We start from the raw sequence: 72,089 nt of genomic DNA, 5'->3' as shown, positions 1-72,089 counted from the left end.
AGGTGACTGTTACTGTATATTGTCTGTGTTCCTTTCTGGTCTATGTTGCTTTTAGGCTCTCTCTTTGCTTAGAGGACCCCTTTCAATATTTCTTGTTGGGCCGGTTTCATGTTTGCAAATTCTTTTAGTTTTTGTTTGTCCTGGAAGCTTTTTCTCTCTCCTTCTATTTTCAATGACAGCCTAGCTGGATATAGTATTCTTGGCTGCATATTTTTCTCATTTAGTGCTCTGAAGATATCATGCCAGTCCTTTCTGGTCTGCCACGTGTCTGTGGATAGGTCTGTTTCCAATCTAAGTTTTCTACCATTGTTGGTTACATATCTCTTCTCCTGAGGTCCTTTCAAGATTTTCTCTTTGTCTCTGAGACACGTAAGTTTTACTATTAGATGCCGGGGTGTTGACCTATTTTTATTGATTTTGAGAGGGGTTCTCTGTGCCTCTTGGATTTTGATGCCTGTTTCCTTCCCCAAATTAGGGAAGTTCTCTGCTAGAATTTGCTCCAATATACTTTCTGCCTCTCTCTCTCTCTTTCTTCTTCTTCTGGGATCCCAATTATTCTAATGTTGTTTCGTCTTATGGTATCATTTATCTCTCGAATTCTGCCTTCATGATCCAGTAGTTGTTTATCTCTCTTTGTCTCCGCTTCTTTTTTTCCCATCATTTGGTCTTCTATATCACCGATTCTCTCTTCTGCCTCACTTATCCTAGCAGTTAGTGCCCCCATTTTTGATTGTACCTCATTAATAGACTTTTTGACTTCGACTTGGTTAGATTTTAGTTCTTTAATTTCTCCAGAAAGGGTTTCTCTAATAACTTCCACGCTTTTTTCAAGCCCAGCTAGTATCTTTAAAATCATGATTCTGAACTCTTGGTCCGACATCATACTAATGTCCGTATTGATTAGGTCCCTGGCAGTCGGTACTACCCCTTGTTCTTTTTGTTGAGGTGATTTTTCCCATCTTGTCATTTTGTCCAGAGGAGAAGAGATGAATGAGAGAACAAAATGCTAACAGGGTAACAACGTCCCCAGAAAATATACTTTAAACAAATCAGAAGAGACCTGAAACCGGGGGAAAAGAAAGGGAAAGAAAGAAAAAAGATAAAGAAAAAGAAAAAGAAAAAGATAAAAACAAACAAAAACAGAACAAAACAAAAAAACAGAATGTGATCAAATATGATCAGGCTGGTGCATAGATCAGTGGCACACACTGGATTTTGGGCGTATTTTGGTCTGTTAGAAGAAAGTGTGTTCGAAAATTTTAAAGAAAGAAAAGCATATATGTACAAAAATAAGGGTTGATATGATGAAGGGATGGAATATGACTGTAAAGATGAAAATTATAAAAAATTTTATAAAAGGAATTGATAAGATAAGAAGTTGTTTGAAAAAAGAAAGAAGAGAATTTAAAAAAAAGGGAAAAAAAAGGGAGAAAATGTGATCAGGCAGGATACTAGAACAAAGCCATACACTAGAGATTTAGGGTATATTTTGATCTGTAGAAGAAACTGTATCCCAAAATTTTAAGGAGAGAACAACTTATATATATATATATGCCAAAAATAAGGGTAACTACTCTGAAGGGATAGAATATGACCCTAAAAATGAAAAATAAAAATGTTTTTTTTAAAAAAGGGATTGATAAGATGTTGGTTGAAAAAGGGAAAAATAAAAATTAAAAAAAAAAGGCAGTTAAAAAAATTAACTTTGAAAGACTAAAGAATCATGGTAAAAAAGCCATGGATTCTATGTGCAGTATTCCCCTAGCGCTGGCGTTCTGTTGTTCTCATTGATCGGTAAACTTGGTCTTGGCTGGCTGTTCTTGCTGATCTTCTGGGGGAGGGGCCTGTTGGCATGGTTCCCAAATGTCTTTGCTGGAAACGGAATTGCCCCGCCCTTGCCTGGTCGGGGCTAAGTAACCTGCTCGGGTTTGCTCTCCGGAGCTTTTGTTCCCCACAAGCTTTCCGTTTGGCTTTGGAGGACGAGAGTGAAAATGGCGGCCTCCCGATCTCCGCCCTGGAGGAGCTGAGAACTTGGGGCCCCAATCTTCAGTGCACCCCCAGAGAAAAGCAGTCCATCACTTCCATCTCCCTGGTCTCCGGCTGCACTCCATGCTCACTGGCCTGTGACTCAGCATTTCTATCTCTGGCACCCGACTCAGTGTGGAGTCTCCAAACCCAGCAGTTCCCTGCAGTGCGCTCCTGTGCCGCTCCTCCTGGGGGAGGAAGGGGAGTCTCCCTGGATCTGCCACTTGTTGGGACCCTGCTGGAGGAGCAGTGACCCGACTGTGCCACGGATCACGGTTTATGGCAACCCCGAGCTGAGAGCCTGCGCCTCGGCTCAGTCTCTGCAGCCAGCTTCCCTGCTCGGTTACCTGGGACCTCTGCCACACTCAGGCACCCCCCAGTCTTTCTGTGACCCCCAGGTCCTGAGACCACACTGTCCCACGAGGGTTCCATCCCCCGCTTGGCCACTGGAGTGACGTCCCTCAGCGGAGCTGACTTCTAAAAGTTCCGATTTTGTGCTCCGCTGCTCTTTCACTTGCCAGAAGTGGCCGACGGATGCCCCCTCCCCCGTGATCTATCCTCTAGAATATCTCCTCGGATTCACTTCTCAGCACGTCCTACCTTCCAGAAAGTGGTCGCTTTTCTGTTCAGAATTGTTGCTATTCTTTTCTTTGATCTCCTGTTGAGTTCGTAGGTGTTCAGAATGGTTTGATCCCTATCCAGCTGAATTCCTGAGACCAGACGAAATCCACATCTCCTACTCCTCCGCCATCTTGCTCCACCCCCTCGATGGCTTCACGTTTTGATTTGTATCCTCTAGATTCTTTTTTGAGGTCATAGTGCCATATGTATTTAATTTTTTTAAATTTTTTAAAAAGATTTTATTTATTTATTTGACAGAGACAGTGAGAGCAGGAACACAAGCAGGGGGAGTGGGAGAGGGAGAAGCAGGCTTCCTGCCAAGCAGGGAGCCCGATGTGGGACTCGATCCCAGGACCCTGGGATCATGACCTGAGCCGAAGGCAGACGCTTAACAACTGAGCCACCCAGGCATCCCACCGTATGTATTTTAACAAATATGAGTTCATACAATAATACTGCACAGAAACTGCATTTTTACATTAATAGATTTTAATTTTTAGAGAAGTTTTTTTTTAAGATTTTTATTTATTTATTTATTTATTTGAAAGAGAAAGAGAGAGTGCAAGCAGGTGGATTGGTAGGCAGAGGGAGAAGAAGAAGCAGGCTCCCTGCTGAGCAAGGAGCCTGATGCAGGGCTTGATCCCAGGACCCTGGAATCATGACCTGAGTCAAAGGCATACTCTTAACCGACTGATCCACCCTGGTGCCCAACTTTTAGAGAAGTTTTAAGTGTATTGGCAAGTTGAACAAAAAGTACCATTCCTTCCCCCCCGAAATAGTGTAGTTCTCATATACCTCCTTTTCCATAGTTTCACCTTTTAACATATTGCATTAATGTGGTACATTTGTTACAATTAATGAACCAGTAACCAGTATTGATACATTATTAACTAAATTCCATAGTTTACATTAGGGTTAAGTCTTTTTGTTGTACATCCTATGGGTTTTGACATATTCATAATGTCATGTATCGACCATCACAGCATCACACAGAATAGTTTCACTGCCCTCACAATCCCCTGTGCTCCACCTGTTCACCTTTCCCTCTTTCCCCTGCACCACTGATACCCACTGATTTTTTTTTTCCTTTCTCTATAAGTTTGGCTATTTCAGAACGTCATATAGTTGGAATCATATAGCACATAGGCTTTTCAGATTAACTTCTTTCACTTAGCAATATGCATTTAAGTTTCTTCCATATCTTTTGTGGCTTGTTAGCTCATTAAAAAAATTCTGAACAATAGTCCATTGTCTGGATATACCACAGTTTACTTATCCATTCACATACCAAAGTACATCTTGATTGCTTCCAAGTTTGGGCATTTATCAGTAAACCTGCTATAAATATTTGTGTGCAGGTTTTGTGTGCACATAGTTTTCAACTCATTGGCTAATACCAAGGAGCATGATTGCTAGATCTATGGTGAGACTGTTTAGTTTGTAAGAAACCTCTGACTGTTTTCCAACATGGCTGTACAATTTTGCAATGAATGAGAGTTCCTGTTGCTCTACAGCCTTGCCAGCATTTTGTGCTGTCAGTGTTTTGGATTTTGGTCATTCTAATGGGTATGTAGTGGTATTTCATTGTTATAATTTGCAATTCCCTAATGAGATATGATGTTGAGCACCTTTTCAAATGCCTATTTGCCATCTATACATCTTCTTTGATAAGGTGTCTGTTCAGATCTTTTGACTATTTTTTAATTAGGTTGTTTTCTTATTGTTAGATTTTAAGGGTTCTTTGTATGTTTTATATGCAAACCCTTTATCAGGTATATGTTCTGCAAATATTTTCTTCTGATCTGTGGCTTGTCTTTTTATTCTTTTAATAGTGCCTTTCACAGAGCAGATGTTTTTAATTTTAATGAAATCCACTTTTCAAGTTTTTTCTTTCATGGATCATACATTTGTTGTTGGATCTAAAAAGTCATCAACAAACTGGAGGTAACCTAGATTTTCTCCTGTGTAATCTTCTAGAGGTTTCATAGTTTTGCATTTCACATTTAGTGGATGATTCATTTTGAATTAATTTTTTGTGAAAAATGTAAAGACTGTCTAGATTTCTTTTTTTTTTTTGCATGCAGATGTCCAGTTGTTCCAGCACCATTTGTTGAAAAGACTATCCTTTGTCCATTGGATTATCTTTGCTCCTTTATTAAAGATCAGTTGGCTATATTTATGTGGGTCTACTTCTGGGCTATCTGTTCTACTTAATTAATTAATTTGTCTACTTTTTCACCAATACCACAATGTCTTGATTACTGTAGCTGTATAGTAAGTGTTGAAATTGGGTAGTATGAGTTCTCCAACTTTGTTCTTCTTCTTCTTCATTATTGTGTTAGCTATTCTGGGTCTTGCTTTTCCATATAATCTTTAGTAACAGCTTGTTGATATCCACAAAATAACTTGCTGGGATTTTAATTAGAATTGCATTAAATCTATAGATAGCAAACTCCATTTTACATATGTCAACAAATTGCTAAAAATTTACCTTTTTATTATATAATCTCATGCATCATGCATTTATAGGATGCAATATTATGTCATTATATGTAGTGTGACCATATAATTTATCATCCAAACTGAGATACTTTAGAAGGTAAAAAAGAAGTGCTAATTCCAACTGCATGAGGACAGCAGAAGTCACGTTATCCTCCTGGCTGTGTCCGTTTTATTGAACGCACTTCTTATTTGGGGGCATTTAAGTGCAAACTTAATTTACTATTTACTATTGCAAACAATATGATGAGGGTAAACATCCATAAAAATGCAGTCATACACAGTTTTCTGATTATTTCTTTAGGATTAACTATTAACTGTATAATTGCATGCACAATTTTTAAAAGAGCAACTTAGCAAAATAAAATCTCATTGTATTTTAGAACAAATTAGTTCATAGGTCAATGAAGAAAAGGATCTTTTTTTATTTCTGATCTTTTAAAATACCTCTTCTTTTGACTTATTTTTTTATATAATAGCTATTGGAATGCTTAGAATTAAATTGTGTTTTCTGGCTGTTGTTTTTTAAAAACAAGTTGATGTTTTTGTTTTTCTTATTTCAAAATTACAGTGGGGGCCCCTGGGTGGCTCAGTTGGTTAAGCTTCTGACTCTTGATTTCAGCTCAGGTCATGATCTCAGGGTAGTGAGATCAAGCCCCATGTGGGCTCCACACTAGGCATGGAGTATATGCTTAAGATTCTCTCTCCCCCTCTTCCTCTGCCCCTCTCCTCAGTCCTACTTTCTCTCTCTCACTCAAAATAAATAATAAATAAATAAATAAACAAAATTACAATGAATTTGATTATACCACAAGTAAAGTCAGAAGGAAGACAGAGAACATTTAAAAATATCATATCACTTTATCAAGATTATTTATAAATGGCCAACTACCATTTTAAAATTTGTAAAAAAAAAAAAAAAATACATATTTGAAGGGTGCCTGGGTGGCACAGTCGGTTAAGTGTCCTACTCTTGGTTTCAGCTCAGTTCATGATCTCAGGGTCCTGGGATCAAGCCCGGCATTGGCCTCCATGCTCAGCATGGAGTCTGCTTGAGATTCTCTCTTTCCCTCTCCCTCTGCCCCTCCTGCTTGTGCTCTCTCTCTCAAATAAATAAATAAAATCTTTAAGAAAATATATATTTGAAAGTAAATAAAACCTCCTTGAAGTATTTTTAAGCAAGAACTTGAAAATTTGGTTCTTTTTCTTCCTTCTACGTTTCAAATACTTATTGTGGCTCATTTTTGTGTCAGTAGTTTGAAGCATACATATATTTTATAGATGGTTTATATATATTGTAAGCATGGCAGAGGTAGCTGGCTGGTGACCAAAATCAATACTTGCTGCACCTAAGATTTTGTTGTATTTGAAAAGTGGCTGCCTAGGAAGGGACTACATTTCCCAGTTTTCCTGGCAAACTGTGGGCTTGTGACTAGCTCTCATCAATGGGCTAAGGCTGTTGAGAGATGGGAATGCTTTCACTATACTCTCCTACCATCAACTGAATAAAAACAAAACAGGATTTAAGAGCTGAAAGAGTCACAAATGAAAGGAATCCAAAGCTTTAGATTATGGTATGGAGTGGGGGGTGTGAGCCAATTATCATGTGAATCAGAAATAATTCTCTATTGGATTTTCACCTTAATACATTTTTGGAGTGTGTTATTTATAGCAGTTTAGCTTACCCTAACTAATACAGTAAGGAAACTCTCTCGAATAATTAACACTGGACATGAGAAATGCATGAATCCCCTAGGCAGGATTCCTCACCTACCAGCTGGTTTGCTGTTGTCATGGGTGTGAAGTCTCTGATTTTTAGGAAATCCCATTCTTGTGCTGTTTGGAATTCATTCTTCTTCTATGTTAGCCTGGGAAACTTCTCATTCTTATGGGATTGTTCCAATCATCACCACCCTTATGAATTCTTCTCTGAGCCCTCTATCCTTTTTCTCAGTATAGTTAATAATTCCCTTCATTGTGCCACTTAATTCTATTTTTACATCGTTTATATGCTATCACAAGTAATTGCTTCCATCTGTTTTTCCAACAGATGTGCTATGGATTGAATGGTTGTCTTCCCCCCAAATTTATATGCTGAAACCCTAATCCCCAATGTGATGGTATTTGGAAAAGGAGCCCCTGTGAGGTAATGAGGTCATAGAGGTGGATCTCTCATGATGGGATTAATGTTCTTATAAGAAGAGACACAGGAGAGTTGCCTCTTTTCTCCATCTCTCCTTTTCTCTCTTTCTCCATCACGAGAAGAAGCCAGGAAGATGGCTCCCACCAAGCCTGACCATGCAGGCATCCTGATCTTGGACTTCAGACTCCAGAACTATACAAAATTAAAAAAAAAGTTTGTTGCTGAAGCCACCCAATCTATGGTATTTTTGTTATAGCAGCCCCAACTGATGCAAACAAATAACTGAGTTCCATCAATGCATTCATTTTTTTTTTTTTTTTACAACTTGAATCTAGATAGTGCCTTGTTCATACCAGGGATGTAATAAAGGCTTGCAGAATGAATGAATGAAGTGGTAACAATATTTGCTAAAGAGGTGTTGATTTTACAATAAACTGAAGACAAAGAGGATCATTCTGCAATACTGACTTAGAATTTTAAATACTCTTGATCCCTAGGGTGTGGACACTGATCAAAGGCAACCTCAGCTGGCAAGATATTCAGGTGGGTATTACGGTTGCCCAAGAGAGCTGTTTATAAGCTTAAATATGTAACAGCTCATGAATGAAAAGCCCTGGGATGGAGGGGACTTGGCAGCATTAGTAACTGGGGATTCCATTATGGCAGGCTCAGCCCTTGGCTAGAGAAGATTTCCACCTCTCTTTGAGAAATACACAATAATTTGTTCCCTTGAACTGAGAGTCATCTTAAGTCAAGCAGAGAATGCATCTGTTAAAGCTATTAAATGTTAGCAATCATTGGGTCCAAACTTTTGGTAAGAGAGAATTACGGTTTGGCAACCTATGATCTCCTTTTTTCTGGGGACTTCTCACCATGATTTCACAGGGGTCTGCCATGTTGTTCTATAACTGGAACTCTTAATACAGTTGATTGGTGTGAAGTGAGCCAATTGGAGTCTTTCTCTGGGAATTAAAAAAAAAGAATTTATTTATTTAGGGGAGAGAGAGAGAGGATGAGCGGGGTGGGGGGTGGGTGCAGAGGGAGAAGCAGACTCCCTGCCGAGCAGGTAGCCCAATGCAGGGCTCAGTCCCAGGATCCCAGGACCATGACCCAAGCCAAAGGCAGACACTTAACTGACTGAGCCACCCAGGCACCCCTCTCTGGAAATTTTGGAACTGAAATGTCTTCGTACTGGTGGCTGGGCTTTATGATGTAATACTTAGAAATTGTTCAGGGCTGTATAGTTTTACTTCATGGGCCAGAAAGACAGAAATAGATCCATTTTGAGAGAAGAATGGTGCAGATGTTCAGAGGAGGACATATCCAAGAGATGGAGACAGTCTACCTGGGGACTAAGTGTGTTCCAGGATCTAGTTATTCCTGAGGTCAGACATATTCCTCTCATAGCTCTAGGTCACTGCCCCTTTTCCTGTAAAATAGCCCAGAACCCTTATGATCAGGTTCCTTCTGAGTTTAAGCCAGTTCCAGTTGGGCTTCTGTCACTTGCAATCAAAACAGTCTCAACAAATAGGCTCCAAATTTTAAACATGAGGAAAATGATGCTGAGGAAAAAGAATGTATTTCATTGTGTGATATTGGATGTACATTCCATCCTGAGAAAAAAGAGTATTCTCTGAGTTACAGGAGTGTTTATGAAACTATGGCTCCTATTATTAATTGCTTTTTCAGAAGGACTTTACAATAAAAATTCATTTAGAGAAATTCCATTTCTTTTGAATGTGTTTGGCTAGGGGGTTATTGAGGGGAAACTGGGCTGACATGTAGGCTTTGACCTCCTTTCTGGCTGCCAGTGCCCCATTGTCATCCCACAGGCCCAAGCTCCTGATAGGTGGAGTGGACCCATGGCATAGAGTACACCTTTGTGGGTGTCACCAAGAAACCAGAGAGCCAATCACCACACACTTTTTTCACCTCCTGAGGCAAAGAGGCCCAAGCCAAAGAGTGATTATACTTCTCTCCAGAATCAATCAAGAAAAGTATTTCCATTGTCCTCAGGCCCCAAATGGGAAATTGGGAAATTTCTGAGGTAGAGCCAAATGAATTTTCACATAAGCTTTGGCATTTATTCATAATGCAAGGAAAATTCTTATCAGCTAAAAGAAAATAGGCACAGCTCTCCTTAAAATAAAATGAAATTATGGACACAGGATTATAGCTGCCCCAAGCTGCCAAAAATGCTGTTTGTGGAACCCAAATCCTTTAGACACTCTTCCAAATCCAAGTAGTATGTTTTGCTTTTGCTGTTTGTGTTGGACCTATTAGCCCATGCTCTCCGTTTCCTGCCACATATAGTAACTGTGCATCAGGAAAGGCCATGATGTTTAAAAGATTCCCAAGGAATTTCTTGTTCTGGTGATAGGCATCCTCAGAAGCACATGCCAGAAAACCATAAAAAATGCAAAATCATTATGGTTTCCTGTGGGACCACTGCAGATGGGTAAACTGAGGTTAATTAAAAATAAAACAAAACACCTCAGTGGCTTAGCTAATGAATAATAATGAAATATGGAGACATAGAGTGTATGTAGGAGCCTTTTCTGTGTCCTGCTCAATATCTTTTAAGCTTGCCTCTAATTTGGCTTTGGTAATCTCCTAAGCCATTTTTGTGTCATATTTCAAGGACCCATCACAAAGCTTCTCCTGTCTTGTTAGGTTTGTTGGAGCCATGCTCAGCTCCAGGTGCCTCCAAGTAGGCTGGAACCAATGTCTCCAGGGGTAACCCTCAATCAATGGCTGATAAGAGTTAAATGATAAAAAATTCTCAACTTGTAGTCTTTTTGAAGGAACAATATAGCGGTGTATTCTACATGATTTCCCAGCAGAACTGAGCCTCAGTTCCTATAGCAGCAATAATGTTAATGCACATTTTACTGGATTTTCTTTTATAAGACCCTCCCAATTCCCTCCTTGGAATCACCTCCCAAATAAATTATCAGCACCCAAGTCCCTAATACAGGTTCTGCTTTTGCAGGATCCAAACTAAGGCAGTATATAACTGTCTCTTTGTTTTCACTTCATCTTAGACTAAATTCTTACTCCTTGGTAAAATCCAGTTGCCCCAAAGACACACTTTATTATATACAGGTCCTTATTGTTCTTTTATCTCAGAGTATCAAGTGAAACTATTCCATACTCATAAATATCTCAAATTTCAACCGGCTAAGACCATACCATGTGAATATTCATATGCCACATGAACTGTGAACCATGAGCAATGAAACATCTCATTGTTAATATTAATAGAAACAGCTACTTATTTTTGGAGAATCTGCTCCGTGTCATGCCTTCCGCTCTCTATATTGACTTGGAATGTCCCTGCAAAGTAGGCATTAACAATCCACCTTACAGATGATGTTGAGCTTTATCCAGCCAATGAGTGGTGAAGCAGTCATCCAACCCGGATATGCATGGATCTGAAGTCCATGTTTTTTATGTGAGTTCAGAATTTTTGTGTTTCCTCCATGTTCTACACATTTTGTCTCTGTCTTATTTGGTTTTCTGTCAATTAGCCCACCATTGGACATGTGCCACAGTCTTTGTGCCCTAGAGAAAAGGAAATACCCAGACCTCTAGAGAGCTATTTGATATAGATGTGAGCTGACAGGGACAGCAAGGTTAGATCATATTAGAATGACCCCCTATTAGAGTGGGGTTTATGCGGATCAGGTAACAAATTGAATTCTGGTTCAACTCCATCGCACAGTGTCTCCAGTGTGTACTCACATTCATCTTAAGGTTATTTTCCCAGTATGCATATGCATAGTCAGGATGGAGATCCTTAGCAGCTTGACTCCCTGTTATGGGGATTAAGAGATAATTTGGAAGGAAGGTCCAAGTGGAAGACTTTGAAACCATTCCTCCCCTGTCCTGGCCAAGATAGAATCATGACACATCCAGGAGGAATTACATCACTCTCAAAGACTTCAAGAATGCAAGGGTGGTCATTGCCATCATATGCTCATCTAAGTCATTATATGAGCCTCTGTAAAAACCAAATGGATTATGGCAGATGATAGTGAACTACCATAAACTTAACCAGATGATAGCTCTAATCCGTTGCAATGCTGAATGTGGTATTTTAATGGAACAGATAAATGTAGGTTTTCATACTTGGTATGCATCTGTTGCACTTGTGAATGTGTTAATTTCAATCCCCATCAGGAAGAAACTTCAAAAGCAGTTCACTTTTACATGGGAAGGACAGCAGTACACATTTCCCTATATTCATTGTATTAACATTGTATTTTAACTGGCGTTTGATAAATGTTTTTTGAGTGAATGAATGGAAACACTGAACCCAGGAAGTATCCAAATTTCTAGAACTCAGGCTCTGCTCTTGTCCTTAGGATCTATTTGCTGGTTCATCAACTCAGCCCAAGAATAAGAAAGGATTTCTCTCCAAAATTCTTTCATTAAGAGTAATTTTGGTATGGGATATTTTTCTTTTCATTTTCTGTTTTACATAATTTCAGACTTAGAGAAAGCTTTTAAGAATAGTATAAAGAATCAAAACTACAGTGAGTTGCCAATTCAGAATTCCTAGGATGGCTAAAATAGCAAGTGTTAGCAAGAATGTGGACAAACCAGAACCTGGCTGGTGAGAATGTGAAATGGTACAACCACTTTGGAAAACAGTGTGACAGTACCTCAAAAGGTTAAACACAGAGTTAGTATATAACCCAGAAATTCCACTCTTACATATACACCCAGGAGAAATGAAAACTGTCCACTCAAAAACTTGCATATGAATGTTCATGACAGCATTATTCATACTAGCTACAAAGCAGAAACAATCCAAATGCCTAAACAAAATGTGATGTATTCATGCAAGGGAATATTATTTGGAAATAAAAAGAAATGAAGTACTAACACATGTTACAAACCATCATGCGAAGTGAGAGAAGCCAGTCACAAAGGACTACATATTGTATGATACATTTATATTAAATATCCAGAATAAACATATCTCTAGAGACAAAGAATAGAGGTGTCTTTTGTGATATCGACAGTTTTGAAGGATACAATCAGCCATTTTATAGAAACTCTCTCAATTTGAGTTTTACGATGTTTCCTCATGATTATATTGAGGGGATGCATTTCAGGCAGGAAGATCCCAAAAGGGCTGTTGTACACTTTTCAGTGCATCTTATAAAGAGGTGCGTGATGTCAAGTCCAATTACTGGTTGTGCTAATTCTGATCACTTGGTTAAAGAATTGCCTACCAGGCTTCTTTGCTGTCAATTTACTGTTTCCTCTGTAATGAATAAGCATCCTGTGAGGGGCTATGCGCTGAGGCTGTATAAGTAACCTTAGTACAGAATATTTTGGTCATGGAAGTTATACAGTCACCAAGTCCAATCAGAGGACAGGAAAGCTGGTCTTTCAGAAACTCTTGTACACCTGGCCCTTCTAGGAAGAGGGGTCAAGTAGCTCCGTACCAACTTTAACTCTGTAGTTGAGTGGAATAAACACAACAAAGGTCTACCTCTCTTCAGACAAGGGCTGGGACTCAAGGACTGAAAAGCTGGGGAAGCTTTCTCCTTCCTTTGTTGCTAAACACACATAAGACTTGCCCTACCTTCCTCTCACCTCCAGGGATCCCTTGCCCTTTTAGGACACAACACAAACACTGATGCTCACTCACAACAGGAACCTTGAATTTGACTACATCAGACAAAGTAAAACCATTGTCATTGCAATTAAACTAGACTGACAATTATTTGAGGCTTGGATGGCCACTTTGTCTTTGTAGCTTTTCACCTTTCCCTACTTCTTCCCCTAGCAAAGTCCTACACTTCCCTCAGCTCCTAGCTTAAATGTCATTTTCTCAGGGAAGGCTTTCTGGACACAAGTGGCCACCCCAAGCTAAATTAGCTCTACCTCCCCCATCATCTCTTCTCTCAACTGTTCCTTTCCTGCTGGCACCCCAATGGCAATGAACTCACTTTCAGTGTTATTGTTGAGTGGATGGCAAGCTCACTTCCTAGATCCAACATGCCAGTGTGAACACTGTCCTGTTCTTTGCAGCAGCTCTAGTGCAATTCAATATCGGCAGATGGACAAAGGAATGAATAAATGAGTGACTGACAAGCACTTTGCCTCTCTTCCCAGAATCTACTGCATATTGTGGTAGGTTGAATTATGGCCCCTTAGAGAGGCCCGAGTCCTGATGCCCGGAACCTGTGAATGTCACTTCATATGGCAAAAGGGACTTTTCACATAGGATCAATTTAAGGATCTTGAGATGGGGAGATTATCCTGGTTTCACTGGGTGGGTCCCATGTATTCACAAGGATTGTTATAAGAGGTAGAGAAGGGGATGTGAAGACAGAAGCAGAGCTTGGAGTGATGCATCTATGAGCCAATGAATGCCACAGCCTGTAAAAACTGGAAGAGGCAAGTAATGGATTCTCCCCTGGAGCCTGCAGAAGAAACCAGGCCAGCTGATCCTGTGGTTTCAGTCCTATAAGACTCATTTTGGACTGTCTCTCTGGGAAGCTCTTATTGGAGGTCAAAAATGTGTTTGGCATGGTGATGGCACAATACATTACTAGAGAAAGAATGAATCCAGTAGAATTGGTAGAAAGAGAAAATAATCTATGTGTGAGTAATATAGAATTCAAAGAAATATTTTTTTAAAAAAGAATTTGTCTCAGCTTTCTTAACTCTCTATTCACAGGGAAGGCAGATCTAATTTGCTAAAAGATAATATCAGGAGTTCATAGCAGTAGGTTTGTTACCATTCCCACACTGGTATAGTGATCCTGTGATATAAAGCAATACAAAGACTTCCCAGGACGCTATCAGATCCAGCTAGAAAGAAAAAAAGCCAGTTAACTTTGTGCAATAGGCTGGCTATAGAAGAGATTGTGGCTCTGTGTCTCTATGGCCAATCCAGTGTGTGCTGTGTTCCATGATTAGATCCATTTGCTATCTTCTTGGAATGAACTGGGAACCACAGCTCATCTTGGACAACCGGGGGGAGGTTGCTTTTCAGCTGAGCAGGGGAAAGGGGGTCAGTTCACAGGCACTGTCCATGGTTCAGATAAGTTGCTGAGGCATGACATCTAGGCAGTGATTTCACTGACTCGGGACTCAAGAGTCACTGTGGTCTGAGAGGCCTAAAGGAGGCTGGGATAATAGAAATTTCCGTCCCTCCTTCCGTGAAAAGATGCTGTGAGGACTGAGTGGATTGTGCTATTGGAAACACTTGGTCAATGGGACCATAAGCAAGAGATTATGCACCATTTCTACCATTGCTGTGGACTTGGGCTTTTCAAGATAGGGGGAGAAAGATCAGTCACCGACCAGAAAGAAGGTCTCCAGGGAAGGGGACTCTGGTCGGTGCTTAGGCAAGCTGGGTACCTGGGGTGAAACATTTAAAGAGACACTGGTTCTCTGGTCAGGGTCTGGAATCTGGGGTCCAGTGGTAATTAGGAGCATGGAGTCAGACCGCCTAGGTTCAAGGTGGGTTCTATTGCCACTGGCTAAGTGAACTTGGGCGAGTTATTCTTGGGGCCTCAGCTACTTATTTGTAAAATGCACCTTATGGTAGAAGTCATCTCTGGGGCCCTGGGGGAAGCCAAATGTCAGATGTTTAGAATACTATCTGGTATGTAATGAGTGTTCAAATATTGTGAGCTACAGTGACTTTGACTCCTGTTGTCTTTAAAGGCAATTTGAGAGTACTGTAGACATTAACACTTTGCAACCCACAAGAGGCAACAAGAGCAGGAGGAGGGCTGTGTCCCCACAGGTTTGGAGCCAGCTGAGCTTCCTGGAAAATCAGAAGACAATGTACCAGGAACCTGGGCAGGAAAGGACGGCCCACTTCAGTCACAAATGGCTTGCAGTTTGCTGGGGTCTCCCTTCCTCCTGGGTTCTCCCTGGCTTTCCAATCCAGTGTTCTTAGACCTTTAAAATGCATTTATTCTCCAGACAGTGCTCTTGGCCTTTGAGATGTTATTACCCCGCGCATAACAGGGACGGTGCCCGCACAATGGGAGGAGCAATCAAGAGCACACAGATAAGCCAGAGCTGCCAACTCCGCATGTTCAACAAGTCCAATTAGGGCCAATAGATAAATATTGACACATTAGACTATTTCCTCATTTATTTTCTGTTGATTGGGCAATCGGATGGGGGCAAAATTCCGCTTTCCTGAAAACTGATTCTTGGCTAATAGAAAGAAAGTAAAGACTTCTGTCCACAGTGGGTTGGGCAAAGTCATTGTGCGCAACAAGTAATCGGATTAAATGGACTCCTGGCTCTATTTGCAACCACCAAAGTCCCTTGAACACTTTCTGCATCCAAAGCCTACCCATCATGGTAGGCTCTCTGGCCTTTGAAATCAAATGGACAGAAGCAAGCAAAGTCTTCACTGCAGCAAATCCTGTCTCCAAGCAAAGTGCAGGGATAAGGAAAAATACATGCCTACCCTTTGCAATTAAGGGGACAGGCAGAGAAAGGGGTAGTGGCCAATGAGCAGAAACCAATTTCCATTTTATAAATATATATCTTTTCCTGATTTTCTTAAAAAAAAAAAAAGAAAGCAAACAATGAAGGAGAATAGTAAAAATGTAAACCCGCTCTGTTCGTCCATGAGAAAGCTAGAAGTCTTGCAAGAGTCATTCTTATCCAGCGTTCTGGGGGGCAATGCATCTTCCTGATTTTGCCAATTTATCTAGAAAATATTACAATTTAATCTGTGTTAATAAAAGACCAACAGAGTAACACCGCCTGGGGTTTTATGTGTCTGGCTGGCTTCTATTAGCATTTAAATCTGCATCCATTATATTAGTCCCTTAAAATAAACACAAACATTTATGCGAGTGACAATTCGAGTTAGCCTTAGTCAGTCTTAAATAATGTCACTCAACTCGGCATTTGGACCGAAGCCTGTGAATCATGAGGTATATTTTTGCCTACAGTCTGATAATTTTCAAAGCTATTGGCAACCTGGGAATTTTCCTTCCTTATCACCAGGGCTCAGCTAACTTCACTAAGACTAATCAGGCTGGGAATCATTCATTCAAGGATTGCATGATCATGTTTTTCTTTAGCTGTGACAGCTGCCTCAGCCACATTAGCAATGCAGATTAGCCAGCCTAATAGGTTAATGCAGAACACGCGAAAATTAGGTTTAATCCCCAGTGAAATAATCTAACATTTTCACATTTCTTGATGTTGGGATAGAGACATTGCTGGTGACTCAATTAGGTGTAATGTAGATCAAAGCAAATTTACCTTATGGCTGAACCTCCCCAATAGTTTAGACAGAAGAATATAGCAAGGGCCCTTTACTAATTGGTGAATAGCTGTAGGGAAAATTGCATTAGGAGCATGTAGGATGTAAGCAGAACTCTTTGGGCCTAGGACAGACAATCGACATATTTTGCAAACGTGCATCTATCACTTGGCCATGCCTCCAAATGATGTTGCAGCTCAGCGCAGATGCAAACACCTCGTACCAACACATTCATCCTTCGGGCATCGCTGCCATAAATGGGAACACACTCTCTCTCCCCCAACCCCCCCTTAATAATCCTCACCTTTTTCGTGTCCTGTCCAGGAGTATCACAATTGTGTTCTGAATGGGCCTGCATTGTGAGGGGAACAGAAAGAGAACGAGAGTGTGTCTAATGTTTTCATTCTGGCGAACAGCATATCAAACACCCATCTCTTTCAATCATAAAGGGAAGGAAACAAAAAATTACATGCCCTCAGTTGCCAAATTATTTTTTGCCTTGACATCTTAATTCTTAATCCTTGTGTGTGGTCAAATCAGTCTACTATAGGCAACCAATCAAGCAATTATTTCTAAATTATATTTGCCCAACTCACATTGATTGGCCATTCTTTTCTTATTGGGTTAGCTCATTAATTCCGAGCAGCTTGCTTATTATGCCTTCCACATCATTTTCCTTCCGAGCCTATCTGCTCCAACCAGCCTGCTGATGTTTCAAGATGCCATACAGGCGGAAAAAAAAAAAAAAAAAAAAAAAAAAACCCAACCAGTGATCTACGCATTGTCTCCTCTAGCAATTACAATTCACATTGCTGATTAACTTTGATGTGAAAACTAATGAGATAAGACAAGTTATCAAGGCGGACCTGATCATCATTCCATTTATACAGCATTTGCCATCAGTGAATGACAAAAAACTAATGAAGACATATCTGACAGCAGGCTGAGCAGAGACAGATTTCAGTCCCCCATCAGTAAGAGTTGAACTCCCTTCTCATGGTCTAGCTGAGACACATCAGAATTAGCTTTAATAATGGAAACACTTCATCTAAATGGACACATGTTTACATTAAAATAACTACATGATAAATAGATGGTGGAGATTTTATGCCTTCTTGAGTCTAAACAACAAAGTAAAAATGTGTTCTAGTATTCACTAAATCATTCAGAGGAAAATTCAATTTAAGCTATTATACTTATCACTGAGTGAGCATCCCCTGTTTATGGGTAACAAATGTTGGTTTTTGGAGGGCGGGGGGTAGAAATGTGATCTGGGCAGAACAGGAATGATTTACTTTGTTAAGATGGTAATGGGCAGATAAACAGAAGCACAATATTGGCAAAGCTACTGAATGGTAATAACTTTGTGGTGTGGAGATCCACTGGAATGACATTTCCAGCTGTACGTTTTTGTTTTTGTAAAGTTCTTTTCATTTTCGGAACGGAGACACTGGAGGTCTCTGCTTTCCGTCCGCGTGTAAGTGCAGTGCCGACGCTCCCTAAGCGTAACCTGTATTATGTTTAGAAGAATAAATTCAAAGCATTTCTCTGGATATACTCATATGTGGGTTTCTTTTCCCCTAAAAATTAACAAGGAAAGGCAGATATTGTGTAATAAATGTAAAAATTTCTGTGGACCCTATCTTGCGGGCTGAGCATTAAATATTAAGAAAAAGCACACGTTTTATTAAACTAGGTTACAAAAGTGGTGACATGTGAGCTTCAATAAAATTCATAAGTATTCCTACAGTTAAAAGGATTCAAATGCATTGTTTTTGTCTCCTCATTATCTTTGTTACCTAGCCTTATAAGTATGAAAGGAAGTAAAATACAGATTGCTTTTATAGATAACACAGCCTTCCCAATGAGTCATTTTGTTACTCTGATAAATCATTATCGAAATCATAAGAAAAGGGAAAGTGTTCATTTTCCTAGAAAAAGCTTTCTTCCCTATAACATATGCAAGTGTATTGTTTTTCATACATAAACATCATGGAATAATATTACACTCAGATAGCATGGGATGAACCAGAACAATAAAAAAAGGGAAAAGAAGTTGTGGCATATTAAAACGTATCTTTAAAATCTTCCCTTTTTTAGATAGGTGGTAGTTTCTGTTTTCTTTAGTCAAACATGATTTGCAATATTGTAAGGCAGCTGTCTCCAAATATAATTACTAGTTACATTTTTTTGGACTTAAAAAAAAAGAAGAAATACATGAATAATATCAGCATCTATAATCAATATTTCTCCCCCCTCACTGTACCCACCCCCAGCCATCACAAACAACAGCGGCAAAATAAAAAAATGAACACAAACTTACTTTTCTTGAGGGCCAGTATTTAAAAAAAAAATCTACTACATGTGATGAAAGTTAATCGCAAGTACAGTTTTAAGGACGAAGAAACAAATTAGTACTCCAGTGAGGGATTAAGTTTAAAAGCTCTTCTCAGAACCGAAGATAAATCCTATATATTAGAAGACACTATAAAAGTACTTGCGTAAGAGCTAAAGGCACAAGTGGAAAGTTGACCCCCAAGATGGTTTGATGATGGTGTGCTAAGTTTATAAAATTCTCCCTCAATAAAAAGAGCCTGTAAGTACAGTGCCCACTAAACACAGAAGCAATTGTGCTAGAAAACGGGTTTCCAATTTTGACTCAAGTGACAAAATTAAGCTCATCTGAACAAGGGCTGACCGATTTCTTCTCTGGAACCCGCCTCTTTGCCCTCCCCCCCAACAATACACTGGCTTCTCTTTTAGCCCATCCATCTCAGGAATTCTCTCCTGGTTATGTTTACCACTCAATTCTAATGTTAATTAGAGACATACACATCCGTATTAGTAACCCCACGTTTTCATTAGCAAAGCCCAGCCAGCCAAATGAAAACCGGGAGTGTGTCTGCGTGTGAGCCAACAATGCGGAGATGGCTGTGTTCTTGAACACACATATCTAACATTCTTTCCTCCCTGGTGTTAATTTTCCCTTTCTGTGTCCTCTTATTATGCTATCTCTAACATGGGCGGCAGATTCGTTTTTAGCCTATTTCTTTAATCTAGTTTAATAAATAATTACAGACAGCTGCAGAATTTATTCATTCCAGAGGGCTACCTCCTTCACATTTTTTTCCAGAGGTGCAGCTCAAGGAGACATGGTGATAATCGGGTGGGGGGGGGTGCGCCTGGAATCCCTTCTACACAATGTCATTATGAACTCCCATTTAAAATGAAAAATCTATATTTCACTTAAAAGAGATACAAGGTTAGCACCCCTTCCCGGGGAATTCTTCACAACAAGGGACACTCTGGTTCCATATTCAGGAAAGGAGCAGGAGGAAAATGAAAGAAATGAAAATCACTACAACATATTTTTAAGATATTAAGCAAGACCCTTATTGATGGAGAAAAAAAGATTCATACTCTTTGTCTCTCCTACAATAGGAAATAATTAGCTTTCACTAGGTTTGAGAATTTTATTCCTAAACCAGTTAATCTACTTCGTTTGTGTAGTACTTGGGACTTTATTTATTTTTCTTTTATTAAAAACAAAAAGTGATCTTCCTCTATTTTTCACAGTTTCTTCCATCTTCCCTAGGAGGTATTATAATTTCCAATGTGTTGATTCAAATGCTCACAAAATAGGGTTTCCTTTCCAGGGCTGGAGTCCCACTTATCAGCCTTCATGACCCCCATACTACAGACTGGTTTGTATAGCGCTGAGCCTGGGGCCGAATGTTTTTCTTCGTTTCTTCAAAATTCCCCTGTGGATGAGCACACTGGGTACATTTCACTGATCAACCTCGCTTCTTCAAAATCAAGCTTTACCCCATCTTATTCAAGCAAATGCTTAGAAGCATCTGAAACAGGAAGCTAACTTCATAGCTCAGCTGTAGAGTGGGTTTTTAATATTTATCTTTGGAGAACTGAAAATAAATTCCTTTATTAAGCGCTTGCTTGAAGTGCATTGCTAAACAGTTCCTCCAGCATGTATTCTAAAATTTGTTAACTGAACTCCCTTCTCATAAATGATTTTTTTTTCAAAAAAATCCTTGCTTTGAATTTATATATATTTCAGTCCTAATGTTTTATTTAAAACAGTTACGGCGCACCTTTTGATTTGTAGTTTAAAGTAAATAATATTTGTACATCTGAAACATACTCAAGACAAATGAAAAGCCTCTAGATGCTTTTGTGTGAGATGTTGAAGGGCTCTACAAACTTAAAAGGACAACCTCAATTAAGCTCATCTTCATCTGGAAAAAAGTAGCAACTGAAAGCTGAATATATTAGATAATACACACTTGCCAAAGAGAATTCTCTTAGCTGTTTAAAAAAAATTTTTTAAAGGAAAAAAAAGAAAAATATTCTTGATAACCAACCCAAAGCTGGCCTGAGTGTCGCTAGATGCTAATTCTGTTTGAAACTGTTCAACTAACTCTGAATAGATATCCATATTCAACAAAGATGTAATTAATGGCAACGTTTCCTTCAGCCTCAAGACATCATAACAAGCTGCAAAGTACAAAAAGATTTTTATGGGAACTAATTTAAGGACAAAGGGTTGACCTCTCACATTTCATTAACTAACTGGAGGGAGGCAGGGAAGAGAGGCAGTGCTCATGTCGTTCATTTCAAGCAGCCAATTTCAAAATGCAAATCGCAATCTGCAGATGTTGGAGGCTGATATGGATATTTTTAAATATCATTTGTTCAATTTAAGGACATCAGACATTTGAATTTTAAATAAAAATCAAAACCAATTTTGGGATTCATTTTTAGTCGGGGAATGAATGTATTCATGGTGCATCGAAGGTCTTTAGGTTAGCTATGTTTTCAAGTGTCTAAAACTATTCTTGTAAACCATTAATTTCATATATTATTTCCAAAACCTTTTAATGGAGGAGTTCTATTAAGCTACACATTATTTCTGATGATTGTGCCAAGTGAGAAGTGGTGTATTTTGAGTACAGAGTTGAGAAGGATAGAAGCAACCGTCCGAATCAGACGCCTGATTTCCTGGATGTATTCAAAACCTATGTGCTCTGGACCCTACAGTTTGCTTCAGGCGGTACCTGAAATAAAATCTGAGAGACTTGCCTTTACAGTACAAAGAAAGAGTTAAGTACATTACTCCTTTTAGAATTTGGACCTTTCCCGATTCTATTTCAGCTTAATTATTATTATTTTTTTCTATAGCCCTTTATACTACCGGACTCACTATGTATTTTACTTACTGTCTTTTTGTCTGTCCCCACTCCCCTCTCACTAGAACATAAGCTTCAAGAAAGCAAGGACTTTCAGTTCTTCTGTTCAGAGCTGCATCTTCAGTGTCTAGTCCTGCTTTGTCCATGGCAGTCACTCGTCACATGTGGCCATTCAGATTTAATTTAAAATTCATTAATATTAAACAAAACTAAAAATTCAGGTCCTCGGTCACACTAGCCACATTTTAAATGCTCAGTACCACATGGCAAGTGGCTTCTATGTCAAGACTGTGCAGATATAGAACATTCTCATCACCTCCAACAATTCTAGAGGACCATGCTGGTCTGGAGGTGCCAGGCACATAGTAGGCCTCAGTAATATTTGTTGACATTGAATTTGAACACCTGGAAAAGGCTATTTCCGGGGATAAGAGACATCTGATATGCCCCCCCCCATTGTCAAATGCTTAGAATGAGCAAGAAAAACATGGATTACCACAGAGCTCACAGCATGGTGTCACATACTATCCCATATACTCCATCACTGAAAGCGGATGTGTGTCTTGTGGTTTGGCTTTGTTTTGGTTAGGGTAGAAAGAATCATGCCATTCACTTTCTCATCTCTTTATATAGGATTTATGAGGTAGGTTAGGGAAGATATCGCCAACCCCATTTTTAGGTGGAAGATGAAGGTCTCCGAGGACTAACGCCTCACTGCTAGAGGACAGAAAATATTGTGGGGATGCCTGAACACCTTCTTGTTCAGTCCAGAGTTTTCCTAATTAGTGTGGCCTTCCCCACATGCACCCACAGACATTCTGGAGAGGTGCTTAATAAACGCTTCATTGATTTATATTAAGCAATAACATTGAAAAAATTAAAATTAGCATCCACTGATTAAACTTGATCATCACCACCACCATTTATTAAATTTGACTATGTGGTGGGCAGTGTGTGAGGGTTTTACACGTATTCTCTCATTTAATCCTGATGACAATTTTTAATATAGATAATGCTTTCCCACATTTACACATGAGGAGATGGAGCTTGTAAAGGGTGGGATGCAAGGACGCACTGTCCTCCAATCTCCAACGGCACTTGGGACCTTTGGCCAGAACGGGGGGAGCTGAGCCACTCCCTGGATACATGACATTTACACATTAATATTTTTCACTTGCTTTCACTGTAGGCCATCTTGTCTGCCTTCCTCCTCATAGACAGTTTGATTTTATGAAACAATGAGACCTACTAGTGCTGGATATAAAGAAAGACTAAAATAATATCTTTGGTACCAAGATGTGAAAGAAAGTGAGTGTTCATCAGGAGCCTCTAAGGGCTTGTTGGGTAGTGCTGAGAATACAAAAGGAGGGAGGCCAACGTGGGAATGAAGGCTTCTGCTAATTCTCCCTGTGCTCCCCTGCTTGTCATGGACACAGGCGGTTATGAAGACGGGTGAACCTGAGTGGGGACAGTGGCATTTGCAATGGGAGGAGGGCTTTTGATTTGTATAAATCTTGACAAAATGTGTTTCCTTTGAGCTAGGCTCCAACTGTCTGTACTCGCTCATGCTAAAAGACATTATAATACCATTGGATCTCAATTACTCTGTTTTCTCTACCTTATCCTCAACATCCCACAAGAGCAATGATTATAAAATGGGGAGGACAAAGAGAGGGTGGGAACCCATTTAGATATATGCCTCTGAGGTCGTGAATATCCCAAACCACACTCTAGACCACTGAACTGGCCTTTTGGATAGATATGAACTGAATATGTTATAGTTATGGTCAGGCATGGAACGAATTGTTGTCAAAGTTACCAAGGAATGCTTTCTATTATACACAAGGGAAAGCTTCTAAAAGCAAAGGACAAGGGCTTGTGGGAACTTGGGATTCATGATTCTGGGGACCAAATCTCAGCTCTTGGAGATATTAGCTTTCAGGGGTAGTTTCTAAATAAGGGAAGTAGAAAGACTGGAATCTTCTTGAGGACTCATAAAGAGGACAAAGTACAAAATGGATGGACAGATGCACCTGTGCACATGCTTGAACACAGACACGTCTCTCATGGCCACATATTCTAAGCCAAGTATTCAGACACCTGGTCACACCAATTTGCAGGCTACTTGGCTGTGAGTGACAGGTTGGGACATAAAGTATGAATTTCTAGGTTGTAGTGAATTTGTTGGGAGCAGAATTTCAAAATCAAGGCAATTTCAGAAAATTGGGATTATAAGGGTTTCATAGATCCTATCCATTTTGGGGGTTATTTATACCCTGCTTTATTTCTAGTGAACTCGTGACTTCATAAATAAAGCAACTGACAAAACTTTTGACAAGAAAAGTATTAATGAATTTAATTAATAGGAAGCATCATGACTCAGTGATCAAAATGAAATAAGCCTGAAAAAATAAAAACAAAATTAGAAAGTTATCACAAGATGTAGGCTAAATCTGGGGACAGTCAGTTGTAAAATTTAAGCCCAATCAAGAAGTAGAAGGAATCCACTTTGGTGGAGGGTTCCACTGCTGTCCTAGCTCAGTGAGCAAGTTAGTCATGTGTTTCTGTCTTACGCTATGTTGATCATCATCAAGGCTTTCTAAACCTCAGCATCACCTTCTTGAAGAATCTCCATCTTCTCTCTTTATTCTCAGTGTGTGCTGGTTTGGCTGAAGGTGGTGGCTTTCACAGAATGGATCATGGATTGCTGAAGAGAATCTGGGGGACAAAGACAATTTCACTACAAAATGAGGCATGGCTGAGCTGTCTCCCAGAAATAGGGGCCTTACCAGACAGCCATGATGGGCCATGAGGGCCACACTGTCTACCCGGCCCATTCCCTCAACGCCTTCATTGGCTGCAATCTAGTTCAGTGAGGCTTACTGTCACCACGCTCAATTATAACTCCCCCCACATACTTCAGATCCCCTCCCTCTTTCTGCTTTTCTTTAATTCTTGGCACGTTTTACCCTCTAAGAGACTATGCACTTTATTTCTGTTTAGTTTATTGTCTGTGTTCCCTGCTGGGATGTAAGCTCCATGGGCCCAGAGATCTTTATCCATTTGGTTCATAGACATGTCCCAAATGTCCAGAACAGTTGCTGCCATGTCCTAGGCACTCAATAAATACTTGTTGAATGAAAGTATGAATGGATTCCTTGTAAGTACCCAGCATGGCTGTGGAAGGTAAGCCTGTTAGGCCGTTCTCTCTGTCTCTTATCCTTGTGGCTTGTCCTTCCCTCCAATGTGTCATTAGATCAGGGGATCTTTTATCTTCTCTCCAAGAGCAGGAAAATGCTGCAAGTTATGCCTGTGAATCTTTCTGTCACAGGCCACCGTCATCAGCTTCCTCTCTTCCTTCCCTCCTGTTGTTCGGTGAGCAGTATTTGTAAATCTGGTTTCTGGTTTAGAAGAACATGATTCCTAGGAGCTGGGAGAAACTCCTGGGCTTCAAGGAAGAAATTTTAGTTATTAATATTTGGGGCTATTACCTCATCACATTAGCTTTAGGCCAAGGCACAACCCTTACCTTGTGGACCAAACTCAACATCTTGCCCTTTGGCTCCACAGGGTGCTATGTTCTCCTATGTGGCTTCCTTTTGTCCCTTCAGAGCCATCCTCTGCACCATGGCCATCAATGCATCCCATTGCACATCTCCACAGGCTGTTTCCCCTGCCCTCCTCCCTTCATTGTGTCCTGTGAAACCCTGAAAGGATTCTGCTTATGGGGAACAATCCCATTGCACAGTTCTGTCCCTTCTCTTCAGCCATTCCCATCCCTTCCTTGGGTTCTAAGCAGGGCAGGCCTTTGTTAAAATGATGTAGTAGGTCAAGACAGTCTTTGGAGTTCCCTTCCTAACCTCCAGGCCTTAATAGCATCCTCATACTTTCTCCTCTTTCCCTCCTTCCTATCAAGCTTCTGGGATGGCTAAAGGTGGCCGCTGAATTCTTAGCAGCTCCAAGAATGGCCCCTGGCGGGGGCATTGGCATATTAGGAAAGGCTGCTAGGAGAGGGCATTGCTTACAACTCCCATAAAGTTCTATGGGGGGCATTTCAGGTATTTCAGGGAGTGAGATGCTGGTGTGAGGTCAATGGGGCTTTCCTACATCCTTCATTCCATATTTGGAGCACTGGTGCTCATTCTCAACATGGCTCAGCCCTCCAGTTTTTGACCTAAGGACGTGGGCTAGTTTCGTATGCTCTGTTCTTCATGAAAGCAGAGGAAGAATCTCAGGCCGGCTTCGGCAACGATGCTTTTTGCCTCTCCAAAGCACCCAGCTCGGTGCTCCCGATGTGTTCCCTCAAATATTTGTTGGTGGTAGATTCCAAGGACTTCTGACCAATGAGAATACAAAGGGGCCAAAGCAGCCATCACATGGAGTTATTTTAAAACAAGAAATTTCAATGTTACACATCTATTCATACACACATATACATCCTACAAAAAGACATTTTGTGCTAAGGTCCATTAAGAAAGAAATCCCACAGAGAACTGAGCCAGACATTTTCCTTTTAGGTCTTAAAATGAAGGATTCATTTTTGCTAGATAAATTCCTTCCCCCCCACCCCGCCTCCGCAAAGGCATTTTAAGCTTATTCAACTGGCTTCTTAATTGGTCAACCTGTACTCATCACCCAGTGGGGAAGCGGGTTCTCCTCTTGCCTCCAACAAAGCCAGGCCTCACCAAGAGTGACGACGGTCCAAGGTCTCACCAAGCTTGCCAGCTCCCCTGCCTCCATCATATGTCGACAGCTCCTGCAGATGTCTCAGGGAAAAATAAATGACTTCCAGATGTGAAGAAAAGAACTGAACGCATTCATGCAGAAGTGAAGGGGACATTGTTTTCCCTATGTTGGGGTCTCTTGGAAGGTATCAATGAACAACAAATTCATTCTTAATATATCACAGGAAATCTAAAATGGAATGTATTGCCCAGCAAATAATTTCCTATTTTCCATGCTGAGAAACCCAAACCTAATTTCTTGCTAAGTACCAAGGCTTACATTCTCTAGAAAAGCATTCGACTACTTATCCACTAGACTGATTTAATAGCTCATTATTTCAATTTAAATTTCAAAACAAATGCAAAGGTTTGCAAGAATGGCTTATATGAACTTCATCAACTAATATTCCTAATATTCTGCTCTCTTCACTGGGGAAGGTCAGTTACATTCTTAAAAATACTTTCAAATTAGAAGCCCAGATACATACCATCTACCTCTGTCATAAATAAATAATGCAATTTTTAGTGTTGAGGAGAAAGGAAATGACTTCTTTTTTCTTCCTAAGATGCTACCATCCGCCATGATGATACTGTGTATGTGTGTGTGTAGTTTTAAAGTATAAATCATGAGAAAAACCATGAACCAAGGCAGAGTGGGGATGAAACCAGCCCCAAGGAAAGGTTACCATGGCTTAGCACCAAAACTTTGGCTTATGATAAACTTGCTCAGTTGACAACAGTATAGCCCCAGAAACTCTCACACACTTCCTCAGGACAGGATTATAATTTGAATCAGAAGGTTTTGTATTTCTGGTATCTACAAACAGGCAACTAACTTAGTCTTACCTGGGATCCCCTCAAGGTTCTGAGCTCCACAATAGGCCTGTTGTCAGCATTGTTTTATCTTGTTTTCCATAAGACTAAGTGTAGGTATCTCAGAAGTCTAGTGACATACTGGCATGAGCATACCCTGCTCCATTGTCTCCACAACTGACACCTCATTTGAAATGACCTTGTTCATTATTTGCTTTCTCTCCATGTACCAGGACAGGAGGGACTTCATTTCCTTCATGGCTGTGTCCCCAGTTCCTACCCAGTTCCTAGAGCGGATCCTGGCTTATTGTAGGCACTTACTACCCTTGTAGAATGAATGGATTGGAGCCACTACTTCCTTGTGGACCTCTGGAAAATCCAGATGTCTTTGGCTAGCAATGATTAATGACTAATTGCTTTGCACAAATGCAACCAAATAATTGGGAAATATTAGCCATAATATTGGGATGGGCGTGATGCATTCACTCATATGTGTTTAATAGACTGGAGAGGAAATTAATGTCTTCTTATAGGAGAAATAATCAAGAGATACAGTGGCAGAACCCTAGGAGATGTAAGTTGCTTTATTAATATTTGAACACTCATACAAATGAATGTTATTTAAAACCAGTTGGGTCCTTTAAAGAACACATCCTCTATATTCTGCAAATTAATTCCAGTCACATCTTTAAGTCCATTTACAGCCAAACTCAGAGTCCTCCCCTTCCGTCAGCTGTTGACTTTCTAAGTGTCCCAGGCAGCTGCGTGTCTGTGGCTCCCTGCAATGACTTGCCAAACCTAGCTTTCTTAAGGCTGCTGACTTCTATGCGGCATCCTGACAAAGCCTCCGCTCTATGGAGGCTCGAGGCCCAGGCGTCCAGCCAGCCTGTGGCAGGAGTTCAGGGAGTCGGGAAGTCCTCTTTAAAACCATGTCACGCTCATGTGATAACTGCTCCTCTGTGCTTATTTGAACTGTCCCTCCCAATTAGCGGTAATAAGTGACTCTGTAAAGATGAACAAACACAGTGCCTTCATTAGTCTGCACCAGGTCTGCTCGTCCCATCCCAAGCCCACATTCCCTGCCCTGTGCCAATCAGCCCCAGAAAATCCCCAGAGTATACCTCCAACGGTGTTTGGAGAAAGCTAAACATATCTTACTCTGAGTGAATAAGGACCAGCAAAAGGCAAATTAATGACAACCCATTTGAAGAGTTTGCTTGAAATTATTGTATTCTGCCCATCCACCGAAAAATTGATTACTCCCAGGGAAGGGGGAAAAATCCAAATCAATAGACTAAAGCAAAATGGTCAAAAGGCATGCTTCAAGCCCATTTATTTTATCTATTTACCCTTCCTTGCTGCCCCCCTTTCCATGTCTCTTCCTGTGCATCCCTCTGCCCCTTCTCCATCAACACACATTTTTTAAAGAAATGAGGTGTAATTTACAGGGCAGGAGCTGCTTGGCCTTTTCAGATAAAGCACTAATGTGGCAGCCCAGGGAGAACTAGCTGCATGGTTATACATCTCCCAGATGAACTGGGGCTTGTGAACACCTCTAGTCCCAGTTTTGCCATAACAGAGTCTGGGGTGATGTGGACAGTTCCCTCCCTGAGGGCCAGAGAGACATGCAAATGAGGCATTTTACTGCAAGCCAGGCACACAGTGTTAACCCCTTTCTTCCCTGAGCTGTGTGGAAAACAGGAGCAGAAGTGATGGTCCTGAGTAGACAAGGAGGCAAGAACCAGGAACGTCTTCTCCACACCTGTTCAGATGCCCTGTGATCTTGGGCAATGTCTCTGTATCTTACCTTCCCTGATGGGAAATGAGAACGATGCTAACAAACTTTGCGTTCCCTCTCTCATGAAGCCGTAGAGGGTCACCAACTTTATTTGAGAATAAAATCCCAGCTCCCTTACCTGGAATTCAAGTCCTGTGGTCAGTCACCTGGTGCTTTGCCGTGGCCTTTGACTTCTTCTTCTCTGGGTATCCTAGGCCCCCAGCTATTCCCCTCAGTCTGGAAGGCCCTCACCCCAGTTGTCCAGCTCTTAGAACCTCTCCAATCCTCTTAAGGGCCTAGATGCCACAGCACCCATCTTCTCTGATGGTCCATCATCATTTTTCTCATCTCCCTCAGCACATCTGAACTTACTGAGTGGATACAGTTGGGAGATTAATCAGCAGCAACATTTCTAAGCATACAATTATATTTAATAATACTAAATACTTCTCTGCCTTTCATTCATTTTTTTTAAAATTTTTTTATTGTTATGTTAATCACCATATATTACATCATTAGTTTTTGGTGCAGTGTTCCATGATTCATTGTTTGTTCATAACACCCAGTGCTCCATGCAGAACGTGCCCTCCTCAATACCCATCACCAGGCTAACCCATCCCCCCACCCCCCTCCCCTCTAGAACCCTCAGTTTGTTTTTCAGAGTTCATCATCTCTCATGGTTCGTCTCCCCCTCTGACATACTCCCCTTTTCTTCCTCTCCTGTTATCTTCTTCTTTTTCTTTTTTCTTAAAATATGTTGCGTTATTTGTTTCAGAAGTCATCCTTCCTCTCCTATCACCTAGTTGGCTCCCACATCTCTGTTATGACTCCCAACCAAACTTCGTCAGCTCTCAACACATCCAAAACATTTCACAGCATTTCTCCTTCACACGTGCTCATGGTTCTGCCCTTTTCTCATTTTTCAGGCCAGGGGACCATGGGATCAGGGCTACCAGACCCCCTGGCAACCAATTAGATGGCATCTTCCTTGTCATCAATTTGAGCAACACACCCACTCATTTTATAGTGTAACAAATTTTTTTTTTTTTTTTTTTTTTAAAGATTTATTTATTTTTTTTTGAGAGAGTGAGAATGAGACAGAGAGAGTACATGAGAGCGGGGAGGGTTAGAGGGAGAAGCAGGCCCCTCGCCGAGCAGGGAGCCCGATGCGGGACTCGATCCCGGGACTCCAGGATCATGACCTGAGCTGAAGGCAGTTGCTTAACCAACTGAGCCACCCAGGCGCCCACCCACTCATTTTAAAGGGAAACAAATCTTGCAGACTCCCCATGTTGACTTATATTTGTTATAACAAAACTGTTATTTAAGTATGTAAAGATACATATTGCTCATATTGCAACTATTAAATATTTTGCAAATTCAAAGCACAAAGAACCCTACAAAGCCAATAATATTCAAACTGTCATGGTTAATTTCACATCAAGGGTCGTTTTGTAAAATCTAAATCTCTACTCAGCACAAGTGAGGTACTGGCCACTAGAGTGCACCTTCGTTTTTTTTGGTGGGGGGAGGAGGGAGGAAATCTAAGTTTTTATATATATTCCAGCTAGTTCAATATACAAGTGCAATATTAGTTTCAGTTGTAGAATTTAGTGATTTATCACTTCCATACAACACCCAGTGGACTGTACCTTCTTTTATTTTCAACATGGCTGCAAATCCTCTCCCCACCCCACATTGCTCCCTGTTGCAACTGTGACCAGCTTTTCACTGGTCCAGCCATGATGCATTTGGTTGTTAGTTGAGGCAGCAGGGATGGAGGGTAGGTTGGGAAATGAAGAGTTGAAAGGGGGACTGTTCAGAAAGCCAGTGATTAGGGTCTTGTTTTTCAACTCCAAGCCCATCCTTTACACTCTGCTCTGTGGTCCTAGGACTGGGAATCTGCATACCTCATCTTTGCCTTGCCTAGGGCCCTGGCAATATGGAGTGTTCAAGGGAAACTGTGGCTGGAGTGAGAAAGGACTTGCTTCTTCCCATCCCTCACATGGACATTGCCCTGGCCATGCTTCCTGGCTGCTTCCCATTCCCAATTACTTCCTGCCCTTGATGGCATCTCCCCATCCTCACTTCACCCCAGCAGCAACTGCTCATCTTCCACTTGAGCGATTTGCAGTTGTTATAACACTTGCTGAACTAGCTTCATCATTTGGCTCAAAGACTCAGCCCAGCTGGCCAGGGTCCCTCTTCAAGGGTCTGAATTTCAGCTCCATGGAGCCCCTTCTCCATGCTTCTAAGTTGTGGTACTTCCAACCTCTTCTCTTTTATCCCTCAGGCCTAGAAATGGTACTTGCTTCCTGCAGTTGCTATTCCAAGACTCCTTAAAGTTCATTTTTTGTCCTTTCCATTACAGAGTGAATAACTATTTTATTCCATTTCTGTTAACTTATCTGGTGAGACTTCTGACTTTTAACTGCTACTGAAGCCATTGGGGCGGCCTGGGCAAGATGAGACATTAAAATGGGAATGGAGGAAAGTGGATGGATTGGAATGGTATTTAGGAAGTCAATTAATAAAAATGTCATGGAAATTGAGGATGGAGGAGAAAGGAAGAGAAAGGACTCAAGATTTCTAAAATAAGCAACTGGTGGAAGGAGGAACCAGAAACGAGATGGGTGAGGTCTATACTTTCTGGTGCTTTTGGCCATCCAGCATTAATTTCCCTTCTCTTGCAAATTATACTCTATTTTTGTTCCCATACCCATTCTTGATTCTCTAAGGATGACACAGTGGTCTTTGGGGTGGACAGACAGGTTGTTCTGTCAGAAGCCAGTCAGCACTCTTCCCTCCCCTTGGCCATCGATTGGTTCAGGGATGACAGGACAGACTGCCTTGACCCATTCAGACCATAAAACCCAGGAATTGGTTTCGTGTGGAAGGGACCCCACTGGCAGCAGGTGTGAATGAGCACATAGAACTGCCCCACAAGGGTGAATCTGCCATGAATGAAGCCAGCCTTGAGAAATGAAAAGAAAGATACTGGATGCAGATACCAATTTGGCCCAACACCAACCCTCCTTGGGGGTTCCAGTCGTGTGTGCCAATTTACCTCAAATTTCATTTCTTAGTTAAATCTTTATTGCTTAAGACAGTTTGAGTTGCTTCCCAACTATTAGCAACTAATCATTCTAGGTGATATGTTGGAGAATGCTGATAGAAATGGATTTTGGGGAAGTTGGTGAGTTGTTTTGGACCAGTTTTATTAAAGGTAGCTCTAAGACTTCAAGGCAAGACTTTGTGGATATGAAAACAACAAATTTTTTTTTTATTGAAACTTTACTACTTTCCGGGTACTCTTTCAAGGTATTAGGATAACTTAATATTTATGTAAACCATTAATATGATACTTACCAGTGTTACTTCCATTTTACAGATAAGAATAGTGGATGATAGCCGTTATGGACCTGCTTGAGTCCCACCTTGCTTCTTGTAGCCTTATATTGCCTATCAGTGAAGCTTTGTGACCCTGCAGCTTAAAAGGAAACAATCCAAATATGGCCATTTTTGAAAACTGATCGTCACGTGTCACGGTGATTATCCTCATACTCAAACAGACCTGCAATTCCATGTCCCGCTTGTGGGACATCCCAAGCTGCTTACTTCTTTTCTTCTCCCCTATACCTCCATTTTCCTGTCTCCCAGGATTATAGATAGAAGGTTTTGGTTGGGATCCTCCAGAGGCCAGTCTTAAGACTGCGATTTGAAGGCATCTAATGTGTTTCAAGATGGTGCCAAGCAGCACTCTCAGTGAGAGGGTGAGGAAGTGAAACAGAGGAAAGAAGAGGTTCAATCCTGCTGGGTCCTGGGATGCAGCACTCTTCAGACTAGTTCTCCAACTCCCATGGGTCAAGGGCTGCTCCTGGGGCATCAGCCCCTGGAACTTCTGACTTGCCCCTTGCAAGAGCTGAGCCAGTTCCCGAGCAGATAGGCCTCTGCTGGACGGTTTTCCTGGCCTCGGCATCATGGATGCCAAGAGCAGGAGGCCATAGGGTTGGCACGGGCAGGAGAGTAAGTTTGCCTAAGGCAGCTCAGCTGGTAAGCAGTATTGCCGAGGCTCAAGTACAGTGGCTTCATAACCTGGACTCTGAATTCCCACATTCACCACTTCTCATAGGCTCCTGACTGTAATGTTGCTCCTGGCCATAGTTTCCCAAAGACAAATCAAGGGACTACTTGAAGAGGAATGGGTACTGGGCTGGGAAGCACAATAGGTACCCCCAGAGACCCTAATGGTCCAGTGAGGAAAAAGAGAAGGCTTGGGAATCAGGATCTGGGTCCTCAGAGAGGTAAGTAACCATTAGATCCAAACTGACTTACTGCAGAGCCAGGATATGCCCCAGGCCAAAAGAAGTGTGTGTCTATTTGATCCAGACTTCTCTGGAGTAATTCCCCCCAAAGAGATCACTACTTACTTTGGGGCTACAGGCTTTAGAACTGTTGGTGAATTGGTGCCCATGGCTGGCTGGGACACCCACCCAATTTGACTCTTATACACAACTGGATTAGGGCCCCCCCTCTCTGAGCAAACCCCTTTGTGCCCAGCATTGAGGAGATCTTCATGCATACTGCTCTGCCTGTGTCCCTTTGTCCTCTAGATCTGAACCTTCTATGCAGCTAAACTGTCTTTCTTTCAATGGCCTTGAAAACCACTCACAGGTAAAATCTTTAAACAGACATTAAAAACATGTCCAGCATGCAATTCAGTGCGACACACATAACAGGTACTCAACGCATGTTTGCTGTTGATAATAAAAAGACAAGATGTTAGGGGAAGTCATATTGTAATGTGGGGTGGCTCACCCCCTCAATCTATAATGCAATTTCCCCAATAGAACTTGCTGGTTTAAGCCTGTGCTCACTCAGCTTAATCACAATGAGAATCAAGAATTAGTTGCAATCCAAATGTAGGAGAATTTTGTTTAAAAAAAAATGATGGTCTTGTTTCTCTATGTGCTGGTAGTGTCCTTAACACAACACATTTACATGCTTGTTCTTGTTCCAAAAGGACCAGATGTGGGAGATCCCAAGACAAGGTCCTCATCTGAATTGATGTGAAGATAATTCTGAGTGATTTTCTGATATTCCAGACTGTTTTTCTTTTTAATCAAAGACAAATGAGAACACTTTTTAATCATCTTTTAAATTTATTAGGTGGACAATTTTAGAACATTTTAAATATATACAAAACTTCCTCAATGCCCCATTTTTTCCTTTTTCTTCTTAAATTTTTGGAAAACCTGGTAAATGCTTTGTGTCCCCAACATAAGCTCTGCCTTACTTGCCAGGCCAGTGACGCACGATTTTGAGTATTCCCACAAAGGTGGTGATTCAGCTTACCTCAAACTCTTGCTTATTCATCTTCCTCTAAATCATTCACTGGTGGCATTATGGAATTTTATAACCAAACAACAGTGATTTCAAGAAATGTTAATGGGGCAGTTTACCATGAACAGGATATGGCGTTGGACCCCTTTCTGATCCATCTTTCACATAGTTGCAAGTGTTTTTGTTAGAATCTTATATGAGCTGAAATGAAAACTCACATCTGAAGGCATGAATGGAAGCTGCTCATTTTATGTGCCCTTGCACTGGGACTAAAAGTGGTACATGTCAAGAACCAAGGCTATTCTCAGGCTATGCTCTTTTTATCCAAGGCCCAACCAGTTACAATGCCTTATCAAGTTCTCCACCCTAAGCCACCCAACATGCTTGGCATGTTTGATAAGAATATGAGAAAGTGACCCCATATAGGTGTTTTCTGTTACTTAGCAACTATTGCCCACCCTACTTACTTCTGTACCCAATTTTCCCACCTTATGTCTGGATCCCCAGAATGTGACCTGGGAATAAAGACTTGTGTGCAAGTGATTTGTTAAGGAAGTGCTCCTAGGGGGAACATGGGAGTGGGGGGTTGCAGGGTGGGGATGGGACAGATTCCCCAAGATGCTACTCAGGTAAAGTCATGCAAAAGGTACTGTGATATTGTGATTGATAATAAGAAATATATACTTGGTCTTTGTCACTGTTTCTAGCACAGAGCTCCTAAAACTCTTATCACCCCAGTGATAAAAGCAATAATGGTATCTTCTGTTCATTTAATGAAATGACTTTTGAACCCCATCTAAGGATGGGGACTGGTTTCCACTGGAACTAACCATGGATTAGAGGGTTGGAACTTTCATTCCCACCTTCCCGATCTTTTCAGGGAGGGCAGGGGCTGGAGATTGAGTTCAATTGCCAATCGCCAATAATTCAATCAATCACACCTATATAATGAAGCCTCTATAAAATCCCAAAAGGACAGGGTTTGGAGAGCTTCCTTGTTGGTGAACATGCTCAGAGAGGGAATGGAACCTCTGAGCCTTTCCCCCCATATCTTGTCCTGTGCATCTCTTCTAACTGGCTGTTTCTGCATTGTATCCTTTTATAATAAACCACTAATCTATGCGTCTCTGAGTTCTGTGAGCTGCTCTAGCACATTCATTAAACCCAGGGAGGGAGTTGTTGGAACCTCTGGTCTACTGCTGGTTGGTCAGAAGCATAGGTGACAACCTGGATTTGAGACTGGTGTCTGAAGTGGGGGTGGTAGGCAGTCCTGTGGGACCGAGCCTTTAACCTGGGAGATAGTGTCAGAATTGAGTTGAATCATAGGACATTCAGCTGGGGTCAGAGAATTACTCAGTGGAAGGAAAACCCCACACATTGAAAGTGGAATCTTAGGTCCATTTCCAGGCATTCCCCAAGGTGGGCTCTAGTAGCCCCTAAGAGGCAAGAGTGCAGGCTCTTGTCTAGAAAAAGCACATCAAAGTCAGAGACCCACAAAAATAGTAAAAAATGATCTGAAGGGACCTGAGAGAAGCACCAATGTTGTCCACTACCTATTGTTAATGGAGAGAGAATATCTTGTGTGATGTTGGGGGTGGGGTGGGACTGAAATGGCAAGTGTTCAGGAAGAATCAAGGGTGTAGGGGGTCACCAGTCTTTGGGTGTCTTCCAGATATCCCATATTCATGGCAAAGTCTCAGTCTTTGTTAACCCAATACTTAACCCAGGTCATGGAAAATGTTAATATTGGGAGTTTGACCCATGCTGCAATTCAGCAATGCATATGATCATTTTCAGACTTGCTTTCCAATGGACTCATTGTGTCAACATTCAGCAGGAAGGATATCCTTCAGTAGGTCACACTGTGTTTCCAAAAATCTGCTTCCAGCTGCACTACCCTGATATAGTACTCATTCTTCAGCCACTGGAAATGCCTCACTGCTCTCTTGAGCTCATCTGATACCTGCTGCCCCCTACTTCCTATCCTCTTTAAATTACTCTGTGGCTACCCAAACTCTCAAAGCCTGACCTACAGGGGTGGTCTGAGTCATAAGGAACTGCAAACAATAGTTTAATGTTGCATTGCATTATTGTTAAAAATGGAATCTTTCCCAAGTTACAGAGACTCTCTCACATACCTGATTGCCTATTCCAAACACCCTCTGGCTCTTATGAGTTTCTGCTTCCACGCAACCCCACTTATGGCAATGATTTTTGTTACAGCAAATCTCTTTGGTTACAAGGAACAGAGGCTCACTTGAATGAACTAGGAACAAAGGGATTTATTGTAACTTACTATGATGTAAAGTTGAACTTGGAATGATATTCAAAGCTACCAGGAATTCTTGAACTCTCTTGGTATCCTGGTTTTTCTCTTTATCCCTCCTCTGTTTTCCTCCCATTAGTTGCTTCTAGTTGTTAATTCTGTCTGCATTTTTTCTCAGTCTCATTAGTTTTTGCCTATTTATAGTTTCTGATCTCTTATACCTTCAGTTTAAATTGGCACATCATGACCATAAGTTTTCTGCTTCCACTGGTGTGAAGCAAATAATTTCCATTCTTTCAGTCATGCAAACAGAGGTTTGAAAGTGTTTGTGTGTTATTATGACTTGTCTTTTATTGATCTTGGAACTCTTTGACCACCCTGTCAATGACCCTGAGTTAGCCTGCTGGAGAAGCATGTGGAGGATAACCAAGGACCTTTGCCAATCGCTTACCAACCTCCTGTCACAAGAGTGAGGCCATCCTGGACCACTGAGCACATTTGAACGCCCAGCTGACTTCAGTAGTGCAAGCAGGCCCAGGTAGGAGCAACTGAAGAACCATGCAGTTGAGCTCAGCTCAGATCATTAACCCACAGAATTATGAACTGCTACATGATTGCTGTTTTAAGCCACTAAGAATTGGAGCTATTTATTACACTGCAAAACCAAACTGATACACCAAGCAAATCAGGGACCAAAACTAATGTCAGTGGATATAATCCTGTCACAGGAAGGGGAAGCATGTATTTGGAAAAAGCAATACAACCTATGACAACATCTGTTTTCCATATGACAAATAGGGTCATCGTTAGTGGTAGAGCTTGTGTCTTGTCTATTTAGTAGTCTCATCACCCTAAACAATATCTGACATCTACTATGTGTGCTCAAATACAAGTATGTCAACATGAAAAAAAGGGCATTCTCTGTCCTCAACATTCAAATAATGACCTCAGAAAACAGAATAAAAAGTACCATGGAAAGTGCTAAGTTCCACCAAGGCAGATGGCAAAGCAAATATTTCCATCTGGAGGGAAGGGAAGGAGAAGGAAATCCAGGAAGACTTCCTGTAAGTCATAGCATTTAAACGTGGCTTGAAGGTAGGCATAGTTTTAAAAAGAGCTGGTGAATAAGACAGTCATTGTTAATTGTGTGAGAAACAAATGAAAAAGCTAAAGTTACTCTCATGTTTGGGAGAAGGCAAAAATCTTGGGATTTGCTTGAAGCATGATGTGATGTAGATGGACTTAAGACCAGAAAGGAAGAGCATTGCTAGACTGAATTAAGGTTTAACAAATGACTCTTAAATAATTCAGAAGCAGCTAAATAATTCAACATATTGTTATACCACCATGGGCTGGAATATTTGTAATCAACAATTTGTCTTAGAAAAATGTTTAATGACATAGGTTACAATTAAATGGCTAAGTTAGTATAAATTCACATTCTAGATTTTTTTTTAATTAACACATAATGTATTATTTGTTTCAGGGGTACAGATCTGTGATTCATCAGTCTTACACAATTCACAGCACTCACCATAGCACATACCCTCCCCAATGTCTATCACCCAGCCACCCCGTCCCTCCCACCCCCCTCCACTCCAGCAACCCTCAGTTTGTTTCCTGAGGTTAAGAGTCTCTTATGGTTTGTCTCCCTCTCTGGTTTTGTCTTGTTTCATTTTTCCCTCCCTTCCCCTATGATCCTCTGTCTTGTTTCTCAAATTCCTTATATCAGTGAGATCATATGATAATTGTCTTTCTCTGATTGACTTATTTTGCTTGGCATAGTACCTTCTAGTTCCAGCCATATCATTGCAAATGGCAAGATTTCGTGTTTTTGTTTTTTTTCTGATGGCTGTATAATATTCCATTGTATATATATATATACCCCATCTTCTTTATCCATTCATCTGTTGATGGACATCTAGGCTCTTTCCATAGTTTGGCTATTGTGGACATTGCTGCTATAAACATTGGGGTGCACTTCGGATCACTACATTTTTATCTTTGGGGTAAATACCCAGTAGTGGAATTGCTGGGTCATAGGGTAGCTCTATTTTCAACTTTTTAAGGAACCTCCATACTGTTTTCCAGAGTGGCTGCACCAGCTTGCATTCCCACCAATATTCTAGTTTTATTAAATCATATAAAAATTTAACTACTTGTGAACTTTAAACTTAAGACTTTAATAGATATGATTAAACCACTAATCAGAGTGGTAATGAATTGCTGGTAGCATAATTTTGTCAGGCTCTATTCTAAGTGTTCTGTATGCATTAGGTCATTTCTTTATTACAACAACCCCATGAGGTAGGTGCTGTTATCATCTGCCTGTAGCCAACAGGGTGAATAAGCATGGTTTGTAGACTGTAATCCCAAAGTAGCTTCAATTGTGCCACTGCTTTTTGACATTTATTCTTTTGGAGTCATTCTCCTCTTGCCCATAGATGAAAATTAGGGTGTCTCATGCACTTTCTGGCCACTTTCATGTAATAAAATGCCATCTAGTCAATAACACCTACAGCCCAGGTTGTAATTGGTACTTTGCACATGATTGATGGTTACATTTTTTCCCCTTCTCTGTAGGTGAGGGTAGAAGTGGAAAAGAAGTAGGTGGAAAGAATTGGATTGGGGATGGGCGGGGGTGAGGGGAGAAGCAGGAAACTTGTTATTTGGTCACTGGATAATGTAGAGAGTTGGTGTTGGTACTCTCTGGGTTAGTAAGTCTTAAGGCTGACCCTTTTCCTCAAGGGCAGGTATTTGTGGGTTCTCCCACTTGTTGGGGGATTTGCCACCTTTGATTCCCTTATTACTAATGAAAGCATCTCTCTTCAGATGGTCACTTATGACTCCTTCCTCCCCCAAAAGGCATCTGGTGGTACCTCTACCTTCTTTCATCTTTTTGCTTCTCCAGATGACTCCCAGGAAGCTTCTAGGATGATGATATGATGACACTCCTTCATGGATGGTGTATGAGAAACACTTATACATCCTTTGTCCTTCCAGACTCTGGGAGTGAATATCCCCAGGGCAGCTACCTCGTGTTGCTTCTGCCATTAGAACAGCTGGCTTTTCTCTTGCCCTTTAGGGTCTCTGGCTCAGGTCACACCACGCCACTAAGTCTGCATGGCTGCAGGAGATCTCACCATGCCCCCTGACTTCTCTGTAAAGTAAACAGGGGAACACCCAACTCTTCTCCAGTGTGAGAATGCAGAACTTGGAGCAGCAACTACTCTTTCAAAAATTTCCTCCTTTTTCTCCAACCCTTATATTTCACTTTTGTGGGTGAACAATTAAGAGTCATATAACCAGTATCAACCACCTCTTCACAAAACCTACATCATGGCCTTGCAACTCATTTGGAAGGAGCATGATTGTCTTGGGTTGAGACCCACTTGAATATCTTGTTAGATCCCATTTTAAAGTTGATGACCCAGTGGAAAAGAAGGATGAAATAGTCTGTTAAAGGTAAGTGGTAGAAGGTATAATTCCAATCTGGGTAATGTGGTTTCAGACTCTGAACTCTAAATTCCTCTGCTGAACTGAGCTCTCCCATACACATGTACAAAGGACAAGTCTGGAATAAACTTACCAAGATGTTAAACAGATATATTTTTTAAAAGATTTATTTATATATTTCAGAGAGAGAGAAAGAGAGCGAGCATGGGGAGGGGCAGAGAGAGAGAGAAAAAGAGAATCCCAGAGCAGACTCCCCACAGAGCACCAAGCCCTATATGGACCTTGATCCCAGGACCCTGAGACCATGACCTGAGCTGAAATCAAGAGCCAGACACCCAACTGAATGAGCCACTCAGGTGCTCCCTAAACAGATATCTTTGAGTAGAGGGAGTAATTTTGAATTTCCTTCTATATGTTTGTCTATGTATTACACATTTTCATAATAGATTATATATATATATGGAAAAGTTATATTTGAAATATATGTAAATATAAATAAAGTATATATACATTAGGAAAAATTATGTTTTAAGGATTGCTCTGGCAAAAACATGCAGGGGATGTTTGGTGTGATGAGAAATTGGAGATGGGAGTAGTAGATAAGACAATGTCGAAAAATCAAGAAATAAGAATGCAACAATATCAGTTATAATAAAACTAACAGAGCACTGGCTGAGCACTCTGTGTCATTCTAACTTGATCCCCTCAACAGCCCACTGTGCAGGTACTCCTGTTATTCTAAATTTAGAGTTAAAGACAGAGTTGTCTGACCCTCTCCATAGATTGCAAATACCCTGATGGCAAGAACCAATTATGTTCATATTTTTTCTCAGTGCCTAAGACAGAGTTGGGACATTGTGTATGCTCAGTACACATTTGCTGAACTAGAGAGGGCAAGGTGATGGTACTTGGAGGTTGAACTAAATGGGAGGAACTAAATGGGAGGACCCTGTGATGAAACCAGGCAGTTGGCTGGATCGTAGAAGCAGTGATGGCTACCACCACATTGTACAACCAAATCCCTGCCAAAACTCCTACACGAAAAAGAAGACTAAATAAAATTTTAAATTACTTGGATGAGAAAATTACAGAGCAGCCGGAAGTGAAGATAGTTTTAAAAATGCATGGTGAAAGGTTAAATACAGTGGGCCACCAATTTGGTCTGAATTTTGTGGTGGTCAATACAAAGAAACTGGACCAGATGATTATACCACATGACTCATGATGTAATAAAAACTTAGTTCTTTAGGAGATTTCAATTGTTCTAGGTACTAAAACGAGAAACAATCTCCCCCTGGCTTTCCATAGAGTGTCCTCAATAATGTCCTTACAGCAGATATAAGCATAACTATTATGAAGATTTTCTACATGATTTCCTCCAAGATATACTGATGGCATAATGCCAAAGCACAACCTAGTAGAAGATGCTCTGGGAGAATGAAAACAATTCAGTCCTAGGACATAGCTCTCTGCCACCTGGGATTACTACAGAAAGATGTTTTAGAGAATGTGGGCAATGGATGGATGGCATAATGTTCAGGCAGTCTTCTGTAAATATTGTTTCTTTTCATCAAGGCTTTGATAAATATTGAGTGGCAGGGAGTTCAAGGTTACCTGGAGTAGTTCAAATGCAGCTATTCACTATGTTAGCTAAACACAGACTTTAGCAGTCAGTCTAGCTAAGAGTTATGCTTCTAGGCAATTTGATGAGTCTGACAAGGACAGTTGTTTATATTTTTGGCAATCAACCATTGCCACAGTAATGCTGTGTAACAAATCCTCCCACAGCCCAATAGCTTAAAACAATGATTATTTATCATCAAAATGTCCAAGGTGGCTGGTTCAATGTGTTTAGCTCTAGGCAGCAGTTTGTCCAGCTCTTCTTCACATTTCCCCTCCTTACTTGATTGGTGTATTAGCTGGCACATGTTTTTCTCGTGCCATTGGCAGAAGTGTTAGAAGGCAAGGCTCACGGAACAAGGATACTACATACTTTTGCTTCTTTCATGTCCATTAATCTTCAGTTGGTCAAACCAAGTCACACAGCCAAGTCCAATATCAAAGGAATGAGGGGGTGCACATTGTCACCATGGGAGGAGAGTCAATAATATTCACTCTAAATAATAATCCAAACCATCACATTTCCCTTAAAATTGGCCACGTTGATGAGAAAGGCTAAAATTAAAACGACTGACAAAACTGAGTATGGCAAGAAAGTAGAACAACTGGAATTCTCCGATACTTCTTGGGGGAATATAAAATGGCACAACCACTTTGGAAGACAGGTTTTAAAAGTTAAACTATCAGCTCTCTACTACTAGGTATTTACTCAAGATAAATAAAAATATATAATCACACAAAGACTCATACATGAATGTTCATAGTGACTTTATTCATAATAGCCCCAAAGTGGAAGCAACACAAATATTCATCAATAGGAGAATGGGTGGGCACCTGGGTGGCTCAGATGGTTAAGCGTCTGCCTTCAGCTCAGGTCATGATCCCAGGGTCCTAGGATCGAGTCCCGCATCGGGCTCCCTCCTCCTTGGGAGCCTGCTTCTCCCTCTGCCTCTCTCTCTCTCTCTCTGTCTCTCGTGAATAAATAAATAAAATCTTTTAAAAAAATAGGAGAATGGGTAATCAAATTGTGGTATATTTACACAACGAGATATTACTTAAAAATGGAAGGAACAAACATATTAATATATGCAACAAAGATAAAACTCAAAAACATCATGTTGAGTGAAAGGAGCCAGACTAAAATATATATACTGTAAGAATACATTTATGTCGGGGCGCCTGGGTGGCTCAGTCGTTGAGCGTCTGCCTTCGGCTCAGGTCGTGATTCCAGGGTCCTGGGATCGAGCCCCGCATCAGGCTCCCTGCTCTGCGGGAGGCCTGCTTCTCCCTCTCCCATTCCCCTTGCTTGTGTTCCCTCTCTCGCTGTGTCTCTCTCTCTGTCAAATAAATAAAAATCTTTAAAAAAAAAAAAAAGAATACATTTATGTCGGCCCTGGTGGAGAAGCTGAGGTCATCATTGAATTTGAAATATTTAAAGTGGTTACAAAACTGTTTCAGCAATGCAGACAATTAAGTATGTTGTTGTGGGCGATGGTGCCATTGGTAAAACAAATCTTCTGATATCCTACACAACAAACAAATTTCCATCTGAGTATGTACCAACTGTTTTTGACAACTATGCAGTCACAGTTATGACTGGTGGAGAGCCATATACTCTTGGACTTTTTGATACTGCAGGGCAAGAGGATTATGACAGATTACGACCGCTGAGTTATCCACAAACAGATGTATTTCTAGTCTGTTTTTCAGTGGTCTCTCCATCCTCATTTGAAAATGTGAAGGAAAAGTGGGTGCCTGAAATAACTCACCATTGTCCAAAGACTCCTTTCTTCCTTGTTGGGACCCAAATTGATCTCCGAGATGACCCCTCTACGACTGAGAAACTTGCCAAGAACAAACAGAAGCCTATCACTCCAGAGACTGCTGAAAAGCTGGCCCGTGACCTGAAGGCGGTCAAGTATGTGGAGGGTTCTGCACTCACACAGAAAGGCCTAAAGAATGTATTTGACGAAGCAATACTGGCTGCCCTGGAGCCTCCCGAACTGAAGAAGAGCTGCAGGTGTGTGCTGCTATGAACATCTCTCCAGAGCCCTTTCCGCACAGCTGGTGTCAGCATCGTACTAAAAGCAATGTTAAATCAAACTAAAGATTAAAGATTAAAATTCGTTTTTGCAATAATGACAAATGCCCTGCACCTACCCACATGCACTCGTGTGAGACAAGGCCCGTAGGTATGGTCCCTTTCCCCCTCTCATTACTAATTAATTTGAGTAATTGTGTATTGTTAGAAAAGTGATTAGTACTAGTTTTTGTTTTGTTGTTTGAATTTTTTGTTGTTGTTGTTTAAAAGCAAGGCATGCTTGTGATGACTCTGTAACAGACTAATTTAGGTTGTTGAAGCTGCTCCTGGGCTCCATCCACTCTGGAGAATGATCTGGGACATTTAGGTTTTGTTTTGTTTTTCTTTTTTCTTTTCTTTTTTTTTGTGGGGGAGGGAGGTGGGGTGCAGGGAGTGTGTGTGGGGTTTGTTTTTATTTAGTCATGTTTTTTAAATTCATTAACCATTGGACAGCACTTAAGGGGAGGAGGACAGATTGATTCCACATTCCACTTCCTAGATCTAGTTTAGAAAACTTGTTCCCCACCTGGTGCTCTTAGGAAGGAGTATAGTAAATGCCTCATTTAATAACATACTCCTTTTTGAAAGTTGCCTTTTCTCTCCACCCTTGAGTAGGCCCAGTATTTGATGAAACTCATGAAAGTGGGTGGAACCTGTCTTGCCCCTCCTCTTTTCTAGGATGCACTATATATGTGACTGTGACTTTCAAGGAAATTTGTTTGCCATTTGCTGATTTTTTTTTCTGAAGTTAATTTCTAACTTCTTTCACTGATAAATGAAGAAAAGTATTGCACCTTTTGAAATACACCAAATGGATTGAGTACATAATTAAAAAACACTTTTTTCCCTGTCAAAAAAAAAAAAGAATACAATTATGTCAAGTTGTAGAACAGACAAAATTAATCTAAAATAGTAGAAATCAGACCAGTGGTTGCCTTTGACTGGAAGAGATATGAGGGAAATTTTGGGGGTATGAGAAATGCTCTGCATCTTGGCTGAGATGTTGTTTATGGGGTGTATACATTTGTCAATACTCATCAAATTGTTTACTTAAAAGTATGCATTTCAGTGTATGTAAATTTACTTTACTTAAAAGAAAACAAAACCAAAAAGTAAGAAGTGGAATTTGGGGTTTGGTCTGGCACATACAGACTGGACTACAAACTTTTTGGTACTGCCAGACTTTTTATGTATTAAACCTGGTTAATTCAGCCATTATTGAACTCCTCAGAAAGTGCCCAATCACTGGTCAATCCTGGGTAAGTTATACTCTTCAAACAAACTGGCTGTAAAATCTCCTTCCCTGAAGCTGTCTTAGTGGGGGCTTCTGGAAAAGCTAAGCCTGAGCCAAGGACTTGGATGCAGGTGGTTTATCTGGGAGATGAGCTCAAGAAGAAAGAGGGAGGGAGCAGGGAAAGTGAGTTTGGGAAGAAGGAGAAGAGCAAACATATCAGTGTCATTGCCTTCTACAATTAAAGACAGTGGAGGGGGGTGTCTGGGTGGCTCAGTTGGTTAAGCGACTGCCTTAAGCTCAGGTCATGATCCTGGAGTCCCAGGATCGAGTCCTGCATCGGCCTCCCTGCTCAGTGGGGAGTCTGCTTCTCCCTCTGACACTCCCCCCTCTCATGCTCTCTTTCTCTATCTCATTCTCTCTGTCAAATAAATAAATAAAATCTTAAAAAAAAAAAGACAGTGGAGGGGCTGATGTTAGTGCCCTACAACAAATATGCCCAACTGCTGTGAGGATTGTCTTCTCAGGGTGTAGTTTCGCCCTCAAGGAACTCTCCTCAGCAAACAGAACACTTTGCCCTGGAAATACACCCAGGATGGCTTGTGGCATTGACTGACTGATATGATGGCATAAGAAGCTGGTCCCCTTGCTTAAAGATGGGACTGACCCTGGTAGAATTCATTCTTTAGAGCTCCCTATGGGATAGGGCTGTAGCTAGTCTTCACCTGAGGCCATGTCCTCACTTAGCAATTCCATTGTCCTCTCCTGCTCCCCTCCCTCCCCTTTTTCTGAGGGTACAACCTCAATAAATCATTGGAACAAGAATCCTCATCTCAAGCTCTGCTTCTAGGGAATTCAACCAAAGGTAGATGGTGTTATGGGTTGAAGTGTGTCCCCTTCAAGACAGTTTGAAGTTCTAGCCCCCATCTCCTTGTACTTGGGAATGTGTCCTTATTTGGAAATAAGGTCTTTGCAGATGTAATCAAGTTAAGATGAGGTCCTTAGGGTGGACTCTAATCAAGCATGACTGGTGTCCTTGTAAGAAGAGGGTAACACCATGTGAAGACAGAGACATACAAGGAGGAGATGAAGCAGATTGGGGTGTCACAGCTACAAGCCAAGGAACACCAGCAGTCACTGGCCACCACGAAAAACTGGGAAGAGTCAAGAAAGGAAGGATTCTACCCAGAAGGAGAATAGCCCTGCTGACAATTTGATTTTGTACTTTTTGCCTCCAGGACTGTGAGAGAATAAACTTCTGTTATTTTAAGCCACCCAGGCACTGGTATGTTGTTATGGACACCCTAGGAAACCAACAGTAGCCCTGCTACTCAGATTGTTTTAAGGTTCTGCTTCAGTGTAGGCTTCATTAAGAAGGGGGGATCCTGAACAGGAGCAGCCAGCCCTCAAATCATGTCTTCCCATAGTCTTCAGCGAAATGTAGAGAAGAATCAAAGGACTAGGAAGAAACATCTCTTTGACTGAGAAGGCTTGCCAGAGATGGTGAGTTTGGGGTTCTCTCACCCTCCAAACCTATTCATATGCAGTAGATTCAGTCCATTTATCTGAGTCTTATTCTTTCTTGATCCAATGATAGAAGATGATTTCTTTTGCTTACTGCCCCATCCACTCACTACCTTCATTTTTGTCCATTACCTAAAAATAAACTCTTTAGTAATAACTAAGGGAAGGAAGGGTAGAGTTTAATACCCACCAGCTTGGAGATAGTTTTGTTTCAATGGAGGGACAACTCAGAATGATCAGTGTTTATTCTTGGGTTACACTTTTTTCTCATTATCCTTACCATCAGCAAATAATGGAAGGAAGCCAGAATGGTGCCTAAAACCATAAAGTCTCTGAGATCCAACCAACTGTATTCGTAGAAATTAGTTTGAATCTATTGCTAAAAATTTAATTTGTATAAACCCATGAGCTTCTTAAGAAGAAAAGAATACACTATGGATTGTTTTTCAAAAACAACCTGCTCTTAACCTGCTCAAACTACCTCTGGCAGGTTTCTGTATGTGTACATTTCTAAATGGCCACTGAGGATGGAGTATAAGGAGTCTTTCATTGGATTAAAGTGCAAATAATCCCAAACCTGTTTTAACCTTCCTGGTCTTCCTCCTTAACAGGCAAATCAACAGTGAAATGATTGATGTACCCTGATCTTCACTTGCTGTTCAGTGCTCCAGAAGCTGAGTTCAGGTTTGGAAGGACAATGAGTGATGAGCCAGAAGACTGCAAAAATGTAGGCAGGAAGAGAAAGCAATACCACTATACAAAGCATGAATGATAGAGCATTGTGGTCTTTGTGAAATGCAATAAAATAGTAAGTGGATTCTGGGGGGAGTGTGAACTGATACCAACCTTCTGGGAAAGTGTTTAGCTATATCTACTAAAACTGAATATACACATACCCTATAACCCAAATTCCACTCCTAGGTGTGTACCTGAGAATTGAATACCTCTCTCCAGCAAAAGAGCAGCTTTGTTCATAAAAATCCCAAACTTAAACAGCTCAGTTTATTCATTGACAGGAGAGTGTGAAAACAAATTAGGGCATATGCATACAATAGCATCTGACACAGCAATGAAAATAAACTACCGCTACACAAAGCAACATGGATGAATCTCCTAAGCAGAGTGTGGAGTAGAAGAAAGCTAAGCACAAAAGCGTAGATGGCCTATGATTGCACTGATACAAAAATTTCAACACAGATGAAATGGATACTCCAGTGCAGGATAACACTTTTTCTTGAGGAACATTTTTTCTTTCTACACTTCTTGGGGTATGGAGAAGAAGGTTCAGGGGGGCTAAGTGCTGACTGCATACCATGTTTGCTTTGTGAAAATTCACTGGGCTGTAAACCTGTCATTTGTGCACTTTCTTCATAACTGTTAAACCAATTAAAACTCTAAAAAAAAAAAGCAAGTGGAAATTCATCATCTTATTTTTGCACACACACACACACACACACACACAAACACATCCCTTGATAAAGCGTCTTTCATGTGGCTGTAAAACAGGCTGGAAATGATTGAATAAAGAACACAAGTTAATGTTCTCTAACTGCAAATCTTTATGAAGAATGACAATTGCAAGTTAAGAAACATGTGTCTTCAACATTCAGCTGTTACGTTATGCACTGGTGTAGTACAGAGTCCTCCCAAAACAGATACAACAGGACCAACTCCAGCTTTATATTTAAGAATATCAAGAAGGCTGAACCAGAGAGGATTCTCAGATTAGTTTTCTTAAGAGTTTGCTATTATCCTGGAGGTTTGCAGAGCAATGTCCCCCACCACAAAAATAAAAGGAAATTTTTATACTTACTCCTTCAATGAAGATTTTGATGGTAAAATGGACACATTCCAACAACTCAAATCAAATCAGTTTTCCATTTCTCGAGACCAACAGGCCTGCCTTTTCTTCCTTCATCACATATCAACAATTACCTGCTTCAGACCCTACTGAGTAACCAGCTAATGTTTGCCAAATTATTTGACCAACAGAGAGGTTTGAAAGGGAACCATTGGCTAATGTTGTTTGCTTCTGCCATCAGCTAGCTGAGTGATACTGGACACTTTATTGAACCATCCCGTGCCTTAGTTTCCATGTATGTAGTAGGGGATAATGACAACATCTGGATCATAGAGTTTTTGTGAGGACTGGATGAGTCAATGCCAGAGAAGGCTTGACACAACATACTAAGCTCTCAACAGGAGTTCTCTAATATTGTCATTATGCTGGCAACCTGACTTCAAATTCATCAATGTGGGATTGTCCTGGATGGAAAGTGGCACATAGTAAGAAGACTGGAATGGGCTGCAGTAGCATACTGCCTCTCAGAGCTCCAGCGGCACCGTGAGAACTTGGCCACGTGGGCGCCAGCCTGTGGAAGATATCCAAGCTCTGAGCTCACCACCTGCCCCGGGGCCCATCTGGGACCTAGCTGTCCCCCACCTCCCCCTTGTCCAACCCCCTTCTCTGCCTGCTGCTGTTGCTTCATAGCCTTCTAATGTTCTCCTAATTCCTTACCCACTGGGGATGGTTTTACCCTGCATAGAATACAGATTCTTTCCGGCATGGTGCCATTAGCAGAAAGAAACCCAGATCTGTAATAACTGCTTAAAATGGCCCAGCTGCCTCCATCAGGGGTCACCACACAGACCAGAAAAGAAGGCGGCTGTCTTATAAAATATAGTTTTATTTGAATAAGACCAGTCCACATGGGATTAATTAAATACATCCATAGTGAGTGAAAGGATGCATGTTGGATTTGCTCTTCCGCCTTTCCTATCACGGCTCTGGAAGGTTTAGCTTCTGTTGCTTTTGTCTGCATGGGATTAAGAAGGAGGAGGTTGGACGGGGTTATTAAAAGAAAAAAGAGCATGCCTAGTGACCTAATTCCCTTCTGCATCTTTATCATGTACCGGGATGTACAAATCCCCATATGGGACAACAATGCAAATGAGTTTTTCTGGAGAATAAAACATTTGAGAAAAAAAAGAAACATGAGTTTGTCATACAATATCACTGCAACTCATAATGCTCAGACTTTTAAAAAATGACATTCTATTATGGAGTTTTATTTCCTGTCCCGGTGGGCAGCCAACCACGCATAGCAATTCAGAATTCAAATACTGTACAAGGATATACAGTAACTGCGGTTCTCTGAGGATTTGAGCAAATGTCAGAAAACCAAGCCCCAACTCAAATTTATTAGTTGGTGCTGATATCTAACAATTTTACATAGATGCTGATAAGGCCATCTGGGAATCCCTTTCACCATTAAGTGATTTAGAGGCCTCTACAGAAATTTCCTTGTCTGCTACATTTCACAAAGCAGCACCCCTCCCCCTGCAACAGCAAACCATGTGAAAACAGCAGTACTAGTTATGTACTCTCTCCTATAGACATCTTTTTCTTGGAATGCTCATTTCTATAAGACCCACAGACTGATGAGTTTCTCGTGAAATCTGTCAAAGCCAGAATGAGAGACGTGAAACAACGTCAAAATTTCAGTATTAGGGCTAAGAAAGAATCGTTCTCTTTCGGACTTACTCATCTCCCAAGCTCATGCTTTCTGTGTGGTCCGTAGGGTTCTGCTGGAAAAATAAGTTGTTGCTAATGGATGGAAGTTTCTGGCTTCATCTGGACCAAACTTAGCACTTGATGTTCAGTGGAAAGGAAGGCAGAAAGAGACCTGAGTGTTGATGATCAGGATTTGAGTTTAGACTGGCCTGGGACTGGCTGGATGCATGTAGACAAGCAGCTAAGTCATCCAGGACCCCAAGTTCTCATCGTGTAATTGACACTTGGACCAACTGAGCTGCAGCATTTCTTTCTGGGACTAAAATAGGGTCTCAAGCCACAGTCCCACCCCCATGCTCTTGATTTCTCCTCTCCCTCCAGCTGTCAACCTCCCTCTCTAGGGAGGTTGCCACTCTAGCATTATCTCCACCCTATAACTGCCAAATTGTTCCTCAACCCATCCCAGCAATGTCATGTAAATGACAAAATGTGGGGCTTTATTCTGCTATACATAACTTGCATGTTTGTTGAACTTGGAAATGATCTCAGAACTTTAAACAAATTTGGAAAATTTGTTCAACAACCTTTTGATTGGCAGTAGGGACAGAGTAACTTCTGGGATGGGAAGCATGAAGGCTGGTCAGGAGGGGTTTGGGGAGTGGTGATTCCATGCCTTGTAGATGTGCTCTGAGAGAATCCCCCCAAGGAGGGTTTCTAACATAGCTTAGGGGAATCCAAAAGTGCCTTCTTGTCCAAGCTAAGTCTCAAAGGACAATTAGGAATCAATCAGGCAAATGCAAGGAAGGACTGGCCAGGCGTGAATGAAACAATGGATGCTTTGGTGAGCTATAAATAGACAGCCACTTCTAGGGTGCAAATTACAAGGCGGAGAGCAGTGGGAGAGGAACTGTCCACCATGGGGTCTCTTAAGATGCCACAGAACTTGACCTTTATTCTATACTTAACAGGGTAGGTTTCAAGAGTTTTAAAGAGTGGAGGAGGTGCAGGGTTAGATTTGCATTTCCATGGGGTCGCTCTATTCTGGTGAATAGGTAAAAGGCAGGTCTATGAAGGGCAGGGAGGATGAAGACCAGGTCAGGAGCTAATGCAATAATGGCAGGATGACCCCAAATCTGAACCTGAGTAGTGGCAGCAGGACTTATGTAATAATCAAGGACACGGTGGCAGTCATAACACACAAACACTCAAAGTTCAGTGGGCTTAGTACCATACAAGCTTATTTTGTATTCATATTACAGTCAGGGTGGGGAGCGTTTTGCTCAGTTGGAGGGCTTTCCTTCACATGGGAGTGCAGCAGCCCAGTCCCTTTCCTTCCTATGGTTCTACAGTGCTGAGGACCTCAGTTTCCCTGCATCTGGGCAGAAGGGAGCAAGAGAAGTGGGAGAGGCTCACCCACTTCTTGGGGACCTTGGTCTGGAGGAGACACACATAATTTCCAGTTTGATAGATGAGCACTGGTCATGCAGTCCACTCAGATACAAGAGTGGCCTGGATGCCAGTACTGCAGACAAAAAGTATGAGGTTTTGGCGGACAGCTAGATGTCCCTGCAACAGATGAGAGGGAGGAGTGATGGTGGGAAACATGGAGGAGTTGTATTGTTGGGATTTGGGGAGGATTTCCATTCGGGTGAAAGTAGTAGGTAAATGGGGAAAGATGTGACACATTCCTTTCTTAGGTGGTGGTAATACCACGTGAGCGTTGAAAGATAAGAGAAGGAACCATGTTTGTTGGGGAAAGAGAATGCATTTTGCTGGGTGTATATCTTAAGCCAGATTTGCTGGAAACAGACCTTGAAATAAGGATTTGTGTGCACGTAACTTATTAAGGACATGCTCCCAGAGGAGAGTAGTAAGGAAATAAGGAAGCAGGATAGGCAAGGAATTCAGCTGAGCAGGGTAAGATTTCAGGTCAGGTCCCAGCCTCAGCCTGGTCCCACAAGGGACCTTGGCACTTCTAGCTCTCTGGGTATGGAGGCAGGTAGAAGAAGAACCACACAAAAGCTAAGGAAGGAGAACAAGAGATAATAGAAGGGATCCAAAGGCATTTGGGCAGAGCATCAAACGTGTCTGTTCCACAGTCCCTGTGGATCAAGCCAGTATGAAAAGTGAGCAGACAATGGGATATTTGAGTCTTGAACCTGATTGCTCAGGACGAGGGATGCAGATCCTGACTCTGAACAATAGTGGAGGTTGAAACCACCACAGTGCAGGAGATTGTCATGGGAAAGATTGTGCGAGAATAAAAGGTACAAGAGCTAGAACTTAGGGGAACACCAATGCTTAAGAGTTGGAAGAGAGAAGAGATAAGAAAGAAAATTGAGAACGAGTATCCAAAGAAGTAGGAGAACCAGGAAAATAGGTGGTCACCTGTCTCAAAGGAGTTTTAAAAAGACAAGGACCAAAATTAAATCTGGCCATCAGGAGCCCATTCCCTATTTTGGCAAGAGCAGATCTGGTTTCATTCTGCCAAACACCTCCTTTTCTTCCTGTCTTTATTTTTAAAAAACCAACTTTATAACTTTGTATTTTATTTGGCAATGAGCATTTATGTGAAAATGCCATGAGGAAAGGGTTAAATGAATCTTTTGGCTTATTATTAATACCCAAAGGAGCTCAGTTCTTACTCACTCTCACACTTAGGATATTTTATCATCCTGCAAGATAGGGGCTCCTCATTTCAATTAGTGGAAAGCTCGCCATTAGCTAACTAATTAATGCTCTTCCCTCACATCTACTTTCTAATTACAGTCACCACTGAGATTTTTTCACCCAAGTGGCCAGTGATGCTGTGGATTTATTTTAAATTTAGTTTGACAATAACAAACACCTAATTAATGTTTATAAATATAATAAAATCCCTCCTGATGAGTTGTGGGTATTGCATACACTAGCAACTGGTTTATTAAAACATTAATTGCAGTTGGATTTGTTTTGGGATTCATGCATAATCCATTTAGTACATAGCGGGACTAACTCATTTTGAAGGGATTATGAATGAAATCCTCCACAAAGTCTTCCGTTTAATTCACATTGCAGTCAAGGAAGGGGAGAGTTTGCTTTCAGCAAATTCTGTGGCTCTTCAGTGTTCTTCAGTGGGCTCCTTCATTCATTCCTTCCTGCCTTCATTCATCCATTTTGTAAGTATTTATCAAGCATCTATTGTGTGCATAGCTCTGTGAAGATACCCAAAATGTGTTCATGGGGTATAAAGATGAACCCTGCAAATGCCAATCGATTGAATTCTACTTCTGGCTGGAGTGTAAATTGGTACCCCCATTTTAGAAAATTTAAAGCATTTTCTAAAGCTGAATACACACTTACTTTATGACAGCAATTCTACTGCTAGGTGTAGAAGTGACAGTAATATGTCCACATGTTCACTAACAAGACACATATTAGAATGTTCACTGCAGAACTAGTTATAGTAGTCCCAAGCTGGAAACTGCCTGAATACCCATCAGCAGTAGAATGGATAAATCAATTATGGCATATTCCCATAATGGAATAGTATATAGCAATGAGAATGAACAATCTATAAAGTTCAAAAACAAGAAAAACTAATCAACCATGCTAGAAGTCAGGATAGTAGCTCTCTACAGAGGTGGGTAATAAATGAAAGCTTTTGGGTTCTGGGTAATATTGTCTCTTGATCTAGTTTCTGGTTATAAAAATGTGTTTGGTTTGTGAACATGTATTGATCAATTATGATTGGTGCACTTTTTATGCATGTTGTATTTTAATAAAATTTGTAAAACTTAATCTGTTAGCTAGAGACGTGCCTTTGTTTTTGTGTGTTGGTGCTTATTCTAATCTAAGTGGCTACATGATCATTTAGATCTGATCATTCATTCATTTCAAAAGCCTTTACTGAGTACCTAATTAATTTGTAATGCTGGTGGGTGTATGTATGAAGATATAAAAGCACATCAATCATGGTCTCTGTCCTCAAGGTTTTCACAAGGCACCTGTGGAGAGAATCACATAAAGTAACTGTTACAGTACAGTGTAGCCAATGTTAAGTTCACAGAGGAAGGGTACTTGGTTCAAGCTGGGTGGGTGTAGTGAGATGTTCAGGAAAGGAGTAGAGAGCATTTGCTGCCTGTGTCCCTCGGCATCCCCTCACCCTATTTAGGCAGGAGCCCTGAGTTTTGTTTGTGGAGCAATTCATCACCCATTGGTTCAGACAAGGCCCTAGCCCCTGGCCCCAGGGCTAGAGCAAATGACCCAGGCCAAAGGCAAAGGCATATTTCTTCCCCTGGCTACATTGATTGGTTCAGAGATGAACATGTAACTTAAGCTGTCTAATGCTAGCAAATTGCAGGAGTTGTTTAAGAGCCACTGAAAAAACATCTCTTTCCTTTCCCTTGAAGATGGTGAGTCAGCGCTGTGGCAGCCATCTTGCTATTGAAAATAAAGTGACTATGTGGAGGTGAACAGGGCTGAATCCAGATGCCAAGAGAAACTATGTTCTGGTGACCTCAAATGAACCTTGGTCAAGCTGGGCCTGAAGTTTGATCTCCCGTGGGACTTTGCAGTTTAATGAGCCAATAATTTTGGTTGAAGCCTATTTGAGTTGAGTGTTGTTGTTTTAAAGATTTTATTTATTTATTTGAGAGAGAGAAAGTGCAAGCAGGGGGAGCAGCAGAGGGAGAGAGAGAAGTAGGCCCCTGCTCAGCAGGGGGGCTCGATCCCAGGACCTCGGGATCATGACCTCATGACCTGAGCTGGAGGCACATGCTTAACCGACTGAGCCACCCAGGCGTCCCGAGTGTTGTTTCAAATGTGTGACGGAAAGAGATTTAACTGATACTGAAAGGTTCCAAGAGGAGTCATGTTCATTTTGACCTTTGAAGGTAAAGTAGGAGTTAGAATGATGGAAGGGGAAGGAGCACCCCAAGGAAATTCTACATCATGCCAGGAGGAACTGGAATGAACTGTCAGGAACAGGTAAAAAACCCAAGAAATCTCATCCAGTTGTGGGTTTGATGAGGAGAAATGAGTTAGGTGTTGCACAAAGGGGCTGGACCATGTTGCCTGCAGCTGCTTGTGCTCTGCTCAGAGCCTGCAATTTGCTAGCATTAGACAGCTTAAGTTTCTGCATGTGTGACAGCTACCTCCGACAAGTACCTGTCTCTCTGGCTGTAGGAGTAGACACTGCTCTTACATAAATGAGGTTGACACTCTAAGGAGAAGCCGTCCATCCAGGACTAAGAGGTGTTAATGAATAAACACCCCAACTTCTTTACCTTTGAGGTATGTCCCACCCCATCTCCCAGAGGCCCCACACGGGAACCTGCCCATTCTTGCCACTGGCATTCATTTCCTTTAGTAGTCTCTTGCCGTACAACGATCCCCTCCCCCAGAGACAGGGCTCAAAACAATGATTATATATTGTTTCTCTCAATTCAGTGAGTCAGAAGTTTGAGCAGGACTCAGCTGGGTAGTTCTACTGCTCCAAGTGGTGCTGGCTCCATCACTTGGCTGCATTCAGCTGGCCATGGCGCTGAGCTGGAAGGTCCAAGCTGGCTTCACTCAGGCTGGGCACCTCTGGGCCTCTCTTTCCTGTGGTGTTTCATTGTCAGTGGTCCAGTCCAAGCTGCTGTACAGCTGGGTGGCAAGATTCCCCAGTGGAGGGAAAGCAGAAGCTACCAGTCCTCCTCTGCCTGAGCCCAGAAGTCCCAGAATGGCAGCTACAGAGGCTGCCCACATCCTGGGGGTGGGTGGCTGGGCACAGACTCTGCCAGTTTGAGAGCTGCATGCTGGCCAGGGAGGGAATGGTCATGGTGGATGTCCTTGGAGATTACACAAAGGTCCCACTTCCCCACTTCCACTTCCTACCAGTTAAATAAAAGCCCGGTCACAGGGTCTGCTTCTGGAGACCCCAAACTTAGGCAGCCAAATCTTGTTTTTAGACTTAATCTTGATTTTGCTAGTTATTTAATCCCCACTTTAGAAGACAAATATTTTTATAAAAAACTGATTCTAGCATGATATATAAGCTCTATGCTGGAGAATTTGCCATGAACAGAGTCAAGCGACCTGGGATGCCAAGAAGCTGAACAGATGACCTGTCAGCTCGGCGCTCCTAACCACTGAATACCTGGAAGGCATCTCCAAGACAGCTCCCCAGAAACCTCCACCGCCTTCCAAGAGCTTTAACACAGAATGGGTCTAATTTCCTGATGCTGGAAGTTCATCTTTTCTTCTCTTTTCTCAATCAGTCTTGTTAGAGGTTTATTAATTCTGTTAGTCTTCAAATAGCCAGCTTCTGGCTTTCTTGATTTTCTGTCCTGCACATTTATTTCCTGTTTCATTGATTTTTGCTCTTGTTTTTTATTTCTTTTCCCACATTTTGTAGTTCCTCTTTTGGCTTCTGGAGATGGTAGCTTAAGTCATGGGGCTTCAGCCCTTCTTCTTTTCTAATATCTGAATTAAAGGCTCTGCTGCATCCTGCAAGTTTGATGGATCACGGTTTATCTTAATGCCAGCAAAAGGATTTTGGTCTTTGAAAGCAGTTTCCTGTGACTTAAGTTTACCCACATGCAGTCCCGTCAGCTTAGAGCTAGAGGACCACAAAAGAGTTTTCCTCGTCCTGCTTTCAGAATGTGGATATGATCTAGATCACAGCAAACCCCTAGGAGCCCATTTATGTGAACATGAAGGATAATGCCAACTTTCATCCATACAGCACTTCAGTTTTCAGGCTGTTTTCATGTGGACTTATATGACCCAGCTTGACTACCAACAAGCCTCTGACTGAGCTACTGCTTTTGAGGGATTCTGTGCTGCCCTTTCAGGCTGGCAATAATGTTGGCCTGTCGTGGCCTCACTTTCAGCTAGAGCTGACTTGTGTCTGCTCTTGACTTGCTTCCTTAGCAACAACCCCACTTTACCCCTGCTATGATATTGCTTCCCACTGCTCTTTTAATAACCTGCCTAGCCCAGCCCAGCCCAGCCCCCTGGACATTGTACCCCACATAGGACCCCATGGCTCACAGCAAGCTTCAGTTCAACTGGTCTTGAAAGTTGGTCTTAGACAATGGCAACCATGTAAAATTAGTTAGTTAGTCCAGGAATTAAAACTCTCTTTTAGTTTGGGTCCTCTAGAGGCAAAGCCTGAAGCAGGGATTTTGGTGCATGTGAATTGTTGAGAGAGGGTTCTTAGTAAGGGAGGGAGCTAAGCAGATTAGGGCAAGGGAAAGCGCCCACCAAGGATGTGGTCCCAGCTGTGGTCTGATCCATCGGATGGGTATGGGGGCTAAGGAGCATTATCTAAGCTGCTCTGTATTGCTCCTCTTGGGGCAAGAGGTGTAGCCTTTTGTGCCTCAACGGCAGTCAGTCACTAGTTGGGAGTTGTCTGGGGAGGAGGCTCGGGGTTCTAATTTCCCAGGTGAGGCAGATCCATCAGATGAGGGCAGTTCTCTGGAAAGGTGGGAAGCTGTGAGTGGTCAGCAGCTCACACTTCCCACAGCATTGAGGGTAAATGTGCTGGCCCAGTACTGGGGATCTGGGTGGGACACTAAAAGCATCTACCGCTGGAGCCTGTTTTGCTGAAGAGCAAATCAATCCATAATTAATTGTGACCTAGATGTCCATAGATCTCACAGGGCTGTGGGTATACATGAAGTCACATTGACATTAGTAGCCAATTAAGCTAGTAATTAGGCCCTATCTCTTAAACTTTACCACTCTGTGCCAACATCAGTTATTTCAGAGGGGTCCCAGAGGAGCATCTCATATGTGCTTGTTAAAAACTCTGACCTACTGCCTTCAGCTGTCCCTGCTCATTCTGTGACTTCGGGTCAATGCCTGATCCTATTGCCATCACCACTATCAATTGGTTGCAATTGATGGAATAGTGTGGGTATATTCATTTAAGTTAAAATGAAAATAAAGCAGTGGAGCTGTATGTTGCAACTTTACTCACTCATCAGTGACATGAGTGACTTCTTTCTGAATCAGATATGAGTTTTTCAATGATGAAAGAATACTTAAATTTTTTATGCTACTCCCAATGTAATGGCTACAAACAAAACAAAAGTTTAATCTGCATTATTCACATTTTCTCAACTATTTTTTAAAGCTTAAGCCCTGATATGAGCCACAATATTATTTCCCCTTTGACTTGACTTACTTTGTCACGCAGATGCTTTGCATTATATTCATTTCTATCTTTTCCTTTGTAACTTCTGGCTTTTGAGTCAGCATTAGAAAAGTGTCATCTCCTACAAGGTTATTAAAAATAATCCTCCTGTGTTTTTTTGTTTTTTGCTTTTTAAGTAGGCTTGTGGGGCCCAAACTCATGTGAGATCTGAACTCATGACCCTGAGACTAAGACCTGAGCTGAGATCAAGAGTTGGAGTCACCCAGGTGCCCTTCCTCTTGTGTGTGCGTGTGTGTGTGTGTGCATGTGTGTTTGTTTTGTTTTGTTTTTTAGTATTTCAAGTCAAAATTTATTTTTAAACATTTAAATCTTTGACTCATTTGGAATTAACTGTTTCATTAAGGTAGGATGGATCAAGCTTTATTTATTTTCAGATGGCTACTGAAAAACACTGTATAACACAATAAGGATAAAAGTAAGTTGCTGGGCAATGTGTGAGAATGTGATTTGTGACAATAACACATAAAGAGAGGAGAGATGGAACTTTATAGGAGCACTAGAAAGAGTGACTAGTAAGTTGTCCCAACTATTGAAGAGTTCACTTACTCCCCACTGATTTGAAATGCCTCCCCAATCATATACTACTTTCTTTTATATTTGGGGGTCTATTACTGGCTCTTCTTTTGTGTTCAATGGATACATGTGCCAGTATCACACTATTTTAATTGTTAAAGCTTCATAAAATATCAAACACCATATGCTCTAATCTCCCACGAATATAACACTTTTTAAGATTGTTTCTCACTATTTAATAAGTCTTTTTTCCCTATTAACTTAAAAATGAACTGGGCAATCCCGTTTTTAAAAAATCTTAAAATTTTTATTTGCTTTGTGTTCAGTTTCTAAATTAATTTGAACAGAAATGACATCTTTATAATATTGGCATTTCTTGTCCAATGGGCTTTCCATTTATTCAGTTTTCTCTTTACCCTCCAGTGATATTTTAGTTTTCTTCATAGAGGCCGTGCACATTTCTTATGTAAGTGCTTCCCCTGTACTAATGTTTTTATAAGCAGGGCCTTCTGTTATGTCGTTGATTTGGTTGTTATTTGTATTTATGAAAGGTGTTGGTTTCTATGTATTAATTTTGTATCTTACTTCTTTGCTGACTTTCTGTACTGTTTGTTGTAGTTTTTCAAGTGTGTCTTCGAATCTAAAGTGTGTCTATTGTGGATAGCATTATATACTTGAATCATGTTTTTTTTTTTAATTCATTCATTCCCTTAACCTCTGATTTTTAATGGGAGAAGTTAATCCATTTTCATTTAATGTAATTGTTGATAGGGGAGGATTTATATCAGCCAAGTTGCTATTTGTTTTCCATATCTTATGTGGGTTTTTTTGTTGTTCCTCAATTACTCTATTACTGCATTCTTTTGTGTTTAATAGATATTTTCTAGTGTACATTTTTATTCCCTTGTTGTTTCTTTTACTTTACTTCTGCCTTATTTTCTTATTAATTTCCTGGGAATTGCCATTAACATCTTAATTTATATCAATCTAGTTTGGATTAATAGCAACTTAATTTCAATAATATATAAAAATTTTGCTCCTATAAAGTTCCATCTCTCCTCTCTTTTTATGTGTTATTGTCACAAATCACATTTTCACACATTGCCCAGCAACTTACTTTTATCCTTATTGTGTTATACAGTTGTCTTTTAAGTCAAAGGAGTTACAAACCAAAAATACATTTATACAGTCTTATATTTACCTATGTAATTACCTTTGCTGGTGCTCTTTATTTTCTTCATGTGGATTTGTCCTTTCTTTCATTTCTAGTCTGAAAGCCTGCCTTTAGAATCTCTTATAGGCAGGTCTGTTAGCAATGAACTCTCAGTTTTGTTTATCCAGGAATGTCTTAATAGCTTTTTCATTTTTGAAGGATAATTTTGTCAGACATAGATTTCTCCATGGGCACTTTTTTTTTTTTTATTTCAGCACTTCATGGATTTTTTTACGCCATTTTTTTTTTATTCAAGTATAGTTAACATACAGTGTTAGATTACTTTCAGGTGTACAATATAATGATTCGACGCTTCTATATGTTGGTGCTCACCAAGATAAGCACTCTCATTTCCATTTATCTATTTCACCCATTCCCCCCAACCACCTCCCCTCTAGCAACCACCAGTTTGTTCTTTGTATTTAAGAGTCTGGTATTTTTGTTGTTTGTTTGCTTTGTTTCTTTTTCTTTTTCATTTTTTAAAAGATTTTATTTATTTATTTATTTGACAGAGAGAGACACAGCAAGAGAGGGAACACAAGCAGGGGGAGTGGGAGAGAGAGAAGCAGGCTTCCTATGGAGCAGGGAGCCCGATGTGGGGCTCAATCCCAGAACCCCAGATCATGACCTGAGCTAAAGGCAGACGCTTAAAGACTGAGCCACCCAGGCGCCCCTCTTTGCTTTGTTTCTTAAATTTCACACCTGACTAAAATCATGTGGTGTTTGTCTTTCTCTGACTGATTTATTTCACTTAGCCTTACACCCTCTAGGTCCATCCATGTTGTTGCAAATGGCAAGATTTCATTCTTTTCAATGGCTGAGTAATATTCCATTGTGTGTATGTGTATATACATGTATGTATATGTATATAGATACATATGTACCACATCTTCTTTATCCATTCATCTATCAATGGACATTTGGGCTGCTTCCATTTCAGCACTTTGAATATGTCATCCCATAGCCATTTGGTCTTCATGTTTTCTGATGAGAAATCAGCTGATAATTTTATTAAAGATCCTTTGTACATGATGAGTTCTCTCTTACTAGATTTAAGATTTTTATCTTTGCCTTTGGCTTTTGGTACTTTGATTTTGATGTGTCAAGGTATGAATCTAAGCTTATCTTGTTTGGAATTCATTGAGATCCTTGGATGTGTGGATTAAAGTTTTTAAAATCAAATTTGGGTAATTTTCAGATATTATTTCTTCAAATATCAACTTTGACCGCTTTTTCTCTCTCCTCTCTTTCTGGGACTTTTATTATGTGTATATTGGTATCTTGATGGTGTCCCACAGGTCTCTGAGGCTCTTTTCATTTTTCTTTTTTCTTTTGCTTCCCAGACTGGATAATCTTGATTGACCTATCTTCAAGTTCACTGATTCTTTTTACTGTCTCCTGAAATCTGTGGTTGAATCCTTCTAGCTAATTTTCCATTTTAATTATCACACTTTTTAACTCTAGAACTTCTGTTTGATTCCTTTTATAATTTCTACATCTTTGTTGATATTCTCTGTTGAGACATCATTTTCATACTTTCCTTTAGCTCTTTGGACATATTTAAAATATCTAATATGTCTTTGTCTAATAAATCCTATGTCTGTGCTTCCTCTGGGAGAGTTTCTATGAATTGCTTCCCCCCCCTTTATGTATGGGTCATACTTTGTTTATTTGCATGCCTTATAAAATTTATTGAAAACTGTACATTTCAAGTAATATAATGTCGAAATTCTGCAAACTAGATTCTCCCCTCTCCTCAGGATTTGTTGTTGTTGCTCATTGTTGAAATTATTGTTTGTTTAATGAATTTTCTGAATGAATTCTATAACGTCTCTATCTTTGTCATGTGTGGCTACTGAAGTCTACTCAGTGAGCTTATGGTAGACTAATGATTGGACAGAAATTTTCTCAAATGTCTGGAGGCTATAAGCCTCCAGTTTTTGCCCTGGGCCTATGTGTATGTTGCTACATGAGTTCATCACACAGCCAGGCAGTTTACAACTCTGCTTTAGCCTTCATTTTCTGCTTGTGTAGAGCCTCCAGGTAGTCAGAGATGAGAGCTTAGAGACTTCTCAGGTCTTTGCTGAGTATTCTCACAGCTACACCCAGCCCTAGGCAGACAAGTAGCCTTCTAGATTCCTAGAAATTCCTTAAGTGAGGCCAAATGAAAACAAGCTATTTGCTTGTGGTCTTCCAGTAAACCACCATGACAAAAAACCATGATTATTTGGAATTGAGGTTCATTCTACTCTCTCTGGAACTAAGAATACAGACTGTTATTTTTTACGGCTACCACTGAGCTGGGGAGCAGGTTATTGGGGGTCAAAATGCCACAGGTTTTTGTTCTTACCAAGATTCAGCCATATTTGTATATGTTCCCAAGGATGCTAGAAGCCTTTTGGTTAATTTTCAAAGTTCCAAAAAAGTTGGTTCCAGCCATTTTTGCCATTTGATTCATCGTGTTTATGGAGGGTTGAACTTTCAGAGATACTTACTCTGCCACTTCCCACTGCACCATTCTTGCCTCTACTTCTCTTTATACATCTGCCCACTCCTCTGTTGTATGTGCCCTGTTACTGCCAGCAGAACTAAATGACTATATTTCTTGTGCTAGTCATTCCCTAACTGGATTCTCTGTGTCTCTTAGTTCAAATTGTTGTGAGAGAAAATCTGATTGAAACATCTCAGGCAATGGAATGATTCACTCTGTACTAGTCATCTATTTTTGTTTGGAGCGAAAGACAACATATAAACATGGCCACCCGGCCTCTTGTCTTATGCAGGAGTTGTGTTGGGAGGTAGTGACAAGGAAAAGGAAGACAAGCAGTCTTGCATTTCCAGCACAGACTTCATAGTTTATTTCTGTCCATGTGCCAGTGACTCCCATTCTCTCATGCATATTCTGAAAACTTGTTTCTGGGAATGCAACCCTCAGGTCACTCCCCTCAGGACTAGGCTGGTATTCTTTTCCCACATTTCTGTCCTCTTTCAGGCCCTTTCTTTTATTCTGCCTGGGTCATCTCTTTGCAGGGCCCCTGAAGACCAAGAGAATCACTTCCCCCTTTCTCTATAGTACTGCCCTTGAAATAAGCATACAAAACCATCATTTTTCAAGATGTTCAGAAGAAGGAGACACCGTTTAATAAATTAAAAAGTTAAGCCATTTCTTCTCATCTGCCTGCATGGTTCTGCACCAATATTGTGCTAAACTTTGGGTGCTGGTTACCCCTTCACTTCTACCTGCCTTTGTGTCTTATCCTTTACTTTGGTCTTTGATTTATGTGGTCTCCCAGCTCTCTAACTACTTTCTAACTCCTCTTGACTTTGCATTATGCCTAGTTTTTCTAGATTTTCTGTTTTGAGCTTATCTGCTGCTATTTCCAGGGTGCAAGACTACTCATTCACTTATCAAATCCTTCATAAACAAATCATTCAGTATTCAGAAAAATCATATGATAGGCAAAGTTAATGGTTTGTCTTACACAAGCTGTTGGTTTGTGTAGCAGGTGATATTGATGCTCCTTCATATCCGATTGGCCCACAATAGAAATCACCTTTAGCTTGAGTAAACTCTTCTTATATAGGCTAATGGCTTTCTACCTTAAACACCTGCATCTCTCTCTTCCTGAGGCCTTCATCTGGTTATAGGACATTCTTGGCCTACAAGATGGTCATGCTGGAACTGTTGGAGAATTAATCCTCCCAGGAGCAGCCCTCAAGCAATGATAGATTAAGGTTGATGAATAAATGCCCTGGCTTGCTCAGGAGGACAACCCTGAAGTGTGTGTTTGAGAGTCCTAGAGATTCAAGCAGGATTAAACCCTAGTTATTCATAGCATTATTCTACTCTTTAACACTCTGTGTTGGTTCTTTTTCTTCCCTCACTTCCTTTTTTCCTCACAATATTTCCTGGAATTGCTTCCCAAATAAATTACTTGTTCCAAAATTCTTGTCTCAGTGTCAGCTGTTGGAGGAACTCAAGCCAAAACAGTAGGATAATTGGCTTTACTCAGAGTCACTGAAGACAGTGATGCTATCTATGGTAGGAAAAGGGAGGCTATGATTACCCTTTTGCACAGATACAACTTTGAAAGTGTTACACATATTCTAGTATGGGACTGAGTTGGGGAGACATCTTGAACTTTGGAGAGAATTCAGAGAACCAAGATCGAGTTCTGACTGCCTCATCAAGCCATGAAGATTTTTGCCAGGAAAGCTCTAATCAGAGAGTGCCAGGTGGTTTTCATAAAGCAGAAACAACAGGTATGCCCATTTTATGCAAGAAAACTGCTGCACAGAAAGAACATCTTTATCAACTTTTAGCCCAACATAAGGGGTACTGATATGGTCTCACCAAAAGCCATATTATTATCACATTCAAGTCAACAGCCACTTAAGAATCCTTATGTTTTTGTAAGAACTTGTTGCAAGGTGATGATGAGAACAACTTGACTAAATATTGCTTACCACCATGGTGAGTTATAAGGCCAGCTGAAGGTGCTCTCTTGATCACAGTGGCTCATTAGGTAGTTGAAGATAGAAGAGTCTCAAGCAGACCCATCCAGGTGTGTAGTGAGGTTATAACAAATGCCAGCTGCTGAGAGGTTAGAGAAGCTTTGGAGAAAATTATCTGGGTCCTCAGATACACTACTGGAGAGGCAAATTGAAAGTTACTGATTCACTTATGTGTATCCAACTCCATGATACTTTCTTCAAAGGAGAGATTCTGCAAGCTCATGTTGGTATTTCTGGAGGAAAAAGCATGGGCAGGATTGAAAAGAGAAAAGACATTGCAATGCTACTATTTGTGTCCAAGAAGCAGAGAAATACATGATTACAAGAGAAACTCTTTATGTCAGACATCTCATTTGCAACCCAGATTTTGAAATCTCAACCATTTACTGCCTCAGGAAAGGGCACCTATCAGAAAGGACAGAGGGTGATCTGTTATGTAGTTTCACATATGATTTCCTATAATATAATAAGAGTGTATAAGCTATTATCCCTCATTTTATTGGTAAGGGAATTGAGATTTGGGGAGAAGGCATGACAACCAAGATGTAAAGAAATACCAAGTGCTGATTATCTCTAGTTCTATCCACTCCTTAAGGTGGGCTACTATTCCCCAGACCCTGGGATTGCCTAATACAGTAAGGTGGCTGACCTCCCAGGTGTGATGGTGGAGATGGAGGCCAGGCCTACTCTGCCCCTCTCCAATGCTGCCTCCTCCTCTCAGCGGGGGACACAGGTCTCCTTTCTAGCATCCACCATTTCACATGGTCCTGGTTCTGTTTATGTGTTTTCACAATGCAGATCATTTATGCCCCATGCCTTGCCTTGTCCTGCCTCTTCTGTAAAATGAAAAATTTGATAAAGGGCATTTAGAACAAATAGTTTACAATTGTAAATATCAAAATGGAAAACCTGAATTCATCTTGGTTCTCCTTCCACCTCCAAGAGGAGAAAGAATTCCCCAGGGCTAAGGTTTTTGACTTATATCTAATTCTATGTCCCACCTCCCACTATACTGTGGAAGCAGAAAATCTAAAACACTAGACTCCCTAGCCTTTCCAGGCTCCCTTGCAGCTAGGGTTCTAGATTCTTCTAGATCTTATATTTATTCATGCAAAATTTGGATGGTGGAAGGGATGTGGAGGCCACCTTTCTGCAGAGATGGTGGCTGGTGGGCAGCTGTGACCTCCATGTTTGCAGTGATGTGTTGTGAGGGGGACTGTGCTGGTGGCACTTGTGAGGGCAAGAGCAAACACAGTATCATGACCTGCTGCTGCAGTGGTGTGGTTCAGCAGTGGCCCCTGACTTCTTTATTTCCAGCTTTTCCACAGATGTTGTGAGCACCAAAGTACCTTATTAAATGCCTTCTAAGAATAGCTGCTTACCAATCATCTGGCTAGCCCTCTGTTCCAGTTGCTACCACTGTATAAGAAACAATCCCCTGGGGAGGGTATGTGCTATGGTGAGCGCTGTGAATTGTGTAAGACTGTTGAATCACAGATCCGTACCTCTGAAACAAATAATGCAATATATGTTAAGAAAAAAAAAAAGAAGAAGATAGCAGGAGGGGAAGAACGAAGGGGAGTAAATTAGAGGGGGAGACGAACCATGAGAGATGATGGACTCTGAAAAACAAACTGAGGGTTCTAGAGGGGAGGGGGGTGGGGGGATGGGTTAACCTGGTGATGGGTATTAAAGAGGGCACGTTCTGCGTGGAGCACTGGGTGTTATGCACAAACAATGAATCATGGAACACTACATCAAAAACTAATGATGTAATGTATGGTGGTCAACATAACAATAAAAAAATTTAAAGAAAAAAAACAAACAATCCCCAAACTTAGTGGGACAAAATAACAATTTTATTTTGCTCAAATAAGGCATAGTGGCTATGGTTTGTCTCTGCTCCACAATATGAGGGGAATGAAGCTATGAAGACTTAATGGCTGAGGGTGACTTAGTTGGGGGCTGGAGTCATTTAGAAACCTCTTTACTCACAGGTTTGGTAGTTGATGCTAGCTAGGCTGGAACATCAGCTGGGACTGCCAATAAGAGCACCCACACAGCTAGGGCTTCCTCCTAGCACAGAAGCCTCGGGTTGATCAGACTCCTTATATGTCAACTAAGGCTCCCACAGTGACTGTCCCAAGAGAAACAGGTGAAGATTCCCAGGCTTCTCTGGCTTCAGAAGTCATACCTTGACATTCTCACTGCATTCTTTGGGTTGAAGCAGTCACAAGCTGGCCCAGACACAAGGGGAGGGGACATGGTTCACATCTCTAGATGGGAGGAGCTTCAAAGAATGTATGGCCTTAATTTAAAATGCCCTTAGCCCTCTTGGAACACCTGGGTGGCTCAGTCAGTTAAGCACTGACTCTTGGTTTGGGCTCAGGTCATGATCTCTGGGTCCTGGGATCGAGCCCCATATTGGGCTCCTCACTCAGTACAGAGTCTGCTTGTCCTTCTCCCTCTGCTCCTCCCTCTCTCTCTCTCATAAATAAATACAATCTTAAAAAAAAAATACCGTTAGCCCTCTTTCCACAGGGTATCTCAGTAATTGCTCTTTTTCCAGTTTCACTGTGTAAGTTGAAGGCGTACAACATGATGGTTTGATTTACACATATTTGTAATGGTTACCACAAGAGGTGCAGACAACATCTATCTTCTCACACAGGCACAAAATATGGGATGCTTCCTGAATTTGCATGTCATCCTTACACAAGGACTATGCTAGTCTTCTCTCTGTCGTTCCAATTTTAGTATGTGTGCTGCTGAGGCAAGCACTTCAGTAGTTGTTTAATGGTGGAATGGGTATTCAGACACTGAGGTTTTATTAGGATAATGATGTCCTTGGAACTACTTCTGTTTCTCACTCAAACCAACAAATTTCAAGTTAGGAAAGAAAACAGGCACTTTAACAAATATAGAGGTAAGAAGAAAAATATACCTGCTTAGTATTATATACTTTGAAGAGTTTCTCTACCAAAAAAAAAGAAAGAAAGAAAGAAAGAAAGAAAGAAAGAAAGAAAGAAAGAAAGAAAGAAAGAAAAGGAAAATGGCTTTCATAATATATTTCCAAACACAGTATTTTTTATTATGTTATGTTAGTCATCATACAGTACATCATTAGTTTTTGATGTAGTGTTCAATGATTCACTATTTGCATATAACACCCAGTGCTCATTACAATGCTTGCCCTCCTTAATACCCATCACCCAGCTACCCCAACCCCCACTCCCCTCCCATCTGAAACCCTCAGATTGTTTCCCGGGGTCCATAGTCTCTCATGGTTCGTATCCCCCTCTGATTTCCCCCCCTTCAATTTTCCCTTCCTTCCCCTAATGTCCTCCATGCTGTTCCTTATGTTCCACGTATGAGTGAGACCATATGACACTTGTCTTTCTCTGCTTGACTTATTTCACTTGGCATAATCCCCTCCAGTTCTATCCATGTTGATGCAAATGGTGGGTACTCATCCTTTCTGAGGGCTGAGTAATATTCCATTGTATATATGTACCACATCTTTTTTATCCATTTGTCTGTTGAAGGACATCTCAGCTCCTTCCACAGTTTGGCTATTGTGGACATTGCTGCTATGAATATTTGAGTGCATGTGCCCCTTCTTTTCACTACATCTGTATCTTTGGTGTAAATACCCAGTAGTGCAATTGCTGGGTCATAGGGTAGCTCTATTTTTAACTTTTTGAGGAACCTCCGTACTGTTTTCCAAAGTGGTTGTAATAGCTTGCATTCCCACCAACAGTGTAAGAGAGTTCCCCTTTCTCCACAACCTGTCCAACATTTGTTGTTTCCTGCCTTGTTAATTTTTGCCATTCTAACTGGTGTAAGGTAGTATCTCAATGTGGTTTTGATTTGAATTTTCCTGATGGCTAATGATGTTGAACATTTTTTCATGTGTCTGTTAGCCATTTGTATGTCTTCTTTGGAGAAGTGTCTTTCATGTCTTCTGCCCATTTTTTGACTTGATTATTTGTTTTTGGGTGTTGTCTGAGAAGTTCTTTATAGATCCTGGATACCAGCCCTTTATTTGTAATGTTATTTGTAAATATCTTCTCCCATTCCATGGGTTCCCTCTTAGTTTTGTTGACTGTTTCCTTTGCTGTACAGAAGCTTTTTATCTTGATGAAGTCCCAAAAGTTCATTTTTGCTTTTGTTTCCCTTGCCTTTGGAGATGTGTCATGAAAGAAGTTGCTGTGGCTGATGTTGAAGAGGTTACTGCCTATGTTCTCCTCTGGGATTTTGATGGATTACTGTTTTACTTTGAAGTCTTTCATCCATTTTAAGTTTATCTTTGTGTATGGTGTAAGAGAATGGTCGAGTTTCATTCTTCTGTATGTAGCTGTCCAATTTTCCCAGCAGCTTTTATTGAAGACACTGTCTTTTTTCCATTGGATATTTTTTCCTGATTTGTTGAAGATTGGTTGACCATAGAGTTGAGGGTCCATTTCTGGAAACTCTATTTTGTTCCATTGATCTATGTCTCTGTTTTTGTGCTAATACCATGCTGTCTTGGTGATCACAGCTTTGTAATATAGCATGAAATCAGTCAACATCATGCCCCCAGCTTTGTTTTTTTTTTCAACATTCCCTTGGCAATTTGGGGTCTTTTCTGGTTCCATACAAGTTTTAGGATTGTTTGTTCCAGCTCTTTGAAAAATGCCAATGGTATTTTAAGTAGGGATGGCGTTGAAAGTGTAGATTTCTCTGAGAAGCATAGCCATTTTATTATTTATTTATTTATTTATTTATTTTAAAGATTTTATTTATTTATTTGACAGAGAGACACAGCAAGAGAGGGAACACAAGCAGGGGGAGTGGGAGAAGGAGAAGCAGGTTTCCCACGGAGCAGGGAGTCTGATGCGGGGCTCTATCCCAGGATTCTGGGATCATGACCTGAGCCGAAGGCAGGTGTTGAATGACTAAGCCACCCAGGCACCCCAGCATAGCCATTTTAACAATGTTTATTCTTCCAGTCCATGAGTCCGGAATGTTTTTCCATCTTTTTGTGTCTTCCTCAATTTCTTTTGTAAGTGTTCTGTTGTTTCTAGAGTATAGATCCATTATCTCTTTGGTTAGGGTTTATTCTGAGGTATCTATGGTTTTTGGTGCTATTGTAAATGGAATTGATTCCCTAATTTCTCTTTCTTCAGTTACATTGTTAGTGTAGAGAAAAGCAACTGATTTCTGTGCATTTTGTATCCTGCCACATTATTGATTTGCTGTATGAGTTCTAGTAATTTGGGGGTGGAGTCTTTTGGGTTTTCCAAATGAAGTATCATGTTATCTGTGAAGAGAGAGAGTTGACTTCTTTGCCAATTTGAATACATTTTATTTCTTTTTGTTGTCTGATTGCTGATGCTAGGATTTCTAGTACTATGTTGAACAGTAGTGGCGAGTGTGGGCATCCCTGTCGTGTTCCTGATCTTAAGGGACATGTTCTCAGCTTTTCCCGATTGAGAATGATATTCACTGTGGGCTTTTCATGGATGGATTTTATGAGATTGAGGAATGTTCCCTCTATCCCTACACTCTAAAGAGTTTTAATCAGGAAAGGATGCTGTATTTTGTCAAACGCTTTTTCTGCATCAATTGAGAGGATCATATGGTTCTTGTCTTTTATTAATGTGCTCTATCACAATGATTTATATGCAAATGTTGAACCACCCTTGCATCCCAGGAATAAATCCCACCTGGTCGTGATGGATAATCCTTTTAATGTACTGTTGGATCCTATTGATTAGTATCTTGTTGAATATTTTGGCATCCATGTTCATCAGGGATATTGGTCTGTAATCCTCCTTCTTGATGGGGTCTTTGGTTTTGGGATCAGGGTAATGCTGGCCTCATAAAATGAATTTGGAAGTTTTCCTTCTGTTTCTATTTTTTGAAACAGCTTCAGAAGAACAGGTATTATTTCTTCTTTAAATGTTCGGTAGAATTCCCCTGGGAAGCCATCTGGCCCTTGACTCTTGTTTTTTCAAACATAGTATTTTTAAGTAAATAGAATCAATAGAGAAAAGCAAACATCCTTTCCTGCCAGGGAAACCTCCCTTGGGCTCCCTGTTAATCCGGCTCACCTGTTCCCGTTCCTCATGGTCCCCCGTTCTTGGTCCTCATAACATGTGTCTCCATTTGTAACAAAATATTTGCATGATCTTTTCTATAAACTTTTTATTGTGACAAATTGCAAACATACAAAAGTAGACAGCATAGTATCATAAACTCCCATCATTACCAGTTTCAGCATTTTGTCAACTCATGGGCAGTATGATTTTATCTGCAGCTCCTGTCCACTTCTTCCCTTTTGAAGCCAATCCGAGACAGCCTATCGTTTCATCTGTAAAAATTTTAGTATGTATTTGTTAATAATAAAGGCTCGTTTTTCTAAACATAACTGCCATACTATCACATTGAAAATAAGAACAATAATTATTCAACAACAAAGATCCAGTCAGTTCCAAATGTTTAGCTGTCTTACATAAGTTTTAGAGTTTGTTTGAATCAGCATCTAGGGATGCCTGAGTGGCTCAGTTGGTTAAGTCTTCAACTCAGATCATGATCCCAGGGTCCTGGGATCAAGCCCCACATCTGGATCCCTGCTGGATGGGGAGTCTGCTTCACCCTCTGCTCCTCCCTCTGCTCATGCTCTCTCTCTGTCAAATAAATAAATAATCTCTTTATGAATCAGCATCTAAATAGGAGTCCCATTATGGGATTAGTTGATAGGTCCTTTTTTAAATAATTTTTTATTGTTATGTTAATCACCATACATTACATCATTAGTTTTTGATGTAGCGTTCCATGATTCATTGTTTGTGCATAACACCCAGTGCTCCACGCAGAATGTGCCCTCTTTAATACCCATCACCAGGCTAACCCATCCCCCCACCCCCTCCCCTCTAGAACCCTCAGTTTGTTTTTCAGAGTCCATCGTCTCTAATGGTTCGTCTCCCCCTCCGACTTACTCCCCTTCATTCTTCCCCTCCTGCTATCTTCTTCTTCTTTTTTTTTCTTAACATATATTGCATTTATTTGTTTCAGAAGTACAGATCTGTGATTCATCAGTCTTGTACAATTCACAGCGCTCACCATAGCACATACCCTCCCCAATGTCTATCACCCAGCCACCCAATCCCTCCCACCCCCCACCACTCCAGCAACCCTCAGTTTGTTTCCTGAGATTAAGAATTCCTCATATCAGTGAGGTCATATGATACATGTCTTTCTCTGATTGACTTATTTCACTCAGCATAACACCCTCCAGTTCCATCCACATCATTGCAAATGGCAAGATCTCATTCCTTTTGATGGCTGCATAATATTCCATTTTGTATATATACAACATGTTCTTTATCCATTCATCTGTCGATGGACATCTTGACTCTTTCCACAGTTCAGCTATTGTGGACATTGCTGTTATAAACATTGGGGGTGCCAGGTACCCCTTCCGATCCCTACATTTGTATCTTTGTGGTAAATACCCAGTAGTGCAATTGCTGGATCGTATGGTAGCTCTATTTTCAACTGTTTGACGAAC

The 72,089-nt window shown here is 40.9% G+C and overlaps 1 non-coding gene and 1 pseudogene across 1 annotated transcript; one reads left to right on the top strand and one right to left on the bottom strand.

The window, feature by feature from the left end:
• Positions 1-43,210: 43,210 nt before the first annotated feature.
• LOC112827988 (cell division control protein 42 homolog pseudogene) lies at positions 43,211-43,906 on the top strand (annotated as a pseudogene).
• Positions 43,907-67,208: 23,302 nt separating this feature from the next.
• On the bottom strand, positions 67,209-67,315 carry LOC112828102 (U6 spliceosomal RNA). Its single transcript, XR_003209408.2, has one exon. It is a non-coding gene; the product is annotated as a U6 spliceosomal RNA (small nuclear RNA).
• Between the last annotated feature and the right edge of the window lie 4,774 nt (positions 67,316-72,089).

The sequence above is a fragment of the Callorhinus ursinus genome, unplaced genomic scaffold, assembly GCF_003265705.2.
Source record: "Callorhinus ursinus isolate GAN/ISIS: 27379988/994484 unplaced genomic scaffold, GSC_fseal_2.0 scaffold29, whole genome shotgun sequence".
Classification (NCBI taxonomy): domain Eukaryota; kingdom Metazoa; phylum Chordata; class Mammalia; order Carnivora; family Otariidae; genus Callorhinus; species Callorhinus ursinus.
Note: the sequence above shows the minus strand (reverse complement) of the source record. Positions and strands in the feature narration are given on the sequence as shown.